Raw genomic sequence first — 72,089 nt, 5'->3', positions numbered from 1 at the left:
TAATGTTTAACATAATGTTTGTTCAAGAAAGAGTTTATGTTGATGCATCTATTATAATTACAATGTCATATACTAATACAATCGGATCATAAACCAGTGTGGTTGAAAGCAAGCAAAGTGGATTGGGGACCTAAGGTGTTCAAAGTTATAAGGTGTTGGTTTGATCATAAGGAATTCAAACCTTTTGTCCAAAAGGAGTGGAACTCATTTGTGATACAGGGGAACAAAGCCTATGTTCTGAAGGAGAAACTGAAGTTTATCAGAGGCAGACTACGTTGGCGGAATCACAACGTGTTTGGAAGGGTGGATCTGGAGATTGATGAGGAGGTGGATGGTCTGAACAAGATAGAAGATCGTATGTTGCAACTGAACGTGAACCTATCGGTGGAGGAGGTAGCTGCAAGGAGGAAGTGCCAAGAATCTTTTTGGGAAAAATTACATATCAAAGAAAGTATACTGAAACAAAAATCAAGGCATAGATGGGTCAAAGAAGGAGATAACAACACAAGATTTTTCCATGCAACCATGAAGGCAAGGTTCAGAAGGAACTCCATTGTAGTGGTTAAAAATTCATCAAGGCTGCTTGTGGAGTCGGTAGTGTCATACCCCAAAATTTGCCTTCCATATTCCATTCACAATGATTCAAAGTTCAAGATTCAATTCCAAAACTTTGCTCACTCAATGGTCCAGATGATCCACAGTCAATTGGTTTGACCTAAAAGTCAACCATAGTCAAAGCACAATCTAAAGCTCTCAGTTTTGGGACAACTTCAAGTAAATTAAAGTATACCCATCATGTGATCAAAGATTGATCATGATTCCATTAATAGAAACTCAGAAATGAACAAGTGCAAAAAGGTTCAAATTAGGGTTTCTTTAGGAGAAAGTCAACCCAACTTTGACTGGGCATAACTTTCACATGGAACATCAAAAATTCCCCAACCAAAGCCTATTTTGAAGGAAATTGGATCCTCTACAACTTTGTCTCTCACAAGCCAAGGCCAGAAATGCTTCATTTGAGAGGTATGATGCAAAATATTACAGGTCATTTTCAGGCATCCTTCAAAAGCAGTTTTTTTGTCAAAGAAGATATGATCAAGATAAAAGCTCCAAATGAAAAATATGTTCCAAAGTGGCTTATAGAGGACATCTTGAGGTTTCCAAAAAAATCCTAGAACTCCTTCATAGCTTAAAAATTGAGTGAGATATGCTTGATCAAAGTTGAGCAATTTTTGGAGGCAAAATGTGAAATAAGAAGGTTCAAATTGGAAATTTTTGCAAATGGGCCTATGGTATTATGATTAAATCTTGGTCCACAAGTCATTAGCATGCCCAAAACCATATGCCACGAAATTTAACATTTTATTTGATTTAATATGATTTTTTATTTCATTTTAATGATTTAATTAAGATAAAAAATCAAATATTTTGGTAAAGGAGATATTATGATTGATTCCAATCAATATTAATGGCAAAATATAATACAATTTTCATGATAATGGGATTAAGAAAGATTGACACAATATTTGCCAAATAGAGTAGCTTATTATTCAAGAATAAAACCAATTTTCACAAACATGGCAAGAGTGGATTTAAGGAGTTTTGGGCCTCTATTTGTTGACCTAATCCTGTTCTCTTATAAATATACAACACAAAGCAATAGAATAGGGGTTGGAAAATCGGATCAGAGGAGCACTTGCAAGAACCAAAAATCTTCACAAAAAACTCAAGTTCGGTTTCAGAGATCAGGTGCTTTTCAAGGGAATTTGAGGATTGCAATACGTTCGTGGGAGTACTCTGAAGCTGTTTGGATCCTTGCATAACATCAACAACCCCAGAATTACCTCCTATAAGCCGAGGTAGGTCTTTCTAAGTTTTGGCTCGATTAGCATAATTATTGCATTCATGTGTTAAATTGTATGTGTGTTATGCTTTGTGTGATGATTGAATGTTTCTGGATAATCCAATCAGAGTTTGCGTGGTTTGATCTTAGTTCGCCATTAACGGCCGTGTTGGGGTTCTTAATTGAATTTTGGGGCTTTTTGATAGGGGTAAAATTAGGAGGATTTAAAGGTGCAGTTTGATTCGCATGGTTCATACAAAGGGTTTGGATAGGTCGCGCCAGATTTATTTAAGCACATGCCCTATTCGCTATTTTTGGTGTTTTGGTTTGCTACGGGAAATTCGTAGCAAATTCGTAGCTATTACTCTGAAACTTGCAGGTCTTCGTGAAGAAGATGAATGCGTGGCAACGTCCCACTGGCTTGTTTAAATTTACGCGCGCGTTTGTCCATGTGTGTTTTTGTTTTTTACTTATTATCTGCTTGAAACGTATGTTTAACGCATATGCATGCATGGTGTGTTGGTTGTGTGATGCGTTGGTGAGGGGGAGGTCATGGGTTCGAGCCTCCCCTTCGCCTATTTATTTTTTCTGGATTTGCCAATAAGATCCTGTGTGCCTGTTCCCCTAGGGTGTATCATGCGCCCCACAAATCTAGCCCTAGGATTCCCACTAAGCCAGATCTAATGCTCCAGATCCAATCCCTATATCATGCACCCCAATAACAGCCACATTGAACCATAATCTCTAATAAACTTTAAATATTTTTAATTATTTATTTGTTTTAATTTAAATACTTTTTTAATATATATTAACTATATAATAATTATTTTTTAAATAAAATAAGTATATAATATTCATATTAAAAATTTCAATTTGTTGTTCGTGCCGATTAAATCGATTAATCGCTATGGTCAACAATAATTTTAATTAAAATGCTATTTAATTAAAATGCAATTAACTTATATTGGGTTAAATGGTTGCAACTATTTTATTAGTTGTGATGATTAACTTTTCCTTTTCTCATTTCAATTCGTTGTTCTTTTTAATCGAATCAATCGATTACGAGGGGTAACGATACAAACTAATTATTAAAAATTATAAAAAAAAATATCCTAATTCGTTATTAGTAATAATCAAATCTATTGATTAAAATTGGTAATGGTGCAACTTCAAATCTTTTAACTATGGCGATCGAATCTATTGATCGTTGCGGTTAATAGTACAAAATTAAACTCAGGGTTGTACGCCCAACACATTCAAAACACTTCAAAAATCAAACTACAGATTTTCATCCTTATCCAAAACTACGATAGGCCATTCAAAAGCCTTCAAACAACCATATCAAATCGAATTTCAAATCCTAAGGCGTACAACCCTTCCCCGAACTACGTAGACTCTGATCCTCCATAAGGAGGTACGTAGGCACTTGGTAACAAGGCGAGTCCCCTTCCCTCTAAATCTCATTTTTCCCGATTTTTATTTCCTAAATCATAAATCTTTAATATTAATAATCTTGCCATTAACCCTATTAACTGTCTGTCATCTTTCTTCATGTTAGCCATAAACCTTAGCTTTATAATGCAAACCTTAGGAAAGGGTTGAGGGTGTCTAACACCTTCCATCGACCTGAATATAGTATCTTACCCTGATCTCTTAACTGCGTGAGGTTTCCTGTTCGCCTTGGTAGAATAGGTGGCGACTCTAATCTTTAAATTTTAGGGCAGGTTGCTACAGGTAGCAGAAGTTAAACAAGAAGTGAAAGATTTTTTTGCTTTAAAATTCCGGAGCTCGAATATACCTAGACTTGAGATGCGAAATATTATGTTTTAAAGGCTAACAGAGCAAGAAAGTGAGGCATTAGAGGAAGTATTCACAGTAGAAGAAATCAAAGAGGTAGTGTTTCAGAGTGATGGTGACAAGAGCCCTGGGCCAGATGGATTTAATCTGGAATTTTTTAAGAAGTGTTGGGAGTTTGTGGGGATGGACATAGTGAACTTTATACAATATTTCCACAAAGGAGGTAAATTACCAAAAGCAGTAACAACTTCCTTACTAGCATTAGTACCAAAATGTGAAAACCCTTCTAGCCTCGAAGAATTTAGACCTATTTGCTTGATCACGGGAATGCTGAAAATCATATCAAAGGTGCTAGCTGCTAGGTTGAGGAAAGTCATTGGTAAACTAGTATCAAACAATCAGACAGCTGTCATACCCCAAAATTTGCCCACACATTTTCTCCTATTCAAATTCAAATCAAAACACACTCTCCTAAAACAGGGTTAAAAAACTATGGTTTGGTTTGTTCAAAAGAAAATCAATGAATCAATGGCGCCTAGGTATCCCAGGCCTTCATTTTATTATTTCTATTATTTTTATTATATTATTATTTTTTATATTGGGTTTTTTGTTTATAAAAATTCAATTTAAAAATAAATAATTGGTGAAAATAATCAAAGATTTAATTGGGATTATGCTTCTATTAAAGATTGAGATATTTCTTTTTTAAGTCAATCAAGTGGAAACAGGGGGATCAATTTGAGTAATTTGGAAATAGGTGACTATTGGGCCTATCATTTAGATTCCAAGAAGGCCCATGACTTTAAGAGAAGTCCCTAATTCCACCTTTTATTTTTTATGAATTTATTAATATTTATTTGAATTCTATTTCATTTAAAATATTAAATAAATCATAAAAAATATGATTATGATAATTGAATTAAAATACAAGATTCATTTAGTTTCTTTTAGAAACCAAATCAGATTTTTGAGGACTGGAAATCGTGTGGATGATTGGTGGCTTGATTGGCATGATTGAAACCAAAATAGAAGTTTATTATACCTCTTCCAAAAATCAAATCTTGATCCAAATCACAGAGATTGAAGTTATAATTCCTGACCTAATGTAATGCTGTATATATACGCAACAATTCTATGCTTATGGGGGATTTTTTTTCGGCGGCACAGCATCTCTATTCAGCCAAAAACCGTGAATTCAAGTGCGATTTGCAGACCAAGATTGAAACAAAATCGGAGCTTCTGGTGGATCTAAAGCAATCTCTCGGTGCCTTCTGGAGCTATTAGAGTCACCATCATCATCTAAAGCTTCAGGAATCATCGTCCAGGCCTTACGGTTCGGTGCTTAATTTTTTTCAATTCAATTTCATAGATTTACGCATACTTGATATAGTTTGATGGCATGTGTGTGTTCGTAATGACATGGCGAAACTTTCTGCATAATTTAATTGAAGTTTAGAGGCAGGTATAAGTTTTCGCCATTGTTAGGGTTTATACACCTCTTGAATGGGGGTTTTATACAGAAGCAGCTTCAGGCCGAATCGAGGAGGTTGTGGAATTCGTGGCGTCGCATATGGTCGACAGGGACCATTAGTTTGCTTGGATCGACGTTTGTTTTGCAGGTTTGAGTTGGAGAGGCTATGGTAACACTCAAAAACCGTGGCCGTACGTACTGTGCTTCAGAGGAGAAAACGCAACGAAGAAGGAGCATTCTGGGCGCGGGTTATTTTGATTCAAATGCGTTTAATTTATTTTTGTTATATTAATATAGCAGCGCAATGTTAACAACCAACGAAGCTGGTGGAGATGGCAAGGCGTTTGCTTGGCAACCAGGATGTCCTGGGTTCGAGCCCTCTCAGTGGCAGTTTATTTTTACAAAGGTTTTTCATAGGATTCAGCGATGCAGCCCCATGAATGACTACGCTGAGTCCTCGCGCGAGAGCCATCAGATCTTTCCTACTTCAAATCCAACGACCAAGGATATATAGACGCATCATGCACCCCCACAGGCTCGTCACACCCAATCTTGAGCTAAGTTCCTCAAATTTTTTTATTTAAAATTATATAAACTTTTTTTTTATTATTTGTTATATGTAGATATTTTATACACACAAAAAAAAAAACTCTTTACTAAATAAACTTCTTTTTTCTTTTTCTTCAAAGTTTATAAAAGATTTATAATAAATAAAATATTTATTTGTTTTAATATTTTTTTATTGTTTTAAGTTAATTGATTTGATTAAATGACTTGTTTAATTTTAATTGATTTTTGATTCATGAATTAAAAATAAATAGGATTATGATATTTGATCGAAACCTAGATTTTCACCGATTTAATTAATTGGGTTGAAAACCAACAATTAATTTGTTTTGCATTTATTCTATTAACCAGGGTTAACTTGTGCCATAATCAGGGTTTACGAGAATCCGTCATACACTGAAGAGTATTTCTTTTTTTTTTCTGTGCCTTTTCAGGGTTGTCTTTTCAGATGCCTTCCGACAACGCGCCCGATCAAGACTCAAAGCTAAGTACCCTATTTATTAAAATTAAAAGTCTATTTTGTTTCCTTTTAAAATCAGGGGGTTTGTCTTGCCTTCATACTTTTTGCCTTTGCCCTCGTTTCAGGGTTTACCTCCGAGGTAACCTCCGACTCTAACCATATCAGATCAAATTCGAAAGCTAAGTATTATTTCGTATTTAGTTTAAATAATCATTTCTATTTCATTTTGTTTTCTTAACAAATTAGGATTAAATTTAAATATCTATGAACTGCCTATACGCTCACGCCTCGTTGTTTCTTCTTTCGGTTCTCAATGGTCAGAGTCAACGCTTCTGGCAAACCCTTGCCCTCAACCCTGTCAGGCAAAGCTAAGTACTTTCTCTTTATTCTATTTTTAATTTATATTTCTATTTTCCTTTGTGGTTAATGAAGTTTGCCCTCGAACTTGATAATGCACTCACTCTCTACTTTCTGCCTCTTCTTTCTCCTTTTCAGGGTTTGTCAATTGCTAAAGCTACGTTGTTGGTAACCCTAAACCCTATTTTTTTTGCCTTTTATTATTATTACTTGTGACAAACCCCATTGGGGATCCGCTGGTTTCACTTTCCCCTCCCCTTTATTGCTTTATAACTGCGTGGTTAGTAATTTAGGGAGTGCAAGATTGTAATTGACCTAGAATAACTAAATACAAGATAAATAACTGAATTGAATCACATGATTGGTGCACACACGCACGCTTTTTGGGTAACCCTCTCTGTTGCCTGTTGCCTGTTGCCTGTTGCCTTTGTGTTTTTGCAGAATAAGCCACGTCCCTCGAATTCGAGGATACCTCAGCCATGTTGCCTCGATAAAAAGGTCACGACCCTAATGATGCTGCCTTCGATACACAAACGACCTCGACCCTCGGATGTTGCCTATGAAAAAGGCTGAGGTATCTTCTGGCTGCCTACGAAAAATGGCTTATTCTGATCCTTGCCTTAGACTACCTGCCCCTCTATGGCATGGGACAGTCTTATGGCAAAGGATGCTTCGATGACCCTTCAACCTCCAAACGAAAGGCTTCCTGCCCTCTTATGGCAAGGATAGACCCTCTCATTCTGAAAGGCTAAAAAGAGACCTATCATCTGAGTTTAAGGTAATTGCCCCTAATTGCCTTGCAATGCTCAAACTTTCATTTTATTCTTTCTCATAATTTTTCAAAAGGGCTACGCTCATTTACGAGCTAAAGTCCCTATCTCTTTCATCTACATTTTCTAAACAAACGAGCAAGCAAAGCAATTAAGAGCCCATGGAAAACCATGGATGCAAAGGGTGCCTTACACCTTCCCTTTGCATAAATTACCCCCCGAACTTAGATTTCTTTTAAAAGGTTTTTTTCTGTTTCTTTTTGCCTTTCCGAACCTGTTTGGATAAAATAAAAGTCGGTGGCGACTCTTGCTTACCGCGACATTTCGATCGATAAAAAGTCAGTTCACCGTATTACAGAACTGGCGACTCTGCTGGGGATGAATTTCGATAAAAGAGGGGTTACCTTAAAAGTTTAGGAATCATTTAAATGTTTTCTATTTGTTTGCTTTGCTTGTTTTATTTTTCAGGTTTGTCTTGGGAAAACTGAAGGACGAATCCTATTCCCGGATTCAAGAACACTTAAGTTTAGGAGCGGCATAGTCATGGAGACCCCCCTTGTGCATGCTTGGGGTTGGTCAAAATGAAGTTCGCACTTGAGTTAGGCCTCCACTGGTTATTGTGTACCTCTTTTGCATGAGAGAGGTTTACGCATGTATCTTTGGGTGCGTCGGAGCTCAGGGACCTTTAGTCACCTTTAACCCATCTTAAACTTTTAGGAACGTAGTGGGGGAGCTATTCTTGGTGCATGCCAAGTTATGGTCGCTACCCGATACTACAGCTCAGATAGGTTTCTTCCTAAAGTATCATTGCGTGGTATGCATGTACCATGTTCGAGGGTGCTTTAGAGGGGGCTGACAATTCTGAGTCACTTGGTAGAACCTGTTGCTGAAATCTCTTTATCCATAGAAATACCCTTGGGAAGGACACCTGATCAGACCCCATGCAAGCCTTAAGCCAAAAATTGTGTGACATGTGTGACTTGTTTGTGTTTGCTACTAACCTTCATTTCCTTGCAGGTTTTGTTGAAAGGACCTGTTTGTCCTTACAATCTCACACTATGCCTAACAAACTTCATTCGCATAACATCATGACATCATGACATCATAAGCATAACATGATTAACTAACCCTTTCAAGGATCTTAGGAATTTAGGGCGCACAAATTCAGGTGCTCTTATCAAGGACTGAATTCCTATCTAGGGGCAAGAGGATTTATTTTCCTCTGGCCACGTACCTTCCAATTCAAAGACTCAGTACCTATCAAGGGGCAAGAGGATTTATTTTCCTCTAGCCATGTGCCTTCAAATTTAAGAGTATCCCGAATCAGAGGCTATGACCCACTTGATATGGTGAGCTCGATTCTCAAAAGAAGGATGCTCAAAGACAAAGTTCATATTTCTTCAAACGAAGATGCGACCAAATCATTTCTAATGTTGCTAACTAAACTCCCAAGGATCCTTGAAAACATTTCATTTGCATTCATAACATCGCATAACAGGTTTCCTATGATGGGTTTCTCATCCTTCCTCGCTGTTTATTTCAGCATCATGGATCTCGAACAATCAGTTAAGGATCTCCAAGCTCAAAACACTGAGTTCCAAGCCTTAATTCTGAATTTGTCCAAGGGGCAAGAAGAGCTGAAAGCCATGCTGACTAAAAAGAAGGAGAAGAAGGGTAAGAAGACTAAGGTGAAAAAGCTTAGACCAATCTTGCAACTTAGGGATGCTGAAACCTCTGAAGACAGTGATGAGGATGAGCAAGATGATGATGCTAGTATCCAAACCGATGCAAAAAGTAACCACGATTCTGCCAAACTCTCTAAAGAAGAAGAGGACTATTACCATGAGGACGAACATCCCGATGACAAATACAAGATGTTAGAAGAGCGTCTGAAAAGTGTGGAAATTCAGAAGGTACCTGGGCTGGATTTTGAAGAGCTTGGACTTGTGCCTGGGGTCGTTATTCCTCCAAAATTCAAAACTCCCGCCTTTTCTAAGTATGATGGAGTCTCTTGTCCTAAACTACACTTGAGGTCTTATGTAAGGAAGATTCAGCCTCACACTGCTGATAAGAGGCTCTGGATCCATTTCTTTCAAGAAAGCTTATCTGGAACTCAACTCGAATGGTACTATCAACTGGAAAGTACCAACATCCATACCTGGGAAGATTTAGTTGTTGCCTTCTATAAGCAATACCAATATAATTTCGATCTCGCACCAACTCGCATGCAACTACAAAGCATGTCTATGGGACCTAAGGAAAGTTTCAAGGAGTATGCCCAGAAATGGAGAGATCTAGCTGGAAGAGTCAAACCTTCCTTGGCCGACAGAGAGATGGTAGATATGTTCATGAATACACTGACTGGTCCTTTCTATAGTCATTTGCTGGGGAGTTCATCATCTGGATTCACTGAGCTTATACTGACCGGAGAACGTGTTGAAAATGGTATCCGAAGCGGAAAAATTCAGGAGGCTACTTCTTCCGGTACTATAAAAAAGTCATACAATGGGAGGAATGAATCTGACACTGTTGGGGAAATTTTGGTCTCTAATCAAGCATCGATACAACAACAAAACAACCAACGTAAACAAAGCGCATCCAAAAGACAATTCACAAAGATCAACATGTCTTTGACTCAAGCGCTGCAACACTTGTTGAAAGCAGAATTACTTATACAGATAGCTCCTCATCCAAATCCCAACACTTCCTCCCCTCGCTATAATCCCAACGCGAGGTGTGCATATCACTCCAATAGTCCTGGACATGACACTGACAACTGCTGGACATTGAAGAATAAGATCCAAGACATGATCGACGCCGGGGAAATCAAGTTCGATCCTCCTCCAACTCCTAACGTGATCACTGCCCCCATGCCTAATCACAACAAGAGTGCTAATACTGTGGATGGCTAGAAGGATGAACTTTTTAGATCATTAGATTTACTTTCATTTGCGATTTCTTTTCCTGTTTGTTTAAACATTGAAATTATGATAGACATTATCTGTTTTAATAATCATTATCAGTGCATTGCATATGTTTGTCTTGAATAAATTATTTCGTTATCACTCATTTTAAATTATGTTTTTACTTTGCATGTGTTTTGTGATATTCAACTCCTGCTAAAGCTGTAAGCCTTTTAAGGGAGGATGACGAAAACGATGCCGCGACCTCATACAGTATGCTTTTGAACGGACTATGCTGACGATGTACAGGCATTTGTTCAATTCCTAAACAATGGAGATATAAGGATGTTAATCCCTCGTCAACCCCTTTGAGCCTAAGAAGTAGAAGTTTCTTTCTTGTAATAATTAAAACCCTTGATCATAACCTGGGGCAGGGTAGTTCTCAGTTAATTTGGCTGTGCATTCTATTTTAAGAGAACCAGTCAGTACACCTTTCAGCAAAGGTTTCAATCACAAGCGTTCATCCGCACACATCAAAGAAGTGTCGGAAATGACAACCAAAAGCCAATAATGGTTCATCAATCATTAAGCAAGGCAGTCAATATCTTTCAAAAAAAGAAAAAAATGAAAAAACATATATACAAAGAAAAGCCTGCTAAGTCAAAAATCAAAAAGAAGACTTAGGCAAAAATCAGGGCGTCCCGCTGACTGTAAGTTCAAAAGAGACAGTTCAGGCAAAAGTTAGGGATATCAAAAAGATGAATAAAGAAGTCAATAAATTCTTGAACAACTCAAAGTTGTGACTACCAAAAGGAAGAAGTGACTGCCATCTCAAAAGTTCTCTCTACTTGTGAACCATCACCATTACCAAAGGTGCAAATCCAGAAGTCTCTTGGAACCTGAATGCATAAGTCGAATCAACTGAGCTTAGGATTGAAGATCATCACGAAGAGGGGTGGGTACAATCAAATTTTGAGCCTTTATCCTTTGTTTCTTAAACCGTGAACCAAGCCACGTTACAACCCTTGAAAGTCCTAACTGAAGCATGGTTAGTTCGAAAGCATACTGTCACCAAAAGGTATCCCGACTCCTTAAGGTTTGCCAAAAATGCCGAGTTGATACTTCATTTTTTACAAACGTCACGTTGTTATAAATAGCATGTTTTACAAATATCACGATTTTACATCTTTTGTTACTATTTTCAAAAAAAAAAAAAAAAAAAAAATCAAGACAGACGTATGCATTGCATCTCATGAATTTATTATTAAACAAATTCTGCTACATAATTTCAAACGTTAGCAACAGAAAGAATTTGCACAGGGTACAACTAATGACTGAAAGATATCCCGACAGACAAAATTACTCCAAGAAGCAATGTCTCCTATGTATACAAGGGGACATGGCACGCTTTGCCCAATCAATCTGGGGCAATCAAGTCAAGATTCGAAGAATCTCTCAAAGGCAAAAAGGTCAAAGGCATACATCCCAAATGGTTACAACTATTCCCCGGTCAATCTGGGACAATCAAATCAAGATTCAGAGAATCTCTCAAGGACGCCGAGTGTTCAATCATCATCCTAAGTTTGTGATTACTGGGGGCATGTCGCTCATGGTAAAGTCCTCGCGAGGCGAATCTTTCCAAAGTTCCTACTAACTGGGGCAAATCTATGCAAGTCCAATTTTTACATCTTTACCAAATACTCAGTGGCGTGTTCTAGTCAAATCCAGGAACGGTAGTACTATAATACTGGGGGCAATGTTCAAGGCAATCCATGTGTTCCCGTAATTCCAATTTCATAAGATCATATACCCACAGAGTAATCATTAAGAAGATATCTTCAAACACTCTCGACAAGGAAATGGCTCCCCAACAAAGTTTACATCTTCAAAACTACTGGTTCTCCAACACTTTGTTCTTCTCCAACATGGTTTACTAATATCTTTTATCCCCAGTCAGGGTACATTAAGTTACTGATCATCCCCAAGCAGAAATCATAAATCCCCAGCTAAACATCTTCAAGACAAGATCAAACATCAAAATCACAATAATACAGAGACTTATTTTCTCAAAACACTCCAAAAGCATCAGTCATACATCATATATTCATACATTGCATACATTACCTCATAATAAATTCATACATAACATACAAGTTTCTCATTTATTTTGAGAGACTCGTCACATAAATACATGCATCATGGCATTGCATGCTGCTAACTTTGTCTTTCAGGTAAATTCCCAAGCAGACGAGTATCATCAACAAAAAACTCCAATCAGATGAACATTCTGGAAGCGTGACCCCCAGACTTCTGAAAAATTCCAATCAGATATACATTCCGGAAGCTCGAACCCCAGACATTCTGAAAATTCCAATCAGATGAACATTCTGGAAGCGTGACCCCCAGACTTCTGAAACATTCCAATCAGATATACATTCCGGAAGCTCGAACCCCGGACATTCTGAAAATTCCAATCAGATGAACATTCTGGAAGCGTGACCCCCAGACTTCTGAAACATTCTTATCAGATATACATTCCGGAAGCTCGAACCCCGGACATTCTGAAAATTCCAATCAGATGAACATTCTGGAAGCGTGACCCCCAGACTTCTGAAACATTCTTATCAGATATACATTCCGGAAGCTCGAACCCCGGACATTCTGAAAATTCCAATCAGATGAACATTCTGGAAGCGTGACCCCCAGACTTCTGAAACATTCTTATCAGATATACATTCCGGAAGCTCGAACCCCGGACATTCTGAAAATTCCAATCAGATGAACATTCTGGAAGCGTGACCCCCAGACTTCTGAAACATTCCAATCAGATATACATTCCGGAAGCTCGAACCCCGGACATTCTGAAAATTCCAATCAGATGAACATTCTGGAAGCATGATGTCGCTACCGCGAAAATTAACAGAGTCGCCACTAACATATTTATCCCGAAAAAGGAAGGGAATGCCAGCAAACCACAAAACAAAATAACGGTCTCACGACCAGAGAAAAAGGGTAAGGGAGTCGGTTACGCGAGGGGAAGGTGTTAGCACCCCTCGCGCCCATCGTACTCGATGGTATCCACGCATGTGTCTAAATCTATGGGTGTGTAACAAATCTACGCTAATCTGGACTAAAATGAATGCAGAATGTAGGGAAAAGAAAGGATTGTGCTCGCACGGGCCCTACCCTGCTGCCTACGTATCTGTTTTGCAGAATCAGAGCTACCGTAGCTCGGCTAACTAATTTCTGTTTGTTTTGTATTTTTTAGGTGAACGAGTTACATTCACACTCCGCTGCTCGACCTTTGGAGACTTATGCTTGGGAATGGAGCGGAAATAACAAGTTCTTAAGAAAAGAAAATCAAAGAGTGTGGTTTGTGTTTTAAAGAATGCATGAGGAAGACCTAAGCTAAGGGGGAAAGCTTGCTACCTAATGTTATCATACAAAGGGTACCAGTCTAAACTAAACTAAACACCCTACGGGGGAAAAGCGAATGCAAACAATATAACACACAAACGAGCATCCACTCGTGAAGCAAACAAACCAAAGGCACTGGCCAAGTGGTAGAAAGGCGGTCCCGCCATAGCCAAGGGGAGCAGCTCAACCCAAGTCAACCAAGCATTAGACCTCGCGAAAGTGATCGGGCCATAGACAAGAGGGCGGACCCCTCTCAGCAACCAAGCCGTCACGGATCGTAAAGGAAAACGGTGCGTGCGTACACCGAGCATCAACGTCGAGCGACGCGAGCTATAAGAAAGGCGGGGGTCCGGCTACATGAACCCTTTTCCTGACATACTCGATAACAAGATCTTGTGCAGGTTCAGAAGCGAGCAACGCGTAGCGTGCGCATACTGAACAGACTCGATGAGACTAGGCGGGGGTTGATTGCTAACCCTTTCCGCGTGCCTTCCATGAGGACTTAACGGAGTGCCATATAGGACTTATTACACCGTGACTCCCTGCCGCAAAGCACAAATGTAAACACACCAACAAAAACAGAGCCTCTTTCGAGGGCTTGGCCAGATGCATGTCTAGGTCCTACTTCTCATGTTAAAGGATGATGCGAGAAAGCGATAAAGTGCAAGAGAAATAAAATGAAACGGGAGACAATACTAAACGGATAGCAAATCCGCAATGAGCTAGCAAGTGCAAGCAGAGAAGTCCGAAGTACTTCGCGTAAGCCATCATCCAGCAAAGCGAGTCAGAAAGCGTCGTCGTGAAAGTAGATCACAAGCGACATGTGGCACGCGTCGAGCATAACCACATAAGCAACCTGCAAGAGAACACAAGCCAGATAATGCAGGAATATACATCTCAATGAATGAGAGATCAGATGAATCCCGTCAGGAAGAAGTTCGTATCCCACAAATAAAATGGAACACGACACAAGTCAAGTCGCACCGGAAGCGAATTCGTGTCCCATAAATAAAGTGGAACACGAAGCAAGTCGAATCGCAATCGAAGGCTCTCTCGAAGTACCTTGCACATCTCAGCAAACAAATCAGTAATAACAAGGAGACACGCACCCGCCATAGAAAATAATAGAAGTTAAATTCTAAGTAAATTCTAAAACAACGTCTATCAAGATTAAATTGTTTTTATGACATTTCATCAAGGAATTAGAACTAAACTATGCACATGAACATCAAAATTCTAACAAGGAAAAGATTACATGTTTTTTGTATTCATTTTTATCATGTTAATATCTACCAACAACTATTGTTTTTATGTCATTTTTATTATCTAAAAAAAAAATAGGAAACAAACTAGTTAAAACCACTAAATCTAATAAGTAAAATTATGCACACAGGGGGATTTATTCTGAAATTGATGGTGCAAGCATGAATTGGGCGCTGCAGCCCAAGGAACTGGCCCAGAGTGTTTTTTATTGTTCGATTCCTCTTCAGCAAAACAAAAAAAGGCGTGATTGGGCTTAAAGGGGGTATACGGATAGCAATTCAGTGACAAGGCCCAAGGACTATTGTTTTTGTTTCAATTTCTTATGGCCAAACAAAGGGGGTGCGCTGGGCTCAGTGGGATGGTATGAAGCGCAATAGTCTGGGCCCAAACTTTGATCCAAGTTCATCCAACATTAACACAATCAGAAATTATTTTTATGATTTTTCTTGATTAGTGACTAATTAAGTCCAAACAGAGTCAATTAAATCCACCTAATTACACTAAAAACACGTTAATGAAAAGAAACTTGAATTAGGAAGGGAAATAGGGTTACGTGTTATGGCCATTGGAGTTCATCTGAAGAGGCTCTCTCCCTCTCTCAGACCTCAAACGCGGCGGCTCTCATCTCGGGCAACCTCACGACGACGGCGCGACGCCGAAATTGGTCTCTCCTCCGAGCGAAACTCTCCCTCTTCGTCTCTGCTTTCGATCCGTCTCTCATCTCCGAAGAATCTCTCTCAACTTATGAAAACGGTGGCAAATCTCCTCTCCTCCGATCGAAACATCACGACGGCGCGGCGGAGATCCTTCTCCGGCGAGATTCACTCATCCACACTTTAAACAACACGGATTCCTGCCTTTGAGCTCTCATTCTTTCCGTCCTCGATTTGGTCTTTCATCTCTCCATCTTCGTTTCTTCTTTTTATTTCTGAGATTGCAAGTTCTTAACGGAGATTGATTTGTTGTTGCAGCGAATTGAGAGAAAAGACGTGAAGATGAGAAGTAGTGTGAAGTAGCGGTCGTGGATCGGAGAAGATTGAATCAAGGAGTGAAAGATGAAGGTTCTGAGGTGAATTCAAGAATTGATGAAGATGTGATGAAGGTGAGGATTATTCAAGATCCAAAGATGATGATGAACGCGAATGAAATTTCGGTTACGTTTCTTTACTGGTTTCTGGATTTTCTTGCAGATTGAATATTGGCGATTGAAGGAGAATATGAAGTTTATTGGAGAAGGTTGAAGAGTTGTCGAGAGAGTTTGTTACGTTTTTTTTTGTTAGAAGTTTGTTGTTATCTGGTTTTTTCTTGTGATGAATTGAAGAAATGCGATGAGGTTGAAGATGAGTGATGGTTCAATTGAAGATGAAGAGAAGGATTGGAGATTGAAGAGGTTGAGGGAGCTAAGGTTTGTTACGTTCTATCCGATTCTGTTATAGATTTTTTTCCAAATTCTGTTATGACTCCTTTCTGTTATCATTCTGGTTTCTTCGTTTTTTCCTTAGATTGAACTGTGTATCCACCCTCAATTGGAATTGCACCAAGTCTTTGTATTGAATTGAAAGCCGATGCAGGTTTGAACATGGTTTTTGTCGTGATGCAGTATGGCGGTTGAATTTGAGGCGTCGGGAGAATAGGATAAGAACACTGAACTAGGATATTTTTGTATACTTTTTTTTGTAATTTTGTAATGGAGTTAAGTGAATGTATTTGGACATTTGAATATGATATGGACACTTTTTGAGAATTTTTGTAATCTTGTACAAGTTTGAATGGGCTTTTCTTGAATTTGAATGGATGGACCTAATGAAGTGTAAATCTTGAATAAATTGTATGTGGGCTTCAACTTGAATGATAAATGGGCATTGTAACTTGTATATTTTTTTCTCATTTTTGAATGAATCATGAACGAAATTCGAACCTTGTTTACCAATTATGCCTTGAAAATGATCTTGAGTAAAAGGACTTAAAAAGAATCTAACTGATGCCTTAAAACCATGATAATCTGTATGCTAAGAGATTCAACCAAGCGCTCCATTTTTCATACTCTTAGGCCGTCAATCTTTAGGTCAATCTTTAATGAACATCTTATGCGTGCTCTGATCATGTAATTTGCATTACAAGTCATAAGTATCGAGACGCATGACGGGCTTTGAACCATAGAGGACCTCTTTTATTATTTTTTCCTGATTTTCAAATGACGAAATAAACGACATTCGTAACTTACAGCTCAACTAAAGAGGGCAAATTTTGGGGTGCAACAGCTGCCCCTATTCAAACTTCTTGAACCTGACGAGTGAGAAATGAAAGTTTCGAACCGTTGAGGTGGAAGGAGATTGAATACCAGAATGAACTCGAAAATTTGCACTCTTGATCAATAGAAGATTCCGTCTTGTAATAAGAAGGAATGTACCACCCCGCAAGCAGGGAGAAAAAACTTCAATTGACCTGGATAATTAAGTAGCTCCAACTTGTGATAAGAAGGAACAGGCAACCCCATTGCTGAGGGAAAAACTTCAATTGGTCTGGGCACCAAGAGAAGGTCGACATCTTCGGTTGATCTATATATCAAAACGAAATAGACGTCTTTGGCCGATCTGAATATCGGAAATAAGAATGCCTTCAACTGATCTGGGGACATCAGGACTGAGCAGACATGTCTTCTTCTGGCGAAAATAAATCGTCAGGTGGGTGGATATCCTCAACTGATCGGAAACATCAGGATTGTGCCTTCTACTGATCTGGGGACATCAGGAAGAAAATGGATATCCTCAACCGATCTGGGGGCATCGGGAATCTTAAAGAATGCTTTCAACTGATCTGGGGACATCAGGACTGAGCAAGCAAGTCTTCTTCCGACGAAAATAAATCGTCAGGTGGGTGGAAGTCCTCAACTGATCGGAAACATCAGGATTGTGCCTTCTACTGATCTGGGGGCATCAGGAAGAAAATGGACCTCCTCAACCGATCTGGGGGCATCGGGAATCAAGATTGTCTTCAACTGATCTGGGGACATCAGGACTGAGCAGACATATCTTCTTCTGAACGAACTAAATCGTCAGGGAATGGATATTTCCGACTGATCTGGGGCATCAGAGGGCTTGCTCCTTCGGAAGATCTTAGAGATCCGGAGGCGGTTCTTTCAACTGAACTGAATTTCAGGATAAGAACAAATATCCTCAACCGATCTGGGGACATCGGGAATAGGAGTGTCTTCAACTGACCTGGCGATATCAGGAATAATAGACAGTCCTCTTCTGATGAAATAAATCATCAGGAGATATCTCCGACTGATCTGAGGCATCAGTGGGCTAGCTCCTTCGGAAGATCTTGGGAGATCCGGAGGCGATTCCTTCAACTAATCTGGGCATTAGGATAGGAACAGATATCTTCAACCGATCTGGGGACATCGGGAATAAGCATGACTTTCATCCGGTCTGACAATGTCAAGGAGAGGGAGACAAACTTCTTCTGATTTAGACATCAGGATAAGCGCCTGTACTGATTAGGCGAATTGCTCTCAGGGAGGCATTTTGAGATCTGGATGACTTTCCTGCAGAAAGAAACAGATATGATATGATTTATGCATGATGCATGTATGAATGTATATGGAATAACGTTCCCGAGATGGGGGACGATATACGCTTTTGAGAATGCTATGCAAATGATGCATGATTCGGGCGCTGCTCAGGGAGGCAACGGAAGAGCACTGAATTGCTGAAGAAGTCCTGGAGAGTATGGAACTCTGCGGGGAGGACAAGATGAGTGACCTGAAGTCACAAACTGCGAGCTGACAAAGATGGATCAGAAATCTGCTGGAGACGATCAAATCTGGATGCGAGCTCTGATTGGGGAATAAATCTTGCTTGAAGATAAGGACATCCCACTTGACTGCTTGGGGAATACCCTGGCAACTTCACTGGAGAAGCAAATTCTCGACACTCTGGGGATGTGGAGATAAGGGCAAGTCATGGAGACAACTCTGATGGGGAGCAACCAACTTGCTTGTGTAGGACGCATTCCGCTGGGGAAATCCTCGAAGGAAACAGATTCTGCTGAGGATGCAAGTGAAACTCTGCCGAGGAGAGACTCAGTGGGGAAGATGAATACTTCTGCATAGTGGTCCACTGGGGAGATGAGAGATCCTCTGGGGATAAGGAACTTAGCATAAGAATCTTTTGTTAAGATCACTCCACTGGGGAATAATATGACTCTCTTGGGAAAAACAGGTCAATCCGTTGGGGAGAGAAACACTCTACTGGGGAAAATGAGGCATTCGGGCAAGGGACCTCATCAAGAGCTTATTGGGGGAATTAGACACCATTCAATCGTGATTCAACTGGGGAGAAGACATTTCATCGGGGAATAAGGCTTCTGAAGCACGGAGATTGCATTGAGATGTGATTTGCTGAGGAGATGAGAATCTTGGAACACAGAAAACCTCATCTAGATGCACTCAGTTGGGGAATGAGGACCTCTCACTTGGATAGATCCTCCAATGCGGTGTCATAATGCACTCAAAAGGATGTACCTTCGAGATAAACAGATGAAAATGCCCCATGATATAGCATGACGTCTTCGAGGTTTCCTCACATGACAGAGGAAAATGATGCTCATCCACAATGGGAAAATGCAAGAGCAAACAGATTGTCCGACCTCTTGGCTTTGAAATCTTCCAAACACGCAATGGATTCAATGAGTTGACAAGCAAGCAGTGATTAGAACACCAAACAAGCATCGGCCAGAGCATCAAACAGGCATTAATTTTCTAAGAGAATACCACCAGGAAGTGGGCTTAATGAGTCAAGAAAGTGTTGACTTCAAAGGGACCAAACAGGCATTGGCTTTCATAGTGTTCTGCATATTCGTATTGATTGTAAAGATGCCTACAGGTGGACTTTCAGTATCTGATGAATGTTAAGGATGAGAATCCTAACTTCTCGACGGTCTTCGAGTTCATAGGTTGTTTAGCTTCACACCTGAACTTTAAACTGAACACCTCCTGATGAGGATAAATGTCACTGCATAGTGCTTTGCCCCAGCCTGTAGGGACTTTAAAGAAATTCATCTCGTAATGACTTCTCGAGATTCGTGTTATCATAGCCAACTTGCCCCAGTATCCTGACTTTGGAACCATGCCCTTGCCTGACTTGTATTGGAGGTAGCTTCGATTGCACTTGGGTGAATGCCCCTGATTACTCACCACTTTGAGAGATTCTTCACCTGATTGCCTTAGATTGATTGAAAACTTACTCGATAGAGTAATCACACGCTTTTGTGCCCCTGAGGGTTATTAGACTTTGAAATATTGATGCCTCTGCGCAACGGAGTACTGAAGACAATTTGTCCTTCGGGAGGAATAAACTTTTCATCTGAAGTTCATGATGGAAACTTTCTTGATGTTAAGCACTTGTTCACATGCAAAGAATGTTTATTATGAGAAATATAATTCTAATGCAAAGAGTATGTTTGTCTCGAAGTTTAAAGAAACTTTTGAAAAGATGTCGAAACATCGATTTTTTATTAAAGAAAGAAAAGATGGTGTGATACCAACTCAAGCGCTTAGCGGATCTCCTAGGAGTCAGCTTACCGTATTCTCTTGTACAGTCTGCTTTCAAATCAACCCTGCTTCAATTAGGACTTTTAAGGGTTGTAACGTGGCCAGGTTCACGGTTTGAGAAAAAAGGATTTTTAGGCTCAAAAATATTTAGTGCCCACCCCCTTCGTGATGTTCTCCATTCCTAAGTTCAGTTAACTTGACATGAGCATTCATCTTTCAAGAAGAGTTTGAGATGATTGAGGAGTCGAAGAGGCGTTCGAACATGGAAGTCACTTTACCTTTTGTTTTTGGTGTCTGATCATACGACTTTGTTCTTTTGATGAGGATTCATATTTTGTAATCCTTTTATCTTTTTTTTCTTTTGCCTTTTTTGTTTCCCTAACTTTTGCCTGGACAAATTCTTTTAAATTTTAATTTGGATGTCCAGCGGGATGCCCTAATTTTTGCCTAAGTCGCATGTTCTCAAGTTGTTGACTTAGCGGGCTTTCTTTCTTTTTTCATTTTTTTCATTCTTTTTTCTTTTGAACAAGTCGTGTGATCCTGAATCTCAGATTTGTTGGAAGTGCATAGTGACTGCCTGAGTCATTGATTGATGAGGAATTACCATTGTGGTATTATCATCTTTTGACCTCCTGATGTGAGGGATAAACCACAGCGGTTTGGATGTTGGTCTCGACCTCCTGATGTGAGGGATAAGTTTGATGTCTCGACCTCCTGAGGTGAGGGATAATCGTTGTGGATTTGACTTTCCTCAATCTGATGTGAGGGATAACCATTGTTGTATCCATAAACATGCTCCTGATGAATTTTGAATGCTCAATCAGGTTAACTGAATACTACCCGCCCCTGGGTTAAATGTGAGGTTTTTTTTTGAAAAGAAAAGAAACTCCTACTTCGAAGGCTCATAGGGGTTAACGTGGGTTTCACTCCCTTATATCTCCAGTGTTTGGGGATTTGAAGCAATGCCTGTACATCATCAACAGGGTTCTACTCAAAAGCATACCATTTGAGGTTATTGGTATTATGTTCATCATTCTCCCTTCGGAGTTATCATGCTTTATTAACAAGAGTTGAGTATCACAACAAGCATATAAAAACATATAAGAGCAAAAGCGAATGGATTTTTTTCAAGACAAACATATCCAATGCATTATGATTATAGTTCAAAAAACAAACAAGTTTTACATACAACAGTATTGAACAAAGCAAGAAAGCTTAAACATGAACATGCATGATGAATTAGGAATTGCCAATGTTTAGGAGATCCTCTCCGTATGGACTTATTGCTTCAAAAGATCCACTGAGTTGGAGGAGAACTTCAATTCTGGCCTTCAAGTGCGAATGTGATAGCCTTTGAGTCAATCAGGTCTTGTATCTTGTCTTTGAATGGCTGACAACCTTCGATCAGATAACCAAGTGCCCCTAGAGTGGAAAGCACACCCAACAACAGCATATGTTCCTGTAGAACACTTTAGATTACTTCCTGGAAGAAGATTCCGACAAAGTCATACAGAAGTTGCAAGTGCTCAGCTTTTAGGGATTTGAGCCATGCAAGTGGTGCATAAACTCAAGATACAAGGCGTCTTGCTTATCCCTCGGTCGGGAGCCCCAAATAACAGCGACTGGAGTTTGTGAATGCTTTAGGGATTTGAGTTTCCAATGATGCGAACTCAAGAACACGGAGTCTTGCTTATCCCTCGGTCGGGAGCCCTAAATATAGCTGCTGAAACAGAAAACACCATCATGAATGGAGGAAACTTGTATATTGCTATCAGCGAACAAAAATAACCTCTACCGCTTGGTCATCAAAGTCGTTACTTGGAACACACAAGAGTGGTTGGGAAGGAAGCCTCTGGTAGTACAGCTTGCAAGTGATTCTCATGAGTTACTTCCCGAAGAAGAACAAACATTCTACTTGCAGCAGATGAAATGAGATTGACCAGTAGAAACCATTATGAATAAACTCAAACATCTTTGCATCGAGCAAGTTCTGGACTTTTTGTACCTCAACATCTTGTAAGGCTTGACATTACGATCAGGTACCCCATCATGGAACACACCTAGTATTGTCATTGAAATCAGGAGAGCAGTCTGTTGTGAGAAACACCCAAAGAAACAAATCTTAACCGATTGAAATTCCATCAAACAGGAAAGCAACTGAACACCAGGCATTGGGATCATGTTGGCTTTTTACTCATACTCTTTTCAGCCTCTGTTGACAAGCGAAAGCTACTGAACAGGAAACTCCAGGAAGAGGTGACTCGGGATATGAAACAGATCATTGAGAATGAGAGGTGTCTCTGCAGAACACTTTTGATTACTGTCTGGCAGAAGATTCTGGCGAAGTCACACGGAATTTGTAAGTGCTTTAGGGATTCGAGCAATGCAAATGGTGCAATGCTCAAGATAGACAATGTCTTGCTTATCCCTCGTGCGGGAGCCCCAAGCAACTTCAAAGACTTGTAGATCGTAACATCACGACCAGGTGCCCCAGAATAGAACTCACACCTAGTGTCATCATCATCAAGCATAGAATCTGTAGATATCCGCATAATACGGAGCTTAACCAGTTGCAAATAAAGCAAGCATGGAAGCAAATGAGCATAAGACAAGTCTTCAAAAAGAACCTCAACTGAGCTTTCCTCTTGATCACCCCCACAAAGTTATTCCATGCCTATTCTTTGATCCCACAATAAGAACAAATCAAGTCTTTGAGTCTGGTGAGAGTACAAAGTTTGAATAAGAGATCCTTGGTCCTGAACACCTGTTATGCATGAAATGTATGAGATGTATGATATGCGTGCAATGCCATGTTCATTCGATTTCCAAGGAATCCTCGTGTTTTGATTTTTTTAGCAAATAAGAGATGGAAAAGCTCGACACAAGGCTTAAAGATACAATTCCTTGGAAATGGAAGAACATGTATGCTAGTTATTTTTTGTACATCATTTTTTTGGAAAATAAATATGCAATGATGCAAAGTGGTGGGAATCACAAATACTGGATATATCTGAGATACCGAGAAATCACACGGCACAGGTTCAAAGGTTCGGCACCATTTCGGAACTCCCCGTAGATCACGGGCCATAACCAATAGAATTAGAACCATAGTCACCATCACGGAAATGGAACCACTCGAACAAGAACCAAAGTAACCCTCGAACAAGAACCACGGTAACCCTCGAACGAGAACAGCGGTAACCCTCGAACAAGAACGAAAGTCACCATCAATGTACCTGTTAAGCAATGATTGATTCCCGCCCCACTCACGGGTAAAATCTAGGCCAAGGTAGGTCAAAAAGCCAACAGAGGATCGAATGTAGGCGTTATCATACGATATTGCCTCATTCCACCAAGCTCTGCCCGTGGATACGTGATCAGATCAATCAGGCATACGCCTTCTGTCCGTCACGGCCACTCTAGTCCTAGTTCCTATGGTATCACTCATAGCCTGGGTATTGGGCCTTTTACCTCTTGAAGCACCCACCCACAGATAGAAATCCAGACAGTCCAGAATATGATGCAGAAAAGTAAAAGCGCACATAGAATGCAATGCAAACAGGTAAAATATGCAAAACAGTAAAACACCCACAGATAAACACACAAGCGCTAGGATCGACTCGCTGAGTCCGGACCAGCAACAGGTCAAGACGTCCCCAGCAGAGTCGCCAGCTGTCGCTACCGCGAAAATTAACAGAGTCGCCACTAACATATTTATCCCGAAAAAGGAAGGGAATGCCAGCAAACCACAAAACAAAATAACGGTCTCACGACCAGAGAAAAAGGGTAAGGGAGTCGGTTACGCGAGGGGAAGGTGTTAGCACCCCTCGCGCCCATCGTACTCGATGGTATCCACGCATGTGTCTAAATCTATGGGTGTGTAACAAATCTACGCTAATCTGGACTAAAATGAATGCAGAATGTAGGGAAAAGAAAGGATTGTGCTCGCACGGGCCCTACCCCGCTGCCTACGTATCTGTTTTGCAGAATCAGAGCTACCGTAGCTCGGCTAACTAATTTCTGTTTGTTTTGTATTTTTTAGGTGAACGAGTTACATTCACACTCCGCTGCTCGACCTTTGGAGACTTATGCTTGGGAATGGAGCGGAAATAACAAGTTCTTAAGAAAAGAAAATCAAAGAGTGTGGTTTGTGTTTTAAAGAATGCATGAGGAAGACCTAAGCTAAGGGGGAAAGCTTGCTACCTAATGTTATCATACAAAGGGTACCAGTCTAAACTAAACTAAACACCCTACGGGGGAAAAGCGAATGCAAACAATATAACACACAAACGAGCATCCACTCGTGAAGCAAACAAACCAAAGGCACTGGCCAAGTGGTAGAAAGGCGGTCCCGCCATAGCCAAGGGGAGCAGCTCAACCCAAGTCAACCAAGCATTAGACCTCGCGAAAGTGATCGGGCCATAGACAAGAGGGCGGACCCCTCTCAGCAACCAAGCCGTCACGGATCGTAAAGGAAAACGGTGCGTGCGTACACCGAGCATCAACGTCGAGCGACGCGAGCTATAAGAAAGGCGGGGGTCCGGCTACATGAACCCTTTTCCTGACATACTCGATAACAAGATCTTGTGCAGGTTCAGAAGCGAGCAACGCGTAGCGTGCGCATACTGAACAGACTCGATGAGACTAGGCGGGGGTTGATTGCTAACCCTTTCCGCGTGCCTTCCATGAGGACTTAACGGAGTGCCATATAGGACTTATTACACCGTGACTCCCTGCCGCAAAGCACAAATGTAAACACACCAACAAAAACAGAGCCTCTTTCGAGGGCTTGGCCAGATGCATGTCTAGGTCCTACTTCTCATGTTAAAGGATGATGCGAGAAAGCGATAAAGTGCAAGAGAAATAAAATGAAACGGGAGACAATACTAAACGGATAGCAAATCCGCAATGAGCTAGCAAGTGCAAGCAGAGAAGTCCGAAGTACTTCGCGTAAGCCATCATCCAGCAAAGCGAGTCAGAAAGCGTCGTCGTGAAAGTAGATCACAAGCGACATGTGGCACGCGTCGAGCATAACCACATAAGCAACCTGCAAGAGAACACAAGCCAGATAATGCAGGAATATACATCTCAATGAATGAGAGATCAGATGAATCCCGTCAGGAAGAAGTTCGTATCCCACAAATAAAATGGAACACGACACAAGTCAAGTCGCACCGGAAGCGAATTCGTGTCCCATAAATAAAGTGGAACACGAAGCAAGTCGAATCGCAATCGAAGGCTCTCTCGAAGTACCTTGCACATCTCAGCAAACAAATCAGTAATAACAAGGAGACACGCACCCGCCATAGAAAATAATAGAAGTTAAATTCTAAGTAAATTCTAAAACAACGTCTATCAAGATTAAATTGTTTTTATGACATTTCATCAAGGAATTAGAACTAAACTATGCACATGAACATCAAAATTCTAACAAGGAAAAGATTACATGTTTTTTGTATTCATTTTTATCATGTTAATATCTACCAACAACTATTGTTTTTATGTCATTTTTATTATCTAAAAAAAAAATAGGAAACAAACTAGTTAAAACCACTAAATCTAATAAGTAAAATTATGCACACAGGGGGATTTATTCTGAAATTGATGGTGCAAGCATGAATTGGGCGCTGCAGCCCAAGGAACTGGCCCAGAGTGTTTTTTATTGTTCGATTCCTCTTCAGCAAAACAAAAAAAGGCGTGATTGGGCTTAAAGGGGGTATACGGATAGCAATTCAGTGACAAGGCCCAAGGACTATTGTTTTTGTTTCAATTTCTTATGGCCAAACAAAGGGGGTGCGCTGGGCTCAGTGGGATGGTATGAAGCGCAATAGTCTGGGCCCAAACTTTGATCCAAGTTCATCCAACATTAACACAATCAGAAATTATTTTTATGATTTTTCTTGATTAGTGACTAATTAAGTCCAAACAGAGTCAATTAAATCCACCTAATTACACTAAAAACACGTTAATGAAAAGAAACTTGAATTAGGAAGGGAAATAGGGTTACGTGTTATGGCCATTGGAGTTCATCTGAAGAGGCTCTCTCCCTCTCTCAGACCTCAAACGCGGCGGCTCTCATCTCGGGCAACCTCACGACGACGGCGCGACGCCGAAATTGGTCTCTCCTCCGAGCGAAACTCTCCCTCTTCGTCTCTGCTTTCGATCCGTCTCTCATCTCCGAAGAATCTCTCTCAACTTATGAAAACGGTGGCAAATCTCCTCTCCTCCGATCGAAACATCACGACGGCGCGGCGGAGATCCTTCTCCGGCGAGATTCACTCATCCACACTTTAAACAACACGGATTCCTGCCTTTGAGCTCTCATTCTTTCCGTCCTCGATTTGGTCTTTCATCTCTCCATCTTCGTTTCTTCTTTTTATTTCTGAGATTGCAAGTTCTTAACGGAGATTGATTTGTTGTTGCAGCGAATTGAGAGAAAAGACGTGAAGATGAGAAGTAGTGTGAAGTAGCGGTCGTGGATCGGAGAAGATTGAATCAAGGAGTGAAAGATGAAGGTTCTGAGGTGAATTCAAGAATTGATGAAGATGTGATGAAGGTGAGGATTATTCAAGATCCAAAGATGATGATGAACGCGAATGAAATTTCGGTTACGTTTCTTTACTGGTTTCTGGATTTTCTTGCAGATTGAATATTGGCGATTGAAGGAGAATATGAAGTTTATTGGAGAAGGTTGAAGAGTTGTCGAGAGAGTTTGTTACGTTTTTTTTTGTTAGAAGTTTGTTGTTATCTGGTTTTTTCTTGTGATGAATTGAAGAAATGCGATGAGGTTGAAGATGAGTGATGGTTCAATTGAAGATGAAGAGAAGGATTGGAGATTGAAGAGGTTGAGGGAGCTAAGGTTTGTTACGTTCTATCCGATTCTGTTATAGATTTTTTTCCAAATTCTGTTATGACTCCTTTCTGTTATCATTCTGGTTTCTTCGTTTTTTCCTTAGATTGAACTGTGTATCCACCCTCAATTGGAATTGCACCAAGTCTTTGTATTGAATTGAAAGCCGATGCAGGTTTGAACATGGTTTTTGTCGTGATGCAGTATGGCGGTTGAATTTGAGGCGTCGGGAGAATAGGATAAGAACACTGAACTAGGATATTTTTGTATACTTTTTTTTGTAATTTTGTAATGGAGTTAAGTGAATGTATTTGGACATTTGAATATGATATGGACACTTTTTGAGAATTTTTGTAATCTTGTACAAGTTTGAATGGGCTTTTCTTGAATTTGAATGGATGGACCTAATGAAGTGTAAATCTTGAATAAATTGTATGTGGGCTTCAACTTGAATGATAAATGGGCATTGTAACTTGTATATTTTTTTCTCATTTTTGAATGAATCATGAACGAAATTCGAACCTTGTTTACCAATTATGCCTTGAAAATGATCTTGAGTAAAAGGACTTAAAAAGAATCTAACTGATGCCTTAAAACCATGATAATCTGTATGCTAAGAGATTCAACCAAGCGCTCCATTTTTCATACTCTTAGGCCGTCAATCTTTAGGTCAATCTTTAATGAACATCTTATGCGTGCTCTGATCATGTAATTTGCATTACAAGTCATAAGTATCGAGACGCATGACGGGCTTTGAACCATAGAGGACCTCTTTTATTATTTTTTCCTGATTTTCAAATGACGAAATAAACGACATTCGTAACTTACAGCTCAACTAAAGAGGGCAAATTTTGGGGTGCAACACATGACCCCCAGACTTCTGAAACATTCTTATAACTCCCATATTTTGACACTCATTCAAAACACAATTCAGAAACAATCCAAGATCTAATTCAGTTACTACAAACGGTGCTGACACGACCAATCTCCAACAAATACTTCCCAGTGGATTCAGTCTAACGTACGACTCATCCTAAGTATATTCTTCAGATACGGTCTAAACTACGACGTATTCTAATTCTCAAGTCTATCAAGCCGGATGGTATCTTGAAGCCCATCTCTGACAAAAGTCCCTACTTCAGATAGGGCAAATTTCTTGGTATTCTAGTGTTCAATCACCTTCCACCTTCAGATACCGACTGGCATACAAACCACTCTACATCTTCAGGTTTAAGATAATTGAACAGGGGCAGCTGTCATACCCCAAAATTTGCCCACACATTTTCTCCTATTCAAATTCAAATCAAAACACACTCTCCTAAAACAGGGTTAAAAAACTATGGTTTGGTTTGTTCAAAAGAAAATCAATGAATCAATGGCGCCTAGGCATCCCAGGCCTTCATTTTATTATTTCTATTATTTTTATTATATTATTATTTTTTATATTGGGTTTTTTGTTTATAAAAATTCAATTTAAAAATAAATAATTGGTGAAAATAATCAAAGATTTAATTGGGATTATGCTTCTATTAAAGATTGAGATATTTCTTTTTTAAGTCAATCAAGTGGAAACAGGGGGATCAATTTGAGTAATTTGGAAATAGGTGACTATTGGGCCTATCATTTAGATTCCAAGAAGGCCCATGACTTTAAGAGAAGTCCCTAATTCCACCTTTTATTTTTTATGAATTTATTAATATTTATTTGAATTCTATTTCATTTAAAATATGAAATAAATCATAAAAAATATGATTATGATAATTGAATTAAAATACAAGATTCATTTAGTTTCTTTTAGAAACCAAATCAGATTTTTGAGGACTGGAAATCGTGTGGATGATTGGTGGCTTGATTGGCATGATTGAAACCAAAATAGAAGTTTATTATACCTCTTCCAAAAATCAAATCTTGATCCAAATCACAGAGATTGAAGTTATAATTCCTGACCTAATGTAATGCTGTATATATACGCAACAATTCTATGCTTATGGGGGATTTTTTTTCGGCGGCACAGCATCTCTATTCAGCCAAAAACCGTGAATTCAAGTGCGATTTGCATACCAAGATTGAAACAAAATCGGAGCTTCTGGTGGATCTAAAGCAATCTCTCGGTGCCTTCTGGAGCTATTAGAGTCACCATCATCATCTAAAGCTTCAGGAATCATCGTCCAGGCCTTACGGTTCGGTGCTTAATTTTTTTCAATTCAATTTCATAGATTTACGCATACTTGATATAGTTTGATGGCATGTGTGTGTTCGTAATGACATGGCGAAACTTTCTGCATAATTTAATTGAAGTTTAGAGGCAGGTATAAGTTTTCGCCATTGTTAGGGTTTATACACCTCTTGAATGGGGGTTTTATACAGAAGCAGCTTCAGGCCGAATCGAGGAGGTTGTGGAATTCGTGGCGTCGCATATGGTCGACAGGGACCATTAGTTTGCCTGGATCGACGTTTGTTTTGCAGGTTTGAGTTGGAGAGGCTATGGTAACACTCAAAAACCGTGGCCGTACGTACTGTGCTTCAGAGGAGAAAACGCAACGAAGAAGGAGCATTCTGGGCGCGGGTTATTTTGATTCAAATGCGTTTAATTTATTTTTGTTATATTAATATAGCAGCGCAATGTTAACAACCAACGAAGCTGGTGGAGATGGCAAGGCGTTTGCTTGGCAACCAGGATGTCCTGGGTTCGAGCCCTCTCAGTGGCAGTTTATTTTTACAAAGGTTTTTCATAGGATTCAGCGATGCAGCCCCATGAATGACTACGCTGAGTCCTCGCGCGAGAGCCATCAGATCTTTCCTACTTCAAATCCAACGACCAGGGATATATAGACGCATCATGCACCCCCACAGGCTCGTCACACCCAATCTTGAGCTAAGTTCCTCAAATTTTTTTATTTAAAATTATATAAACTTTTTTTTTATTATTTGTTATATGTAGATATTTTATACACAAAAAAAAAAACTCTTTACTAAATAAACTTCTTTTTTCTTTTTCTTCAAAGTTTATAAAAGATTTATAATAAATAAAATATTTATTTGTTTTAATATTTTTTATTGTTTTAAGTTAATTGATTTGATTAAATGACTTGTTTAATTTTAATTGATTTTTGATTCATGAATTAAAAATAAATAGGATTATGATATTTGATCGAAACCTAGATTTTCACCGATTTAATTAATTGGGTTGAAAACCAACAATTAATTTGTTTTGCATTTATTCTATTAACCAGGGTTAACTTGTGCCATAATCAGGGTTTACGAGAATCCGTCATACACTGAAGAGTATTTCTTTTTTTTTTCTGTGCCTTTTCAGGGTTGTCTTTTCAGATGCCTTCCGACAACGCGCCCGATCAAGACTCAAAGCTAAGTACCCTATTTATTAAAATTAAAAGTCTATTTTGTTTCCTTTTAAAATCAGGGGGTTTGTCTTGCCTTCATACTTTTTGCCTTTGCCCTCGTTTCAGGGTTTACCTCCGAGGTAACCTCCGACTCTAACCATATCAGATCAAATTCGAAAGCTAAGTATTATTTCGTATTTAGTTTAAATAATCATTTCTATTTCATTTTGTTTTCTTAACAAATTAGGATTAAATATCTATGAACTGCCTATACGCTCACGCCTCGTTGTTTCTTCTTTCGGTTCTCAATGGTCAGAGTCAACGCTTCTAGCAAACCCTTGCCCTCAACCCTGTCAGGCAAAGCTAAGTACTTTCTCTTTATTCTATTTTTAATTTATATTTCTATTTTCCTTTGTGGTTAATGAAGTTTGCCCTCGAACTTGATAATGCACTCACTCTCTACTTTCTGCCTCTTCTTTCTCCTTTTCAGGGTTTGTCAATTGCTAAAGCTACGTTGTTGGTAACCCTAAACCCTATTTTTTTTGCCTTTTATTATTATTACTTGTGACAAACCCCATTGGGGATCCGCTGGTTTCACTTTCCCCTCCCCTTTATTGCTTTATAACTGCGTGGTTAGTAATTTAGGGAGTGCAAGATTGTAATTGACCTAGAATAACTAAATACAAGATAAATAACTGAATTGAATCACATGATTGGTGCACACACGCACGCTTTTTGGGTAACCCTCTCTGTTGCCTGTTGCCTGTTGCCTGTTGCCTGTTGCCTTTGTGTTTTTGCAGAATAAGCCACGTCCCTCGAATTCGAGGATACCTCAGCCATGTTGCCTCGATAAAAAGGTCACGACCCTAATGATGCTGCCTTCGATACACAAACGACCTCGACCCTCGGATGTTGCCTACGAAAAAGGCTGAGGTATCTTCTGGCTGCCTACGAAAAATGGCTTATTCTGATCCTTGCCTTAGACTACCTGCCCCTCTATGGCATGGGACAGTCTTATGGCAAAGGATGCTTCGATGACCCTTCAACCTCCAAACGAAAGGCTTCCTGCCCTCTTATGGCAAGGATAGACCCTCTCATTCTGAAAGGCTAAAAAGAGACCTATCATCTGAGTTTAAGGTAATTGCCCCTAATTGCCTTGCAATGCTCAAACTTTCATTATATTCTTTCTCATAATTTTTCAAAAGGGCTACGCTCATTTACGAGCTAAAGTCCCTATCTCTTTCATCTACATTTTCTAAACAAACGAGCAAGCAAAGCAATTAAGAGCCCATGGAAAACCATGGATGCAAAGGGTGCCTTACACCTTCCCTTTGCATAAATTACCCCCCGAACTTAGATTTCTTTTAAAAGGTTTTTTTCTGTTTCTTTTTGCCTACCGCGACATTTCGATCGATAAAAAGTCAGTTCACCGTATTACAACAGCCTTCATTCCTGGAAGACAAATTCTTGATGGAGTCCTAGTGACAAATGAAATTTTAGACTTTGCAAAAAGGAACAAGAGGGAATGTATGGTTTTTAAAGTTGATTTTGCGCAAGCATACGATTGTGTCGATTGGAATTACTTGAGATTTATGCTAAAAAGAATGGGATTTGGAGAAAGATGGCTGAAATGGATGGAAGCGACAGTGTTTACTAGTACAATGGCAGTCCTAGTTAATGGTAGTACTACTGCAGATTTCCAGGTTTCAAGAGGCCTAAGGCAGGGAGATCCTTTGTCCCCATTTCTTTTCACGATAGTTGCAGATGGATTAGTTGGAATGATGAAACAAGCTGTAAGTGGAGGTTTGTACAGAAGCTTCAAATTAACAAGCACAGTGGAGTACAATCTGCTGCAATTTGCAGACGACACAATATTGTTTGGAGACGGGTCATGGTCAAATTTGTGGACTTTGAAGGCATTATTAAAGGGATTCAAAATGGCATCCGGTCTGCGTATCAATCTGCACAAAAGCAAATTGTATGCAGTATGCAGTTCAGCATACAAGGTGGAAGCTAGTGCAACGTTCCTGGGTTGCAAAATTGATAGACTGCCTTTCAAGTTCTTGGGAATATGGGTGGGAGGAAACCATAGGAATTCTATTTTCTAGAAACCGGTTATCAATTCGATGAAAGCAAAATTGTCTTCTTGGAAAGCTAAATTCCTATCTATAGGTGGGAGAGTCACATTGATAAACAGTGTAATACGGTGATCTGACTTTTAAAGAAAATGTTGCGGTAAGCAAGAGTCGCCACCGACTGTTATTTTATCCAATTTATAGAAAGGCTAAAAGAACAGAAAAAAGACCTTTTAAAGATTTTGAGTTCGGGGGGTAGGTTATACAAAGAGAAGGTGTAAGTCACCCTTTGCATCCATGGTTTTCCATGGGCTCTTAATTGCTTAGCTCACTTTTTAAAAAAAACGTTTGGATGCAAATAAAGCTTTTGAAGCATTGAAGAAAGCTATGTCTGAAGCTCCTGTACTTGCCCTACCCAACTTTCATGAGCGGTTTATCCTCGAAACTGATGCGTCGGGCTCAGGCATGGGAGCAGTGCTCATCCAGAATAATCACCCCCTCTGTTATTATAGCAAGCAATTTTGCCCAAGATTGTTAGCCGCTTCCACATATGTGAGGGAACTTTGTGCTATCACTTCAGCTGTAAAAAAATGGAGAACTTATTTGCTGGGTGGAACGTTTACTATACATACAGACCAAAGGAGTTTAAGAGAATTGATGACTCAAGTGATCCAGACACCCGAACAACAATTCTATTTGGCCAAATTATTGGGATATTCGTATGAAATCGTTTACAAACCAGGTGCTCAAAATAAGGTGGCGGATGCGTTATCCCGTGTTCATTGTTTAGCAATTTCGATCCCTCATGTGGAGTTTATTCACAAACTCAAAGGACAGCTCGAGAACAATGAAGGATTCAAGAAATTTGTGCAGGATATCCAGTTGAATTCTGCAAAGTATGAAGGTTTTAAAATTATCAATGGCTTGTTATTTTTCAAGGGCAAGATTTTTATTCCTAGGGACGCACCCATAAGGCAGACATTATTGGAAGAATTCCATGCATCACTACTTGGGGGACATAGTGGCATTCATCGAACCCTTGGCAGGCTGCAAGAGAACGTTTTCTGGTTCGGTATGCGCAAGGATGTTATCGAGTTTGTGAAGAGTTGTGTGGTTTGTCAACAAACCAAACCAACAAATCATGCGCCTTATGGATTGCTACAGCCACTACCCGTTCCTAATCAAGTCTGGGAAGACATTTCCTTAGACTTTATTGTAGGCCTCCCTTCATTCCAAAACAAAACAGTGATTCTTGTTGTGGTGGATCGACTTTCTAAAGCCGCCCATTTTGGAATGTTGCCAACACAATTCACAGCATCAAAGGTAGCGGAATTGTTTTCTATGATGGTATGTAAGCTACACGGAATGCCACGAAGCATGGTATCGGATAGGGACCCGATCTTCCTTAGTCACTTTTGGCAGGAACTTTTTCGTCTAAGTGGAACTAAGCTCCGTATGTCAACTGCATATCATCCCCAAAGTGACGGCCAGACCGAAATCGTCAACAAAATGCTACAGCAATATTTGAGAAGTTTTGTTCACGACAAGCCAAAAGAGTGGGGCTCTTACCTCCATTGGGCAGAATGGCACTACAACACAGCAGTGCACACTTCAACAGGTTTCACACCCTTCCAAATTGTGTATGGAAGGCAACCTCCCTCCTTAGTTGACTATGTTGAAGGCACCACTCATATACAAGCAGTGGATACCAATTTGAAGGATCGAACTTCTCTGTTACAAGAATTAAAGAAGAAATTGCTCAAAGCACAAGAAACCATGAAGAGAAATGCTGACCGTAATCGTACTCCTCATAAACTTGTGGAAGGAGATATGGTTTTCGTGAAATTGAGGCCCTATCGACAAGTTTCTGCTGCAGGGAGAAGAATTCAGAAACTTTCCAAACGTTTCTATGGTCCTTTTCGAATCATAAAAGCAATAGGAGAGGTTGCTTTTCAGCTAGCATTGCCTTCCACTAGCAAGATACATCCTGTCTTTCATGTATCCTTGCTGAAACCATGTGTTGGCAGCACCGATCCGGGACTTGAATTGCCACCAGAATCAGTAGACAACCAACCTGTGATTAAACCCTTGGCGGTGTTGGATTGGCGCATCCAGGAAACTGATAATGAAAAACAGGTTCTGATTCAATGGGATGGTTTAATTCCAGAAGATACAACTTGGGAAAACTACCATAACATCCTAAGCAGCTATCCGGAATTACACCTTGAGGACAAGGTGAGTTTTGAAGATCAAGGGGATGTTATGGGGCCAATTGAAGAGGAAGCCCAAGATGATTATTATGAAGAGGAGATAATAATTCCAACAAGGCCCAAAAGAAACACTAACAAGCCCAAACGTTTCCAAGACTTTGTTATGAAGTAAGCAGTAGGAAAAATAGCATCTCTAGAATATTCCTAAGCTATGACTCACCAATTTGTTAGTAGGTGAGTCACTAAGTTTGTTAGAAGTGTCCTTGGATTCTATTCCATGATTGTACTATTTAAGTACTACTACACACAATGAATAAAGCAAGGAATTTGATGCAGATAGAATAGCCTTATATTTAGCGTAGCCGTTTTCTTCTATAGTAACTTTTCTGTTACAAAAGATGTGGAAGCCTACTCATTAAACCATGTTTGAGAATGTTGATAAAGATTACTTGGAGGCAATCAACGACTATGTTTGTCTCACTGGAATCAAATGGTTAGAGATCGACAAGTCAGTTGAGAAAATAGTTTTGAGGTTGAACTTGAGGTCACTACCTAAGGTGTGGTACTAGCTCCTTTAGCACTCTTTATTGCCAATTGCTAACAACAAAACTGTTAATAAGGTTCGTTTGATTCGGTTTCCTTTTTTTACCAACTACCATCCAATAAACATTTCTAAGAAAGATGGAAATATAAAAAAAATGAAATGCTATATTTCCCCTATTTTATAATAATCCTCTACAAGAGACACGAAGTGCTTGAAAAGGCCCTTGATGAAATCTCTAATCCTCATATATGCTTTGATAAAGCTACCATCCTCAACTTGCTGAAGCTCAAAGATAACAAAAAGGTGCACCCAGAGGCATATCATAACTCGTCAAAAGCCTCCACCTCCACCAACAAAGGATAAATATTATTGGATCTTATGCAACAAATGTAAAAATACCAAAGAAACTTTAATATATTTGAAAATGAGCAACATACACGGTACCAAAGGTTGTACATCCTACATAAAGGAGGGGTGATGAATAGTTATGTGTCATTCCATGATCATATTTTGGGAAACTTGAATGTTGAAGTTAAATAGCCAAACTAGGAGGAGCATCTTTCAAGAAAGAATAAATAAAAAGGAAACCTATAAATGAAGAAGGTTCAAAAGGAGGGAGTAAGAAGAAGACATTTACTTTGGCTAAGAAGAATCATGTGCCAGAGGCGACTTGTGCCATGCCCCTTATGATTTCCACAACTCAAAAGAAAAACAAGGCTAAGAGCCATGTCAAGACAACAAAATATCCAACAAAGAAGGACAAGGACATATTTGAGAAAGCCCCTAATGATATTTCATATCAATGAGCATACTGAATAATATGATGAGGAGGAAATACTTGTAGATGATGATGTTGGGTGAGAATACGAGAGTTCAACAATCTATAAAGGAGGAGGAGAGAATAGACCTCCCAAATAAAATTGACTAGCTAAAAACTATTTTAAAATGTTTATCAGAGTTTCAAAAATAAAGTAGTTTGTGCGGAAGAAGCAGAGTGCATATAAAGTGATTATGCCTATCGATCAGTATATACATATAACACCTTAATTATTACACAATATACCAGATATTGAATCAAATATTTAACAAACATGAACAATCAACTAGAGTATATTGGATTTATATAAACTTTACATAAGATGTGTATTTTGTACAAAGAAAATACAATATGAATTCTAACACCACAATTTTGAGCTTTAATTAACAACAAGACTAAATCGAAGTATTTATTCTAACAAAACATGTACTTAATTAATAAAGGAAAGAGAAGATAAAAGAGAAGAAGCCAGATATATCCTTGAAAGCTTCATCATCAAGGATAAAGAAAAATCAAGACGAAGATGATTGTTATGACAAAGACTCTTCTGAAGAAGAAGATATGGGTTATTCATCAAATGCTAAAATCAATATAAGAGGAAGAATACGTTCAAGCATTTTGTCAAAAATATTATTAAATTCAAGAAGTCTCATCTGCACAAGAAAGAACACACGAGAAAAGAAGAAGATGTCGTATGCTTCGAATGCAAAAACGGGGTCACTATAGAACCACTTGCCCAGTCTTAACAAACATTATAAGTAACTTGTATTGTATGAAATCGTGTAGTATTGTTGCAAATCATAAGAACTCTTGGTATATTGTTTCGAATAATAATGGAAGACAAATGAATTTTCAATGAGCAACCATTAGAGATTGGATTAAGCACAAATCGAGTATGAATATGTTGAACCACTATAAATCCCGAGGTACATCTCTCTCTCTCTCTCTCTCTCTCTCTCTCTCTCTCTCTCTCTCTATCTCTCTCTTATTTCAATTCGCAATTAAACGCATGATTATCTTGCTTTTACTATTTTCAAGAATCGCATGTTGATAGGATTAATCTTATTGTAAGTAGCAATTTATTGTAGGTATTATTAGAATCTGGATTTCTACTTTGTCTTAGTGTGGATTAAGTCTGAAGACTTTAATAGTAGAATCTTAAGTCTATTGAAAGTTATTCAATAACACTTATCGTGAAATTGAATAATGGTGATATACATTTGGTTTGTAAATTTCGGTGAAATTCAATAGTTCATCTTGGATATGAGTAAACTAACATAGCTTCCAATTGATAAGCATAAACTCTTTTACGCAAAATTTTCTTCCTCCACGCAGACATTTTGTTTTGAAACTCTAATTAAACATTTTTAAACTTTATTTTATTTTGGGAGATATATTCACCCCCTCTAGACCGTTATTAGTTCATATTCTCACCCAATGGGTTAGTGGGAGCATAGTCATATTTATGATATTATATGTAGATGACATTTTACTCTTTGGAAATGAAATTCCTACCTTGAAGCAAGTATAAATTTGGCTAGAGAAATGCTTTTCTATGAATGATCTAGGTGAAGCAACATATATATATATATATATATATATATATATATATATATATATATATATATATATATATGTATATATATATCATAAATACCGCTTGTCCCAAGTCAGAGTATATAGATGGACAAAATGCTAAGATGCTTCAATATGCATGATTCCAATAAAGGCTTGGGTCTATAACAAAATACAATCCACTTCAACTATGGAGATCAGGAATAGCTCGATGTAAAAGGATACATCGATGCTAGCTTCCAAACAGATAAAAGATGACTTTAGATTGCAATTTGGTTATGTATTTTGCTTAAATGGTGGCTTTGTGAGCTAAAAAAGATCAAATCATGATACAAGTGTAAATTATACAAAGAGGCTGAGTTTATTCTTAAGGTGAAACCACGATGAACCTTAGTTGTGTAGTCAAATACTTTATTGCCTTGTGATCAATATAGACATAAGAGAAAAAAGCAATTATACACATAAACACTATCATAAAAAGGTTTTATCATATCACATGATATTTTTGTGACTTGGGTAGTAGTGATATGTTTATAGATATCACTCAATATTTAATATACTAAATGTGTGATTAGATATAATTGTCAACGTCACAAGAACCTATAGGGACACACACTTAAGATAATATTGATTAAAGAAAATAAATAAGTGAAGATTATTCAATTGTGCGAGCTTGCAATGAACTAACATTAATTAGAGAAACCTGATACATTGTAAAGTACAATGTACTTAAGTTTAATATGGAACACCGTAAAGTATAATATACTTAAGTGTAATATTAAACACTGTAATATGCAATGTACTTAAGTGAAATAAGAAAAATCTTAAGGTATGGTGTACTTAAGTAGAATACCTAACATTGCAAGATACAATGCTTTTAAGCGAAATACATTATATTGTAAGTTATAATGTACTTAGTGGGCTTGTTCAGCTTGCAACCCACACATGCAATTCTATAAATAAAACTTGTGTGATGTTGCTTGACCTAATTCATTTTGTTAAACCCTAGTCACACTTTTCTTTCTCTCTCTCTCTCTCTCTCTCTCTCTCTCTCTCTCTCTCTCTCTCTCACACACACACACACATTCTCTGTCTCTGTCTCTCTCTCTCTCTCTCTCTCTCTCTCTCTCTCTCTCTCTCTCTCTCTCTCTCTCTCTCTCTCTCTCTCTCAAAGTCTTTATTTTTAAAGGCTACCACTGAGATTGTTGAGATTAAAGATACTATGTTCGTGTGGACTAAGTAGAGGTGTCTTTGTTCGTTGGGCGCGCATGATCATTTTCAGTTGTGCTTCAAGTGTTAATCACCACAAGAGGTAACCGTTCTATCACTAATCATGCTCATTCGCAAGGATAGACCTACAAGAATTTTTTATTTTTTTATGTGTATTTGTTTGTTTTTATCACGATTCAATATAGTCAAGCTTATTACAAGGATCAAGATAAATAGCAACAAAAAGAAGATAATTTATGACACTGCTTTCCCAATACTTGTTGTACTTCACTTGCATATTTGCAATCATGGTTTTCAAAATTGGATCACTAACATTGTGCCTCCAGTTATTTAACATTTTTTGAATATCCGTCATCTGCTTGAAAAAAGAGTCTGCAGTATCATGCAATGAACCAGAAAATGAAAGTGTGGCATCATAAAAAGTTTTCAAAAACTTTACAAAAATATGGGCTCGTTCCTAATCAGCTCGATTATGACATCCTTTCGACTCAATATGAAGATTAGTAAAAAATGCATGTTCATACTTTTCAACAATATTCAACATTAAGTAAATATAATTCCACCTAGTTTCTACATTTAGTGTTACCAATGTTTTAGAACATACACCAACAGCTTGTGCACACTTCTTGTAAGTAGCCAACCTACTAGGAGAAGCCTTGACAAACTTACATGCAGCCCTAATTATTTTAACAGATTCAACAATATCCTTTATCCCTTCTTTGACAATCAAGTTCAATATGTGAGTACTACATCTCATATGCAAGTACTCCTCATTAAACAAAGTACGCCCATTCCAAAAACTCATGCCTCGATTTAAATAATCAATTGCCAAATTGTTAGCACTTGCATTTTCTAATGTTATCCCTATAGTTTCACCTTTATGGTCAGCAATTAAACCAAAGCTTAATATCCTCTTCTTTAAATTCCACTCGTCATCAATATGATGAGCTGTTACACACATGTAATTCATATTCTGAATTGATGTCCAAGTATTAGTGGTAAAAGACACCATTTGATTATTAGCAGACAACATAGATTTCAATTTCTCTTTCTCATCAAAGTACAATGTTAAACAATCTCTATCAATAAACACACGGGATGGAACTTTGAATTTTGGTTGAGCCTATTTCATGAACATATTAAACCCTTCATTTTCAACATATTTAAAAGGGAGCTCATCAATGATTATCATCTTTGCAAGTGCTACTCTAGTCCTCTCTTGATTAAAATCAACAACTTTCAAGCTAACACTGTTAGGATCATCCTCATTTTCTTTTCCAATAGCTATAGTTTTTTGTTTCTTATCAACTACCCTTTTTGGATTTTTTGGGCACACTTTCAAATGTTTATGCATGTTAGTGGTGCCATGACTATTATTTGCTGCATATTGTTTCCCACAATACATACATATAGCCTTATCATTAACCCTTTTAAAATCTTTCCAAACTTTAAAAGGTTTTCTAAAGGGTTTTCTTTTGCTTACCTCTGTTAGTGCATTTAGTAGAAATGATGACAACCCTTCTCCTTGTATTTGTTGAGCTTCTTGCCCTTGTTCAAGTGGATGAGCAACATCTTCATTGACAATTTGTGCTTGTTCCACTTCCATTTTCTATAAACAATTTTTAACTATGAGAGTGTTAAAGTACAGACTGTAGATTCCAAAGAGAGATGCAATGTGAGAGAGTAAAATGAAGAATAAACCGTGATAGAAAGGAGTGGTGAGCGTTTGAGATTTGCCTTGATAAAAAATTAGGGTTAAATGTTATGTTCTTAGTTTAGTTTACTCATATACTCCCTCTGTTCCAAAATAAGAGTCTTTCTAGCTAACGAAATTTGTCCCAAAATAAGAGTCTTTTTACGTTTTCAATGCAACATTAATTAATTTTTGCCAACTTTACCCTTGTTTACACTACTTTCAAGCTATTACATCATACTTACTTTTATGACAATCAATAGTAATTAAGGATAATTTTGTAAAATTATTATATTTAATTATTCAATCATTACTTTTCTTAATTTATGTACAACAATCTTAAAAGACTTTTATTTTGAGACGGAGGGAGTATTATAGATACTCAACTAGTTAGGTAGTGCAGTGTGAAGTGCAAACGTTATAGTACCGCTTATAAAAAAAGTAACGTTACAGTACCTTTAAATGATATTGATAATAATAATATTAATAATAATGTCACGTCAATGAGTTCACGAGTTTAAAAACTAAAACCCAATACCGGAATCAAAACTGTACGAGTTGTTACGGGTTGGGTTGAGTATACTTGTAAGTGAACGGATCTGGGTAATTAATGAGTTGGTTCGATTTGGGAAGGCGGGTTTGCGGATCAACCCACACCCATGAACACCCTTAGCTCCACCTTATTCTTTCAATGAGCTAAACAGGAAAGACCAGTTTGAAAGAATAAGTTTAAAACCCAAGTCCAATTCACTAAATATAAGACAATTTCCTTATCCACCCCCCAACCTTCTTAGAAACCCCCACGAAATTCCTAAAACGCCCCTATATTTTGGAAGTGGATCTCCGAATGCATATTTTTTTCTAAAAAAAGTTAATTTCGGAAGTGCACTTTCGAAAACACGTTATTTTTTAGAAAAAAAAAGGTGTTTTCGGAAATGCATCTCCAAAATCACATTTTTTCAGAAAAAATGTGTTTTCGGAAATGTATTTCCGAAATATTATTTGAAAAACAAACGAACCAAAAACTTAAACTTCTTTTGATTCTACTTCTTCTTCACTCAAATATTCTACCCTCTTTTTACAACACTTCATACAAAACAAAAACTCTTCAAATATGATTCTAATTCTTACTCACTCAAATATTCTACCCTCTTTTTACCACACTTCATACAAAAACAAACTCTTCATCTCAGTTCTCCAATCAAAACAAAAATCAAATACAAGAAAACCCCTAAATTAAAAACCTAGGTTCCCAATCAATTCTCAAGATTCAATACAATACACAACCAAACAACAAAATTAGCATAACCGAACAAACAACACTACGACAATAGAATCAACGTCTATGCTATTGACAATTTAATCATATCCATGGCGCAACAGTATTCATCTTCAGAAATGAGTGTTTTCGGAAATGTATTTCTGAAAACACCAAAAAATGGGTGTTTTCGGAGATGCATCTCCGAATTCTGAAAGAAAAAAAAAAGTGACTTTAGAGATGCATCTCCGAAGTCAGGGATATTATGAGATTTCCAGCAGAGGTTCTCACCCCTTGGAGTGGAAAAAGAAATTGTCAAATATAATAAAGTTGAATGAACCTATGGGCCGAATCCATTAACCATCTCTAATATTGACCACTAACCCAATAAAAAAGCTACATTTTTTAATATATGTTTTCATAAATTTAATTGACCAAATTAATTCACTTTTTTAGTTATTTCAAAATCTAATTTTGATGATTTAGATATGGATTGACACCCTATAATAGTGTTACTTTTTCTTTTTAATCTATGTAAAAATATTTTATTTTAAGTAAAAAAAAAAGAAAGTAATTTTACAGAAACTAAAATCAAAATTCTATATATGTTTAATCCAAAGTTGATTTATTTATTTCTGCCATATAAATATAGTATGAATTCACCGCTACAAGTTTCTCTCTCTGCATTCCACTTGTTACCCAAAAACCATTCGAGAGGAATCTTCCTATGACGGCAAATTTTCGCTGCCGTAGATGAACCGGCCACCAGAGCCGACGGTAATCACCACCAAACTCTATATATAATTTCATCTTCAATCCTGAAATTCCTTTTACGTATATCTTTGTTCTTTCCCAATTCCTACCTCGCTCGTTTTTTGTTTTAGGTAATACTAATATTCTAAATTGATTGAAAGGAAACGTCAATGTAAACTAGTGGATTTCAATTTTAACAAGGGTACTGAGATTTTGATTTCCAGAAATTATGAAACGCATTTAGGGTTAGCTCTATAGTTGACCGGAATGAAATTCCAGTGCCTGTTTTTTCTGTTGTGAAATTCTCCTTTCTGGTAATTTAAACTAGTCTGATTTGATTTGATTTGATTTGATTTATTTTCAATAATTGAAGGATGATTGGTGCGGATGATCGCTGCAGATGAGGCGTATCGATGTATTGGATTCTTCACAATTGAAGGAGTGCTCTAAAGTAAGGTTAGAAATACAACTGCCAAGTTCTTTATGTTATAGTAGTTAGCTTTACCTGTATTCTAATGAAAGAAAAGATGGATGAATTGGGTAGCTTTAATCAAACAAAAATGTGGGATTTTGGTAACAGCAAAATTTACTTTAGAATAATAAAAGAAGTATTGTGGGTTATCCAACTCATATACGAAGCACCGATACAGCAGAACCAAATACAATTATTTTCTATCCCAACACTCTAATAGAGCCACACACACACCATTCGTAATTCATACAAGACTCAACCTTAAAGTTATCCAACAACCATTTCCACTTCGTAACAAAATACTAGGAGCTAAGTAGGGAAAATATAGGCATTCCAAAACTCCTAAATAGTCTAAACCAGAGTGTTAAATAAGAATAAAACATTCCCTTGATGAAATTGTAGGTAACTTGAATATATCTCCTACAAGCCACCATATGATGCTCTTCACAGTGGCATTATTGTTTGGTTTTGAACTGCGTGGTGTCAATACTTGGAAGGAAGGGTTTATCCCCATTTTCGTCCTCCTTTGGGTAGGTGAAAAAGGAACTCCTAAGAAGGGATACATGTGAATGTTTTGAGTGTTTTTCCATGAACAAATTAAGAAAAAAAATCTTAAACAAACACAAAGATTAATGTAATAGCAGTTCAAAACTGATTCAACATGATAAACAGAGTCTCAAATGAAGTTTAATTTAACATCGGAAGATGTTTTTATTTGAAATTGAAACAACAAACTGAGAAGTTTAACACTTCAAATGTCTACAAAATAGAAAAACATATAGAAACAGTTCAACCACACATTCACCCTAAACTTTAAACCCACCTAAGAAGTTTTTATTTGAAACTGAAACAAGAAGCTAAGAAGTTAAATACTTCAAATTAAAAAGAGAAAAGCATATAGAAACAGTTCCGCCACACATTCACCAGTTGTACTAATGATCCCTTGCATTTCTAATACTCATCTTCTTCCGGCATCAAATTCAAGTCTGGAATCAGGCTCTCCCTTGGTGGCTCCTGGTCAATCTGAACGTTGCGTTGAACACCGCTCCCCTCTGCAACATTATCCTCACCTGTATTGTTGTTTATCGCTGGAGGTGGGCATGATGTTGAATTTCCACTTGGCATGTTACCTTTTCCCGGTCCTGCATCCAAATATGCATCATATTCCACTATTTCAGTCTTGATTGTTTTTAGAGCTCCTGCAGTTGAGCTCTCAGCAGTTGAATTTGCTTTTGAGCTCTCAGCAGTTGAATTTGCTTTTGAGCTCTCAGCAGTTGAATTTTCTGAGTCTACCAGCTTATTATCATTTCCTCTTCCATCGTCAAAACTCATTTGCAAGTCAATTTCAGTATCACTTAATTCTACATAGCTTGGTCTTTGACCTCGAGCCCTCAGATTGTAGGCAGTCCTCTTGGCTGTGGGCACTGAAAATTTTGGTTAAACAATGTCAATTTAATCTGTCGAAATAGCTGTGACAAATTATTTTTTTTTCAAAGGATTGTGACAGGATTATTATAAAGATAGTTTAAGAAATCATGATTATATAAGAACATTTGCAGAAACAGTCATTTCTTCATTACCATTCTGAAATTGGAATCAGATCCTCTGTAGTAACAGTGTGATAGGGTTATCAATATCGACGGCCTGATTTAAACCAGTGGTAGATATTATTTAAAATTGATTTCGCGAATGTATAACCTGAACCATTTGATCTCAAATTAATATCCTAAAATATTTAGTGTGTGAAGCTGTTACAACAACAAATCTGAATCCTTTGAAATTAGAGTTAAAATGAAACAAAATTCTTCGATGTAGTTACTAAGAAGCATCAGCTTGCCTTTGCTGAAGTTTGTTAAAACTTCAACATTTACTTCTAGATTTTTGTTGAATTTCTATGCAAATATTTATGAAAAGTTTTATGTCACAAAATGATATTAGAGGAATATGCAGCTATTTGTAGTACGGCATGTCTATAAATTTTACACATGGTTTTTTTTAAACATAGATGACTATGCATATATGTATATATGTTAGACCTTCTAACATTTTATTTTCTCTTGGGATACCCATTTTGACCAATAAAATTAATTTGTCATAGTCAAGGGTACAAGATAATTTCAGAAAAATGGTTTATATTCTTCAAAAACTTAAATCTATAAATCAACAAAAGAAACTTACATCTATAAGATTCTTCACAAAACCTGGTTGTGGCAATCAACAAACATTGATAAACATTTGTTCTTTCTTCAAGCAACTTAATAATTTATTTGAAGAGTAAAAACACTATGAATTGATGAAACAAATTGATCAATGGGGAAATAAATTAACAAAAAGAAAGAGAGTATCAATTACATACACAAACAATCCATTTTAATGAAGTATATAAGTCTCAAAGTTTCAAAATCACATAATAATATAATGAATCTTGAATTGATGAAAGAAAATCAATCGATGGGGAAACAAATTAACCAAAAGAAAATCCAAGCAATTAAGCAACACATAAACAATTCACTTTAATGAAGTATAAGTCTCAAAATTTCAAAATCAAATAGGTTAATATCAACACAGTCGATAATATAGCGAATCTTAAATTATGTACATTAATCAAGCAAAACAAATAATGAAGCTTCCAAATAGATAAATGAGGTTGTCACATAGACAACTCACATTTTGATTGAAGAGATCTATAATTATGTCATATAATAAAATTCTAATCATTACATGAACTTTTGAAAAGGAGAAAACTTACCAACAATTTTGGAACCGGATTTTTGCTTTCCGTTTTTCATTTGCAGATCTTTTGGATTCCTTAGAAGTTTGAGTAGTGACACTGAAAAAGCGTGAATGATTAATAAATCTATAAAATGGTTGCATGTATTGAAAAAAGTTTTAAAAATTACGTAGCAACTAATCTAATAAAAGTCGATATATCTACTAATAAAGTGGAAAATCCATACCAGAGAAGATTCAGTAACTGTTATTCTCTTTATGTAATTTGACAAAATGAATTTGATATATTACGCTGTGGAGCAAGAGCAAGACACTGGACAACACATTTAGATTCGAGCAACCCCCAATTGAAATTGGTTAGAAAAACCCTAACGCAAATGGGCAACATAATGGTAGGGCCGGTGTATTTATATTGAGGAAAGCTATTTTTTAGGTTAATAAAATTTATCTTAAAATAATTGCAATTAAATTGGAACGAAACACTTGTTTATGTTAAAAATTCACAAAAAAAAAACTAATAATATTATAAAGTTGAAAAAAATTACGATTCTACCGAACTAACAACTATTATGATTCCACTATGTTTTTTTTTCTAGTTGAAACAATGTTTATGGTTAAGTAAAAATGTTTCACTTATTCCTTTTATAATTGATCATTGAGTAAAAAAAATGTTTTATTTATTCATTTTCTAATTGTTCTTTATTGGTAAGCTTTCTTCCTTGTGTAAGTATGCCATTAACCATTTTTTACATTCATGTAAATAAAAACTTTTTTAACTTTCTATCAAAATAATATGATTTGATTCTCACATATGTGTGATTCGATTCTCACATATGTGTGATTCGATTCAAGCAACCAGTTGTAGACTTCATGGGATATATATAAAATTACCTATGTAACTATGAGACATTAATAAGTGCATAATTTATCTAATTGTCATTATTATTTTCACACACTTATTACCTTACTTTGAAACAAAGTAATCTTGAAAACCTATGATTTATGTTTTATTAAAAAGTTGTCTTGATAAATACACATTAATCTTGTTTTATATCTATTTTGATCATTTTAGGTTGAAAGATGTAAAAAATATCAACCGTTAAGCTAGATAGAGTATCTGACGCAAGATCCTAGCCGTCACCACTCTTTCTCTCTTCCTCTATCTTCTCTCTTCTCCTCAGTAGGAACCTCCATCAACGCCCATGTATCTCCATTCTCCTCCTTAAGTTCTAACTGAATTACTCAAACAACTTTCAACATGTTCAGAAACCTCATTTTCGGATCTAAACAGTCGTTTACAAATTGGACATTCATATACATTGATTGAATATCCGATTTGAGATCTCTGAGATGAAGTGACCAAAGAATCAAATGGATCAAATCCGTCTCCAGGTTTACGAGCTTTTTCGATTATGTTATTATCTAAAATTGAAGCAATCGGTAGAGTGGATTTGGGTTTGAGTTTGGGTTTAGGTTTTGAAATAGGATTGGGATTCTAAGATTTGATTTCTAGTTGCATTTTTGTTAAACCTATTTGTGGTTTGTGCAGGTTCTTCAAAACGATGTTGATTTTTCAAACCCTTCTACTAAACTTGAGAAGATAAAGCACTAACTCAAGCAACTTGTTCAATCACCAAACTCTTTTTTCATGGTATTAATTCACTCTCTTTTATTATTGTTATCGTATTGAGATTTGAACTTATGCGAGCTTCGTTTGTTTACGCTTTGGATCTATTGAGCGTGTATTAACCTCTTCATTCTTGGTTTATAATTCATTTGTCCTATGACCTTTTAGATGTGTTTTTTCACAAAAATCTAGCAAGATTTGTTTGGTCTGTGACAATGAAAATGGCACCAGAATCATCAGCCTGCAAATGAGGTACATCATTTTCTATATATGTGTATGAGTTATGAGGTCTTTTTCTTGTCACTAGAAGAATTGTGCAGGTAAGTTAATGTTTCACATGTGATATACTGTGTCATTGCATTTGAATAATCTCTAAACTACTCAGTGCTAGCTTGCATCCAATTCCAAGATTGTCAATTGTGTTGGTCCATGAAAGTGTTTAAAATGTGTATAATGAAAGCCAACTTTTTTGAATAAAGAAATCCAATTTTGACTATCATTATGGCGTTATCTTTCTATATGGAGATATTCTTCAATACAACTTTCGTCCTTTGGTCATAATTATGATAACAATTGAGGCAGTGCAAACATAAAATCACCAATCTATTCTTCAATACAACTTTCAGTCTTTGGTCATAATTTTGTTTATTTTTCCGTGAAGAATGAAGTTTTTTATTTATTTACTTTTCTTGTTCAATATTGTTGCATCTAAATTGTTTGTATATTCTTCTCTATGATGTCCTAACTCAAGAATTTTCAAGACTCAAAATTAGTGGTTGATTATGATGATTTAGTTGATAGCAATAAACAAACCTTTTTATTTAGTGAAAATTGATAACTTGCTACATTTTTTAGACTAGTTATTTTACCATACTATGATTATTTTGTTTCTTTGATGTTTATTACCTCTTTGTTTCTTAGAATACAAAATATGTTCATGTACTGCGCTGGAATAATCATGGTATGTTTTTCATTCAACATGTGACTAATTTCAAGATATCATATGCTTGTGAGCTATGAATTTATTCGTTGTTAGCGATGCGTGCCACTTGGTTTATGAGATAATAGGGTCTATGTGCTTATTAATAAGTAACTTGCTGATTCTTTTAGACTTTGTCATCATGGGCAACTTCAAGTGTTGAAAAAGTTGCTTCAATAGGACCTGATGAGATAATAGGGTCTATGTGCTTATTAATAAGTAACTTGTTGATTCTTTCAGACTTTGTCATCACGGGCAACTTCGTGTTGAAAAAGTTGCTTCAATAGGACATGATATTCGCTTTTTCCACCTATACATGCGCTACAAAATATCTTTCTCTTGGTTCCATTTTGTTGTTCATTTTTTATTTTGATGCAAATAGTTTGTTTTTCTTACATGATAATGTTCTCTATATTGTTTAGGTTTATGAGGACGAGATTGGGTTCTTCTCTATCTATTTGTTGTTTTGAAAGACTTTTCCAAATTAAATCTCATGTTTGATGCAGGATAAAAGTCAAATAGTTAAAGAAGAATTGGTATTGATGTCATGGAAGTATGAGACGAATTGTTATTTTTTATACATTATTAATAATTTGCAGGGGTTTTAAACTCCAAAAACAAACCTAGTTTAAAAAAAAATATAATTTTTTTAATGCATATGTTGATTCAGTAATTCAACTATTCCCTTGCTGTTATGCCACATCAGTAACATTTAAGTTTTCTCACAATTTAATGGAAAAGATTAAGTTAGCAATCGAAACCAGTGTTGTAAAAACCGGACCGGACCGGCCGGTCGGACCGGTTGGACCGGGAACCGGTGAGGTAACCGGCCAGGTTCGCTTGACGGATCGCTCGTGCTTCCAAACCGGAGGAAACCGGTGTGAACCGGTACGAACCGGTACGAACCGGAAAAACCGGTGGTTTGAGCGAACCGGTGGTTCAATTGTTTGTTTTTTTTTTTAATTTTCTTTTTCTCAAAACGACGTCGTTTTGAGTTTTTTAAATTTAAAAAAAAAAGTTTATACTTTCATTTCATTCCCAGCCACGGCCCACATCACACCACACATCCATATCCATCTGCAGATTTCTCAAAACGAAGAACAACATAGGCAGAAAACAAAGTCCGTCGCCGGCCCTCTCTTCCTCGCCACCACGCTGCCATCATCAAACTTGAAGGACTGATTGAGGTTAGTTTATGATTTCTAACCCTATTAGATTTCTAATTTTCTTAGATTTTGGTTAGATTAGAGCAACAGGGGTTTAGGGTGAGTTGATAAGAGTGGGTTTAGATGAGTGGGTTGATAGAGAGGAATAGAGTGGGTTGATAGAGAGGAATAGAGTTGATAAGAGTGGGTTTAGATGAGTGGGTTGATACAAATCCTTTTGATGCTATTTAATTAAGTCTGGATAATTTTCTATTTTTTTTATCAATAACTTTTCTGATGCTGCACACAAGTTTGCATAACTTTTCTGATTACTCTTTGTTATTATGAAATGTGATGTGTGTTTTTTGTGCAGATTATAACTTTATTAGTATGTGAATAATGTTGCTTGTTGGAAAAAAGCTAAGATTTGGAACACCTTAGATGGTTTTAATAGAGGTTTAGGAATGTGTACTAGTACCATTTATCATCTGCACACAAGATTTGTGTTTATAGGATAGAGTATAAGTAAGATTTGAAATCAGAAGTTGTGGCACGATAGAAAAAATATTTATGGCAAAACATAGAAAATGTAAAAGCCATGAGATTGAATGTCTAGAAAAAAATTACATGGCTGAGCAATCATAAATGTTGGATCATAAAAAAAAACAATTGTAATCTTATTTTTATAACGCCATACACTTGACTGATTGTAATTTATAATCTACTCATTAAATTTGGATGAGGTTGATGTTGAGGGAGATGCACCACTTAACTCCGGAGAAAACAACCAAAGTAATGATATCATTGATGGGGAAGATGTTGCAAACAGGGCCGGCCCAAGGGTAAGGCGAGCTAGGCCCTCGCCTTGGGCCTAAAAAAAAATTAATTTTTTTAAAAGTATTTTAGACCTCAAAAAATTAAAAATCAGTATATTTGTCGGAAAACAAAAGTTGTGTATAGATGATTGTTTAGCTCAGTTGGTAAGTAAATGATGTTTTATTTGGAAGGTCTTGTGTTCAAATCTTGTATTCAATTTTATAACTCTGTATAAGGAGAATTTTGTATTGAAAAATAATTCAACCTTGATAAAAAAATAAATATTTAACTACCAAAATTAACATTAGTTTCATAGTAGATACCAAAAAAGTTAGTTGTAAAAAATCTTAGAATTTCTTCTAAAAATCAAATATTTTACTATAGTGGATAAAAAAAAAAACCTTGTTTTAATAGTCGCCTTAGGCCTCACATTACGTTGGGCCGACCCTGGTTGCAAATGCGATTGATTTTGTCGATGATGGTTTTGATATTGAAGGAGATCCTAACATTGAGATAATTTTACTTCCTTGGAACTAAATTTAATAGATATTTGAGTGTTTTGGTTCTAAAGTAGTCAATTAGTTTATGTTGCAATTAGACTTTGTAATTTGTACTACTTTGTTATGTGTAATACTTATGTTTAAATTTGCACTAAATTTGTAATTTTTAAGTGCCGAGCAAACTATATTTGTGCTTTTTAAGAGCCTTAAACTATATGGATTATTAGTATTTTCAGCACCTAATGTACAACTTCTGAATTTGTGATTTTTAAGAGCCTTATTTATAGATTATGCTGTTAATGGATCAGCTTTTAAGTGCTAGTTATAATTTTTTAGATATTGAATGATCCGGTTCGACCGATTTTATACCGGTTTAATGGATTATATAGTTTTATTATAATGACAGGTTTAATCCGGTTTAATCCGGTTTGGTCATGCGGTCCGACCAGTGACCCAGTGGTTCGACCGATGAACCAGTGACTCAGTACCCTTACCGGTTTGATGGCCGGTCCGGTTTTTAAAACATTGATCGAAACCCTTTTTAAGGGACTAAAATGTAAGTTAAAGGACTTCGTCAGTAATTTAGCTTAAATTTTATTATAACTTGTATTTTTATGAATTAGATCAAATATATGGAAATACAACATGAGAATATCTTTGAATTAAAACTAAAATGGAAAACATTATAAACCAACAGTATATATTATTACATCAAAACTAAAATGACACCAAAGTGACATACATTTTATATATCATTACATCAAATAAACAAACATACAAAATTATTGTGCACTTGATTCATTATTTTGAAGGAAGTAAGTTGCACAAGTTGACTAGACATTTTTTGGTGTCTTATTTCTAAACATCTATAATTTAAAATAAAAATACTTGTTAGTATTAGGGGTGGCAAAACGGGCCGGGGTCCGCCGGACCGCCTGCGCACCCGCCAAAAATTGGCAGGTTGGGATTTTAGGCTCGCCGCTCGCCAAAGCCCGCCCCGCCAAAATCCGCCGCCCGCCAACCCGCCATCTTGGTGGGATGGGCATGATTTTGATGTCCATTTTACTTGGCGGGCATGCCCGCCCCGCTCGTTTTTTGGCGGGCATAAGGCGGGACGGGCGGCGGGCGGGGCGGGCGGCCCGTTTTGCCACCCCTAGTTAGTATAACATTTGTTGACACATATGTAAAAGCTCCAAGAAATTATAAAAAGTAATAAAATATGAATGAAAAATAAAAATTTTTACTTATTAGTTTTTTCACATGTCTTCTTTATGATTATAACAAATAGAATGTACATTATCTGTGTCAATTTCTTCATATGAATTAGGCACATGTGTTGTGAAAGAAGGGGTCTCGGGAATATTATGAGTTGAATTTTAATTTTCATCATTACGACTAATGCATTTTTTTTGGATAATAAATGACAATTATTTTCAAAAGGGTCAGTGACATAAAATATTTATTTTGCTTGGGATGCCATGATGAATGGATCGTTCATATAAGTTGTCTTGCAAAGGTCAATATATGTGAATTCCAACTCATCAGTTTGTACTAGTGTTACTAGGCACTTTGAAAACAACAAAATCAATCTCCCAAATAATCTCAAAGTACTGTTTATATGCCATTATATGATTCTTATATTTGGAATTAGAGAAGTACATGGATACAAACACAATCATAATTCCATTATTTGATTCCATTATTTTCCATTGTACTTCGATAGTCCTTTAATTTTGTATGAAAGGAAAATTTACTAATTCAGTATGTAGTTCAAGTTATTACATTAAGTTTAGACATGTATGACATGCATTTAATTATCTCAGATGCACTTTTATCATTAGAAATTCATTCATTAAACCAATTTATGAAAATATTGTTATGCTCTTTCAACAACCATTTGCCACTCATACGGGAGACTTTTTCTTTGATAAGTCTTTTGTGAGCGGATAAGTAAGGTTAAATTTCAACAACATTATTCAATATATGCAAATATGTGTAAATGTACTTGAAGAACTACATTTTGAGCCACTGACTTAACATTTAAACCTTGAGTACCTATGCCTTCATATCTTCTATCATAACGAGACTTTGAAATTCCTATAGGTTCTGCTTCAAACAAATTGTTTGAATAAAACTCAATAACTTCTTCTGTGATGTACCTTTCAATGATCGACTTTTGGACGATGATGATTCTTCATATACCCTTTAAAGATCTTCATGTATTGCTCTATTGGATACATCAACCTTAATAAATTGGACCACAAAATCTGATTTCTCTAACTATATGGATAATTAAGAGAACCATAATGTCACAACAAAATGATGGAGGAAAATACATCTCCAATTGACACAAGATTATTGTAGCCTCATCTTCCAACTCATCCAATTATTTTTGGATCAAAGACTTGATTACATATAGAATTAAATAATAAGCACAAATTGATTATAGTTACCCTTATAGTTTTTGGTCAGATGCCCCAAATACCCTTTTGTAAAATTTGCTGCATCAAGACACGACAATCATGAGATTTTAAGCCAATTAACTTGAGATCTTTCATTGATATAAATTTATTATTATTTGATGAGTATCCTTGAAAAACTTTGATACCATGCAAACACTCGCAAAAACTTTTTTCTTTTCTAGATTGAGTGTGACATGTCGGGGAGGGGGAGAAAATATGTTCTTTTTCCTAATTCTTCTCGGGAAAACTCTTGTTGTATGCTCATCACCAATATATCTAGACAGGAATTTTTGTCATCTTTTGTCTTGTCTTGAATGTTTGAATGTGTTCCAATCAAACTATCACACACATTTTTTCTTCATGATTCACATCAAGACAATATGTTAAATTGAGGTTAGACCAATATGGAATATCATAGAACACCGACCTCTTGTTTCATATATATTTTTAATGGGCCCTTTTAAGCCAATTAACTTGAGATCTTTCATTGATATAAATTTATTATTATTTGATGAGTATCCTTGAAAAACTTTGAGACCATGCAAACACTTGCAAAAACTTTTTTCTTTTCTAGATTGAGTGTGACATGTCGGGGAGGGGGAGAAAATATGTTCTTTTTCCTAATTGTTCTCGGGAAAACTCTTGTTGTATGCTCATCACCAATATATCTAGACGGGAATTTTTGTCATCTTTTGTCTTGTCTTGAATGTTTGAATGTGTTCCAATCAAACTATCACACACATTTTTTCTTCATGATTCACATCAAGACAATATGTTAAATTGAGGTTAGACCAATATGGAAGATCATAGAACACCGACATCTTGTTTCATATATTTTTTCAATAGGCCTTTTTAGGTTCTTTCAAAAGACAACAATGATGCGTTATTTTTATTTATAAACTTCCTCCCCGATTAAGGGCTAAGGATCGATATCAAACTCTTGCTCTCCATTAAAAGCCTTTTGCAATCTACTATATGAATGATTGGATTTTAGAAAATTTTGATGCCTATGGTAAACAGTATGTTTTTCATACTGAAGTTGATGGGAACATGTATTATATTCACATATAGAACAAATTTTATGTCCCTTGACATTGTATCCAAACAAATTACCATATGAAAAAAGTTGTTGATTGCGTAAAATAACATGATACACGTCTTAAAATTTTCACCAGAATACGCATCATCAACATCAACGCCTTCCTCCCACAAAAATCTTAAATCTTCAATCAATGGACTTAAATAAACATCTATGGCATTTCTAGCTTGTCTTGGTCCTGAAATCATCATAGATAACAACATATATTTGTGCTTCATGCACAACCACAAATATAGATTATAAATCATATTAAGAACATGCCATGAACTTTGGTTAGTACTCAGATTAACAAAGCGGTTCATTCCATCAGTGTGAAGTTCAAGTCTAAAGTTTCTTTGCTCATGGCCAAAATTTGGATACAACGAATCAATTTTCTTTCTTGCAAATGATCAACTACATGGTAAAACAATATCTTGAACTTTGGAATTATTGGTAAGTACTGTAACACTTTGGAAGGATGAGGCTTCTTGCTTACATCATCATCATTATCAACACTATTGTCCTTCACCTTGTAGCACGACTCCTTACGCTTCAGACATAGATTATGTTTTTCATATTCTTTCTTGTATAATATGCAATCATTATGTCATGCATGTATTTTGGTATAATCCAAAATTATTAAACACAATATCTTCTTGGCCTCATAACTACAGTCTCATAATTTATTACCTTATGGAAACATTTTTTAGCAATTGTGAGATAATTTTATCCGTCCACCAACTTTCTACCTCAGTTTAAACAATTTGAATATCCCTGACAATCGTGTAAAATTTGTGCACCCCATATATAAAGACTCGTCCTTATCACTACATAAAGTATAATACACATGAGCTTTCCTAAAGGAATCTTTTCTAATAGCAAGGATCATATCTTCTAATCGACCATTCATATCTACATCAACTTCATGTCTATGTGATATTGAAACTTGGTTTTTATCCACTTCACCCTGTCACGTCCATATCATGTAATGTTGACTAATTTCATCACAAATTAGGTGATTTCATATTATTTTCTTTTCAAATTATTTTGTATTCCCACATATAACACAAGGACAATAAAAGATTCCATTATTATCAATAAGTTTTCTTTCCGTGAAATCAAGATATTCAACAACTCCTTTATTATACACCATACTTAATCTATTAGCTTTCATCCAACTACGATCCATAATACTTTATAAAATTTAAATCAAATCCTTGTAAAATAATTTATCTTGAATGAAAACTTTGCTAAGTTCCAAAACTTTAATAAGTCACATTTTTAAAAACAAAACATTGCTAAGTCACAAAAACAACAAAATATAACATTCTCAACAACACAAAAATACAAAAACAATATCAATCTCAATCTTAATCTTAATCACAACAACAAATAACATTACAAAATTTTCTAAGTCATAACAACTAAACAACAAGAACAACACAAAAACAACAATCTTAACCTCAACAAAAACACAACAACATCAACATTAAACCTACTACTTATCTCAACAAAAACAAAAAAAATATAACATTAAATTCCAATCTAAATATCAACATGCAACATTAAATGTCTAGGATTTAGGGTCTCAAGAACAACAACATTATTGTAACATGAACAATGGTGAAGTGTTTCACGTACTAGAAATGTGAAGAAGAAGAGTCAAAGAATTGAGTTTTGTGTACCCTTCTTGCAAGTTTCGTATTTTCTTTCCTTGATTCGTATGAGTTGGAGAAGATATGATGAGGTTAGTGAAGAAATGGTATTCTGAAGGGTTTTTGCTATGCGTCGTTCTGTTCTAAAGGGTTTTCGCTATGGTGTTGTTCTGTTATGAAAGAAAATAAAGTATGACTTGATATGTTTTAATTTAAAAAGAACACTTTTCACCATAATTACTATTAACAACCATGGGGATATCTTTTAGCATTTCACCCCAATTATTATTTCAACAGTGGGGAAGATTATACAGATTTGTCTATAAAAGCTCAACATGTTCATTCACCTTTTCTCTAAAACTAATTCATTCCGCCTCCAAACTTCATCTTCCTTTCACGAACTCTGCATGTTTTTTTTCCTAGCACATACTTTCACTACCACGGAAAACACATATGATAACACTTGTGAAAGGGATACCATCACAGTTGACCAACCGTTGTGAGGTAGGTTGTGATTGTAAATGTGTTGTTTATAACCACAATTCATTTCCAGTTGTAGTAAACAAAAAAATGCGCAACCTATAACCAAAGTTTTTTTAATAACTGTTGTGAAAGGTGCAACAACATTTTGGCCGTTTATTATTCTGGATAGCGCTATAGTTATACTAATGTTGTATGCAGTCCAAGTTATCATATTAAATTTTGGCATGTACGACAACCATTTAATTATCTCGGATGTACTATCATCATTAGAAATCCTTTTTGATCGTACTTGATCAAAATAAATCGTCAATACCCTGCAAGCTGCTGAACTTTCTGTAAATGGGGGGTGTACCTGTAAGGTACTCTGATGCCAAAGTAAGAAAGAGAGCAAATGAGCGCAAGTACAAGAATAATAGTGGTGAACAATGAATACCTGACCCTCTAGTGAAAGAGGGTATTTATAGCCCCCAACAATAGGCCCAGATTCCCTATTTTGGACTGGATCATTGGAGGCCTAGAAATAGGAAACTGCCAGGATCTTACGTGGTACGGTAGAGTCAACAAGTGAGTCATGTCCTGGATGATCCTGAAGGATAGAAAAACACTTAGAAAGGGGGGGTTTGAATAAGTGTAGCTTTAAAAACTTGACAGATAAAAATAAATTGCACAGTTATTTTTATCCTGGTTCGTTGTTAACTAAACTACTCCAGTCCACCCCCGCAGAGATGATTTACCTCAACTGAGGATTTAATCCACTAATCGCACGGATTACAATGGTTTTCCACTTAGTCAGCAACTAAGTCTTCCAGAGTCTTCTGATCACACACTGATCACTCCAGGAACAACTGCTTAGATACCCTCTAAGACTTTTCTAGAGTATACTGATCCACACGATCACTCTAGTTACAACCTGCTTAGATAACCTCTAAGACTTCCTAGAGTATTCTGATCCACACGATCACTCTAGTTCCTTACAACTTAATGTAATCAATTCTAAGAGTATTACAATTGCTTCTTAAAAGCTATAATCACAAACTGTGATATTTCTCTTAACGTTTAAGCTTAATCTCACTAATATATTACAACAGCAATGTAGTGAGCTTTGATGAAGATGAAGATTCTGAGTTTTGATTTGAACAGCGTTTCAGCAAGTTGATATTCACAGAATAGATGTAGAATTTGTTAACCTTGCTTCTCATCAGAACTTCATATTTATAGGCGTTGGAGAAGATGACCGTTGAGTGCATTTAATGCTTTGCGTGTTCCGTACAGCATCGCATTTAATGTTATACGCTTTTGTCAACTACCTCGAGCCTTGTTCACGCTGTGTCTACTGACGTAGCCTTTAGTAGCTTTTAACGTTCCTTTTGTCAGTCAGCGTAGCTTGCCACTTGTACTTCCTTCTGATCTGATGTTTGTGAATACAACGTTTGAATATCATCAGAGTCAAACAGCTTGGTGCAAAGCATCTTCTGATCTTCTGACCTTGAAGTGCTTCTGAGCGTGATACCATCAGAACTTCAGTGCTTCTGTTCTCTTGTTCTTCTGATGCTTCCATAGACCCATGTTCTGATTCTGCTTCGACCATCTTCTGATGTCTTGCCAGACCATGTTCTGATGTTGCATGCTGAACCATTTGAGACAAAGCTTCTGAGCGCTGAATTATGCGTACTCTTTATATATTTCCTGAAAGGGAAATTGCATTGGATTAGAGTACCATATTATCTTAAGCAAAATTCATATTATTGTTATCATCAAAACTAAGATAATTGATCAGAACAAATCTTGTTCTAACAATCTCCCCCTTTTTGATGATGACAAAAACATATATAAATGATATGAATTTGCGATCAGAAAGAACAGACGGCAAAAGACAAATTACACAGCTATAGCACAAGCATATGAATATGTCTCCCCCTGAGATTAACAATCTCCCCCTGAGATAAATAATCTCCCCCTGAAATAAATACTCGAAGAACTTTAATAAAAGACTTTCCTGATTATTTCGGTAGAGACGATCACATAAGCTTCTGTCTTTAGAGAATTCATAGCTTCTGACTTCTGCTTCCATAGGACAGCTTCAGAACTAGAATTTCTTTAGATCCCTAGAACACTCACAGCTTCTGATTCCTGCTTCCATCTAGGACAGCTTCAGAACTTGAATTTCTTTGATCTTCTGAACATTCACAGCTTCTGACTTCTGCTTCCATCTAGGACAGCTTCAGAACTTGAATTTCTTTGATCTTCTGAACATTCACAGCTTCTGATTTCTGCTTCCATTTAGGACAGCTTCAGAACTTGAGTTTTCTGGATCTTTAGAACATTCACAGCTTCTGATTTCTGCTTCCCTCGGATAGCTTCAGAGCTTGAATTTCTACCAACATCACTTCATGCTAGATTTGTATCAGAACATTGTTGAATGTACCAGAGCATCATCAGAGCATCTCTACATCCTGAAATGTTACAGAACAAACACTAAACGACAAAAGTCAGCATGAACGAGTCAGAACATAAAATGTATATTTGAACACATGATATGTATCAGAGCCATATAGGCTAAAATAATGTATCAGAGCAAATAGAATTTTGTCAGAACAAATAGACAAATATGGATCAAATTCTATTATCAGTGCTTCTGATTCATTCTTCTTTCTTGCTTCTGATTTCTGAAGCTTGACAGCACTCAGCTTGCTTCAGTTTCCATGAGTGCTTCTTTTGTTTGCTTTGAAGATTCTCTTCACTGCTTTATACCTGCAAAACACTTAAACCATATAGAACTTGCAGTTCTTGTTAGTAAATGTGTGGGAGCTTTACCCAGCAACTGATAGATTAATCAAATCATTTATCATTTATCTTCTCCCCCTTTTTGTCATAACATCAAAAAGAATATTTCAAAAAAAAATTCAGATGACTAAAACGACAAATAAAATCACTGGAATGTAAAAGAAGGAAAGTTTTCATTGATAATCAAAGAAGATTACAAGAGAGGAATGCAGGAAAACAGATGCAACAAGGAAAGAAAAACTACAAAGACCAAAGGACTAAGATCCTAGCCTACGCAAAATCCGCGCCAGAACATCATGAATCCCGTCAGTGCTTGTAGCTTGCCTTGTCATGAAGGAGCGAAACTCAGCATTGGCTACTTCTTGCGCGTCCAAACGAGAAGCCAGCATAGCTTGATTCTGATGAAGAGTTTCCAAGGTCTCCATCAGAGCTGAGGTTTCACCAGAAGAGGAGGCACCAGAATTTCTGCTAAAAGGGACAGCAATCTCAGCAGGGTGATCTTCTGGAAGATCTTCAGCTTGTGCATCTTCCATTTCCTCATCTGAGTCTGACTCAGAAGTCGCCTTAGCATATTCTGGTTCAGGCAGCTCAGAAGTTCCAGCTTCCAACGCTTGAAGAATAGCTGCTAGGTTTGTTGGAGGAGTAGGACCAGCAACTTCAGCAGGATAAACCACTACTGGAAAGACCATGTGAGGTGCTTTTTCAGAAGGGTTCATTCTGAACCAGTTGAACAGCCACTGAAAATCTCCAGTCAGCACAGGAAACCATGGTCTCCACACCACGATGTCTCTGCAGAGATTTTCTTCTTCCAACTCATCTGCTGGTATCTTCCCTTCAAGAACACTTCTGTTCCTGATGAGATGGTGATGGCTGCTTTCACCAACTTCCAACCGAAGACCACGAACACCAGGAGCTTCAGACATAATCCTTCTCTGAGTGTCTGTAGCCTTAGCCAGAAAATCCTGACGAAAGGTATTCCAAAGGTTGCTTGTAGCATACTCATCCAGATGGTTAAGGTGAGCAGCACCTAGAATCTCCAACCAGCCATTTACATCAGAATGTAAAAGCTCCAGATATGATTGAGTGGTAGGGGTTGGAGGGTTGACAGTGAACCTGGAGTCGGGAAGAACAACACTATAGGGATTAGGTGTTCTGGTGGGAAAAGGGTGTGAGAGAGATGAAGAAATATCTGATGGAAGGGTTGAAGGAGAGGAGATATCAGATGGTGAAGAAGGTGGTTCCGAGAGGATGAATGAGGAGGAAGAGGTGGTGGAGGTCTTTGAAGAGGGAGGTGATTGAGGGGTACCGTCAAGGGGTTGATACACTTTGAGAGGGTCATAGGAGATCCTTACTCTTTTTGGTTTTGTTTCTGGTTCAGCAGTTGCCTTTCTCTTTTGTTTCCGATCATTATCTTGATTCCCAGAGCTTGACGATGGATTCATGAAGAATTTGCAGATATTGGAAACTGCTAGGGTTTATGATATGAATGCAAAGAGAGAGAACGAAAAAGAAACTGAATGCAAAGTGAGAGAAATATAAAAGGGAAAAGAAACGTTTGAAGAATATAAAAAGAAAACTGAAAGAGAGTAAATGATGAAAAGCATTTAATGTTACGTGACGTGAGGAGAGATAATAATGACAAAAGACGTGATTTGCACAGTTACCTAAGTAGACGTCCCCTCAACTGCACGCACGCTTGTCCAGGAATAGTGAACACGTGTTTACCATCTGGATAGCCAGTTACAGCTGTTTTGCTTTTATAGAGATTCTGAATCAACTTAGACAATGAAACGTTAGTAATAACTGAATCACAATTTCTAATTGATTTCTATCAGAACTTCTTATAAAAAATTTCATTTCAGAAGATACTCATACATAAGAACTTCTCATCTTCTCATTCTGAGCTTGTTTCTGAAGACTCATTTTGTACTGATTATATTGAATCCATCTGGTCTAGGAACAAGATCCCAAACATCATTCCTTGTAAACTGATTCAGTTCTTCTTGCATAGCAATTATCCAGTCTGGATCTTCTAGAGCATGATCAACAGAAGTTGGCTCGATCAAAGATACAAGACCTAATTGACAGTCTGCATTGTTCTTAAGGAAAGCTCTTGTTCTGATTGGATCATCCTTCTTTCCAAGAATGACATCTTCTGAATGACCAGAGATGAGTCTGGATGATCTTCTGACAGATGGTTCTTCAGAAATGCTTAGATTCTCCAGAGAAGCTGATACTTGATCTTCAGATTCTTTGCTTCTGAGAAGCTCTACTTCTGATGCGTTGCTTCTTGGCTCAACAACTTCCGATATATCAATATCACAATCTGCAAAATTATCAAACTGCTTTGGTTTTTCAGAACCAAGCTTATCATCAAACCTGATATTGATTGATTCTTCTACAATCAATGTTTCAATATTGTATACTCTGTAGCCTTTTGAGCGTTCAGAATATCCAAGAAGGAAACATTTTTGTGCTTTGGAATCAAACTTACCAAGATGATCTTTAGTGTTCAGAATAAAACATACACATCCAAAAGGATGGAAATATGAAATGTTGGGCTTTCTATTCTTCCACAATTCATAAGGAGTCTTATTTAGAATAGGTCTGATAGAGATTCTATTCTGAATATAGCATGCAGTGTTTATTGCTTCTGCCCAGAAATGCTTAGCCATATTGGTTTCATTGATCATGGTTCTGGCCATTTCTTGCAGAGTCCTATTCTTTCGTTCTACAACCCCATTTTGCTGTGGAGTTCTAGGACAAGAGAAATCATGGGCAATACCATTTTCTTTGAAGAATTCTTCAAAGGATCTGTTCTCAAATTCACCACCATGATCACTTCTGACCTTTATGATTTTACACTCTTTTTCAGATTGAATCTGAATGCAGAAATCAAAGAACACTGAATGAGTCTCATCCTTGTGTTTCAAGAATTTTACCCATGTCCAGCTGCTATAATCATCTACAATGACTAATCCATATTTCTTCCCTCTGACAGATGCTGTTTTGACTGGGCCAAACAGATCAATGTGCAAGAGTTCTAATGGCCTTGAGGTAGAAACAACATTCTTGGACTTGAATGCAGGTTTGGAGAACTTGCCCTTCTGACATGCTTCACAAAGAGCATCTGATTTGAATTTCAGATTAGGGAGTCCTCTGACAAGATTCAGTTTGTTAATCTGAGAAATCTTTCTCAAACTAGCATGACCTAATCTTCTGTGCCAGACCCACTGCTCTTCAGAAACAGACATAAGACAAGTCACCTTCTGACTCATAAGATCTTGCAGATCTGTCTTATAAATGTTGTTCTTCCTCTTGCCTGTAAATAGGATTGAGCCATCCTTCTGATTTACAGCCTTGCAAGACTCTTGATTAAAGATTATATCATAACCATTGTCACTCAATTGACTGATAGATAACAGGTTATGTGTTAACCCTTCTACAAGAAGTACATTAGAAATGGAAGGAGAGTTACCAGACTTTATAGTTCCAGAGCCAATTATCTTGCCCTTCTGATCTCCTCCAAACTTGACTTCTCCTCCAGACTTAAGCACCAGGTCTTGGAACATAGACCTTCTTCCTGTCATGTGTCGTGAGCATCCAGAGTCCAGGTACCATGACATGTTGTGCTTTGTCCTTTTTGCAGTCAAGGATATCTGCAATAGGAATAATCTTATCCTTAGGTACCCACATTTTCTTGGGTCCTTTCTTGTTAGATTTTCTCAAGTTCTGATTGAACTTGGGTTTAACATTGTAAGCAATAGGAGGAACAGCATGATAATTTTTAATGTGAGTTTCATGATATTTCCTAGGTTGTGTCACATGCTTTTTGGTGTGTGTTATGTGAAAACTTTGAGCATGTGAAGTGTGCCTAATATCATGGGAGTGGCCATACTTGAACTGATCATACAATGGCTTGTATGTGAATTTCATTTCATCAACAGGTTCAAGTTTGTATGGGGTTTCACCCTCAAAACCAATGCCGACTCTTTTGTTTCCAGACACATCATATATCATAGAAGCTAGCTGACTTCTGCCAATACTTCTAGATAAGAACTTCCTGAAACTTAAATCATATTCTTTCAGAATATGGTTTAGACTAGGAGTGGATTTTTCTGAATCAGAAGGAGATCCAACATTATTGGATAATTTTAAAAGTTTTTCTTTTAATTCAGAATTCTCCAACTCAAGCTTCTTTGTTTCAAATTCAAATAGCTTTTTCAGCTTTTTGTATTTGAGACTGATCTGAGACTTGAGTTCCAGAAGTTCAGTTAGACCGGAAACTAACTCATCTCTAGTAAGTTCAGAAAATACCTCTTCAGAATCTGATTCTGATGTAGATTCTGATCCGTCATCTTCTGTCGCCATCAGCGCACAGTTGGCCTGCTCATCTTCAGAGTCTGAATCATCTTCTGACTCATCCCAGGTTGCCATAAGACCTTTCTTCTTATGAAACTTCTTCTTGGGATTTTCCTTCTGAAGATTTGGACATTCATTCTTGAAGTGTCCAGGCTCATTGCATTCATAGCACATGACCTTCTTCTTGTCAAATCTTCTGTCATCAGAAGATTCTCCACGTTCAAATTTCTTTGAGCTTCTGAAGCCTCTGAACTTCCTTTGCTTGGTCTTCCAGAGTTGATTTAGCCTTCTGGAGATCAAGGACAGTTCATCTTCTTCTTCAGATTCTGATTCTTCAGGATCTTCTTCTCTAGCCTGAAAAGCGTTAGTGCATTTCTTGATATTGGATTTTAATGCAATAGACTTACCTTTCTTTTGAGGCTCATTTGCGTCCAGCTCTATTTCATGACTTCTCAAGGCACTGATGAGCTCTTCCAGAGAAACTTCATTCATATTCTTTGCAATCTTGAATGCAGTCACCATAGGACCCCATCTTCTGGGTAAGCTTCTGATGATCTTCTTTACGTGATCAGCCTTGGTGTATCCCTTGTCAAGAACTCTCAATCCAGCAGTAAGAGTTTGAAATCTTGAAAACATCTTTTCAATGTCTTCATCATCCTCCATCTTGAAGGCTTCATACTTCTGGATTAAAGCTAGAGCTTTAGTCTCCTTGACTTGAGCATTTCCTTCATGAGTCATTTTCAAGGACTCATATATGTCATAGGCCGTTTCCCTGTTAGATATCTTCTCATACTCAGCATGAGAGATAGCATTCAGCAAAACAGTTCTGCATTTATGATGATTCCTGAAAAGCTTTTTCTGATCATCATTCATTTCTTGCCTTGTCAGCTTTACGCCTCTGGCATTTACTGGATGTTTGTAACCATCCATCAGAAGATCCCATAGATCACCATCTAGACCAAGAAAGTAACTTTCCAGTTTATCTTTCCAGTATTCAAAGTTTTCACCATCAAATACCGGCGGTCTAGTATAACCATTGTTACCGTTGTATTGCTCAGCAGAGCCAGATGTAGATGCAGGTGTAGACTTTTCACTTTCATCAACCATCTTTTACTGAAGCGTTTTTCTCTTCCTGAATCTTTTCTAAACACGGTTAAGTGCTTGCACCTTAGAACCGGCGCTCTGATGCCAATTGAAGGATAGAAAAACACTTAGAAAGGGGGGGTTTGAATAAGTGTAGCTTTAAAAACTTGACAGATAAAAATAAATTGCATAGTTATTTTTATCCTGGTTCATTGTTAACTAAACTACTCCAGTCCATCCCCGCAGAGATGATTTACCTCAACTGAGGATTTAATCCACTAATCGCACGGATTACAATGGTTTTCCACTTAGTCAGCAACTAAGTCTTCCAGAGTCTTCTGATCACACACTGATCACTCCAGGAACAACTGCTTAGATACCCTCTAAGACTTTTCTAGAGTATACTGATCCACACGATCACTCTAGTTACAACCTGCTTAGATAACCTCTAAGACTTCCTAGAGTATTCTGATCCACACGATCACTCTAGTTCCTTACAACTTAATGTAATCAGTTCTAAGAGTATTACAATTGCTTCTTAAAAGCTATAATCACAAACTGTGATATTTCTCTTAACGTTTAAGCTTAATCTCACTAATATATTACAACAGCAATGTAGTGAGCTTTGATGAAGATGAAGATTCTGAGTTTTGATTTGAACAGCGTTTCAGCAAGTTGATATTCACAGAATAGATGTAGAATTTGTTAACCTTGCTTCTCATCAGAACTTCATATTTATAGGCGTTGGAGAAGATGACCGTTGAGTGCATTTAATGCTTTGCGTGTTCCGTACAGCATCGCATTTAATGTTATACGCTTTTGTCAACTACCTCGAGCCTTGTTCACGCTGTGTCTACTGACGTAGCCTTTAGTAGCTTTTAACGTTCCTTTTGTCAGTCAGCGTAGCTTGCCACTTGTACTTCCTTCTGATCTGATGTTTGTGAATACAACGTTTGAATATCATCAGAGTCAAACAGCTTGGTGCAAAGCATCTTCTGATCTTCTGACCTTGAAGTGCTTCTGAGCGTGATACCATCAGAACTTCAGTGTTTCTGTTCTCTTGTTCTTCTGATGCTTCCATAGACCCATGTTCTGATTCTGCTTCGACCATCTTCTGATGTCTTGCCAGACCATGTTCTGATGTTGCATGCTGAACCATTTGAGACAAAGCTTCTGAGCGCTGAATTATGCGTACTATTTATATATTTCCTGAAAGGGAAATTGCATTGGATTAGAGTACCATATTATCTTAAGCAAAATTCATATTATTGTTATCATCAAAACTAAGATAATTGATCAGAACAAATCTTGTTCTAACAGATCCAACCGTAGGGTTCAGAGGTGGATGACTGAATTTCCTGTTAGTGGGTTAACCACGTGCTCTTTGTGAGGCACGTGGGGCGAATGCTCCAACGGTCATGAAGGGATGCGCGCTATATTGGGCTTGGAGCCTGAATTGGGCCTGCCCGTCTGTGGGCCTGCTCGGTCCAGACCAAAAAAATTTCATTAAACCAACTCATTAATTTCTTGTTATGCTCTGTCAACAAACACTCCCCACTCATTCGGGGATGTTTTTTCTTCATATCTCCTTTATGAGTAGCTATGTAAGGTTGGACTTCATCAAGATTATTCAATATATAGAAAGTTGCTTGAAGAACTATATCCCGAGCCATTGACTTAACATTTAAACCATGAGTACCTCTACCTCCATATCTGTCAACATGACAAGACTTTGGAATTCCTATATAGATTTTGTTTCTGACAAATAATTTAAACAAAACTATATGATGTACCTTTCAACGATCAAAGATTTTGGTTGGTGATGATTCTTTGTATATCCTTTAAAGATCTTCATGTATGACTCTGTTAGATACAACAACCTAAAATAAACTAGATCATAAACTTTTATTTTCTGACTAGATGAACAAGTGAACCATAATGTCGAAAAATAATGGAGATAAATACACCTCAAATTGGCACAAGATTATTGCAACCTCATCTTCTAATTCATCTAATTTTTTAAAATAAAGAACTTTATTAAATATAGCATTGAAGAATAAGCACGATCTGGTTATAGTTACTCTTACATTTTTAGTAAGGATGTGTCGCTACCGCGAAAATCAACAGAGTCGCCACTAACATATTTATCATGAAAAGGAAGGGAATGCCAGCAAACCACGAAACAAAACAATGGTCTCACGACCAGAGAAGAGGGTAAGGGAGTCGGTAACGCGAGGGGAAGGTATTAGCACCCCTCGCGCCCACCGTACTTGATGGTATCCACGCTTGTGTCTAAAACTATGGGTGTGTAACAAGTCTATGCCTAAACTGAACTAGTATGCATGCAAAATGTAGGGAAAATAAAGAGTTATACTCGCACGGGCCCTACCCCGCTGCCTACTGTAGCAACCTGCCTTAAAATTGAAGGTTTTAGAGTCGCCACCTATTCTGAAGGGCGAATAGGAAACCCTACGCAGATATGAGATTCAGGGTAAGTTATTATAATCAGGTTGAGGGAAGGTGTTAGGCACCCTCAACCCTTTCATAAAGGCTAACATTGTAAAGATAAGGTTTACGGCATTGTGAGGTTTATAGCTAATGAATTGAAAAGGGTAAAAAAAAAACAATTTAAGAGTAAATTGAAATTATAGGGGGGGAGACTCGCCTTGTTACCAAGTGCCTACGTACCTCCTTATGGAGGATCAGAGTCAACGTAGTTCGGGCACAGGGTTGTACGCCTTAGAATTGAATTTGTGGTTTGAAATTTGTTTTAAAGGCTTTTGAGTGGCCTATCGTAGTTTTTGAAATTGATTTGAAAGGCATTTTGAATTGCCTGATTGAGAGGGATGAAAATCCGTAGTATCGTGGTTTAGTGTGTTTTAGATGTTTTGGGCGTACAACCCTGATTTAATATGTCACTGTTAGATGCGGTGATCAATAGATTTGATCAGTATAGCTAACAGATTAATGGGCATTGCTGGTTACTCAGATCGATAGATTGATCGTCGCGGGCAGCAAATTAAATGTATTTTAAATTTATTATAATTTTATCTCTTGTCTAATGCGACTAATAGATTTAGTCGGGTCAATAAGAGAATTAGTTAAGGATTAATGTTCTTTGCCAAATGGGCAATAGGATTGGGCAAACCCTAATGTATTGGTAACTTTTATAGGGTTTTTGTGATTTAATATTAATTAAAATTACTTAAATAAATTAAATTGAAAATAATTGGGAGATAGATCTTAAATCCTAATATTAGCCTAATCCTAATTTTATCCTAACCTAATTTAATAATTTAATTATATACACCTTAATATATTAAGAGAGAAAAAAAAATGTAAATAATATATATATATATAAACAATATAAGAGAAACCTGGGGCGAATCCTGTGTGGTGTGCCTGTGAGTGTGCATGGTAGACCAACACTCTGTGGGGTGTTAGATCAGATCAGGGTATGATCTGATGGTCAATCCTCGCAGGCGCATGATAGGCTCGCGTAGGCTGTATGCGTCGGATTTGAAAGCCAACTTCATCAAACAACTTGTGAAAAATATAGTGTGGAGGATGAGAGTCGAACCGAGTCCCTGACACACTAAAGTCTTATGCGTTTCTTTTCCATCAGTGAGCCAAGCACCGCTTGTTGTCAAAGAACGGATCCATAACCATAATATAAAACAAAACGACTTAAATTTTTTTAAAAAAACCAGAACCTTGCGCCCCAGCTTTTTCCTTCATGAGAGCTTTTTCTGCAAACAACGTAAAGCATTTGAACCCCTGCAAATTGAATCTCCAAAATACCACAAATAAATAAATTTTAAAGGCCTAGGTCGATCGTAAATCATGTCCTGAACACGATAATACCATTGACTCGGGCTAATTTCACCTCCATGGAAAAATCCCAATCTCAAGCTTTTAACCCCTAACAATGGTGAAGCTCCATATCTGCACTCAAACTCAAATTAAATTGCCCAGAAATAATATATACACTCATACGAATACAACCACGTAATCAAACAATGTTTATGATGATTAAATTAGAGCAATTGAGGAAAAAGAAAGATGAGCAAACCGTGTTTCATCAACCACATTTTTTTTGTTGTTCAGCACGTTTTTGTTTTACGGCCGATCTCCTCCTCCCCCTTGGTTTGTTAAGAAGCATCCCATTTATGTTGGTCAATTTAGGTTATTTCCATACCTAATGGGCTTATTGCCCAACTAACTTAATAATTATAAAAAACTAAAAAATAACTCTAATAATAATAATGTTTTTAAATTGGTACTAATAATCATAAAACTAATTCTAATAATAATAGTTAGTAATAATAATTTTAATTAAAATAACACTAACACTAATAATCCTAATAATTAATTAAATATTAAAATATCAATAGTTAATAATAATAAAAATTAGTAAATAATAAAATACAAATGTTAGTAAAAGAAAATATAATATCGAAATGATAAAAAAACCCAAACCTTGATAATATAGTTAATAAACTAAGCCTAATTAAAATAAAACTCTTAATTAACTATAATACTAACACTAAGCCTAATAACACTAATATTAAAAATAATACTAATAATCCTAACAATGTATAAAAATCCTAATAAAAATGATTAGATTAATAAAGTTAATAATAATACTAACACTAATAGTTAGTAATTATTTGTTAAAAAGGATTAAATGATGGGGAACAAATGGGCCCAAAACAAATTGGATTTCCATGTTTGCTATTCACACCTCAATTTTATTTCGAATAATTTATAAGGGAATTTTATAAGAGATCGAGTTTAATAATAGATATATTAAACCCTATGGCTCTTAATTTTTAACACCCTTAATAAATTAGAAGATGTGGATTATATCGGGTAAATTTTGGGGTATGACAGCTGCCCCTATTCAATCTTCTTAAACCTGAAGAGGCAGATAGGCACGTCTTCCTATCGTAATCTAAAGGTAGAAGAGGATTGAATATTGAATGCCCCGAAATTTGCACTTGTTGGGAAGAAGTTCTGTTGGAGATGGGCTTACAGATGCCACCCGAGGTGAATACCATTTTTCAGAGTGTGGAGCAAACGCTTTTGAAAGGGACCACTGTGTTTTGGTTATAGCACGGCCTAAAAAGGCAACCTGAATTTTATGCAATGTTATGATGCATGCGATGTATGATGCAGTGAGCTTCTCAAAATAAATGAGAGCGATGTATGTATATGCATTATGTATGAATGAAGTATGTTAGTTGAATGATGCATGACTATTAACTATGTTAGTTGAAGTATGTTAGTAACTCTGAAAAGAAAGATAAAACCTCTGTTTGTTATTGATGATGTTTTGAAAGATATCACTGCCGAGGGACTAACGTGATAAGAAACCCGATTGGGAAACCCTTTTGTAGATCCTCGTTGTAAAATCCTTTGTATAACCCTGTTTGCCTGGAAAAGCTCCTAGAAAGGATGGAATACGTCTTAAAGAAGACTGCCTGGAAAGGCTCCTGCACCAATAGGGTTATTTGCGAGGGTTATCGCAAACTTCACCTGCACCATTTAGGATAATTTGCTATGCTTATAGCAACTTCACCTGCACCATTTAGGATAATTTGCTATGCTTATAGCAAACTCACCTGTACCATTTAGGATAATTTGCTATGCTTATAGCAAACTCATCTGCACCATTTAGGATAATTTGCTATGCTTATAGCAAACTCACCTGCACCATTTAGGATAATTTTCTATACTTATAGCAAACTCACCTGCACCATTTAGGATAATTTGCTATGCTTATAGCAAACTCACCTGCACCATTTAGGATAATTTGCTATGCTTATAGCAAACTCACCTGCACCATTTAGGATAATTTGCTATGCTTATAGCAAACTCACCTGCACCATTTAGGATAATTTGCTATACTTATAACAAACTCACCTGTACCATTTAGGATAATTTGCTATACTTATAGCAAACTCACCTGCACCATTTAGGATAATTTGCTATGCTTATAGCAAACTCACCTGCACCATTTAGGATAATTTGCTATGTTTATAGCAACTTCACCTGCACCATTTAGGATAATTTGCTATGCTTATAGCAAACTCACCTGCACCATTAGGATAATTTGCTATACTTATAGCAAACTCACCTGCACCATTTAGGATAATTTGCTATGCTTATAGCAAACTCACCTGCACCATTTAGGATAATTTGTGAGGGTTATCGCGAACTCACCTGCACCAATAGGATTATTGGGTTTTGCTGTAACAGTCAGACGGAAACTGACTATCAAACGAGAATTGGATTTTATGTACCAGTCAGATGGGAACTGACTACCAAACGAGAATTGGATTTTGATGTGATTTTCCAAGATGAGAACTGGACTTTGAAATGATTTGGATTGCTAATGAAAATTGGACCTCTATGATATGTAGTATGTGAATGCCCCAGATGACATGCATATGCTAATGCGTATGTATGTATGTTGATTCTGATGCTGATGTCAACCCCAAGATTTTATCTCCTTATTGAACTTGTTTAAACCATATTTTCACCTACACCACGACTATGCTTATGCCGGCTTGGTAATGTTTATGTATGTGGATAATGCTTATGCATATGTTGGTTGGGTGAAACGAAGCATTGTCTTCTATAAGACTACCTGGAAAGGTTTCTGGCATGGATATGAAAATTTATCTTGAAGAAGACTACCTGTAAAGGCTTTTATCAAGGATGAGGAATGTCTTAAAGAAGACTACTTGGAAAGATTGAACAATGTCTTAAAAGACTACCAAAAAAGGTTCTTAGAAAGTATAGAAATTTGTCTTAGAGAAGACCACCTGGAAAGGTTGAAAGATGTCTTAAAAAGGACTACCTAAAAGGAATGTCTTGAAGAAGACTACCTAAAAAGGTCCGTAAAATGTCTTAAAGAAGACCACCTGAAGAGGTTCCTGAAAAGGATGACAACTTGTCTTAAAGAAGGCTGCTTGAAGAGGCTCCTAGAAAGGACTGTGAGTTTTGTCTTAAAGAAGATTATCTGAAAAGGCTGAAAGATGTCTTAAAAAAAAAGATTACCTATTAAGGTTCTTAGAATTTCTTAAAGAAGACTATCTGAATAGGTTCCTGAAAAGGATGACAATTTGTCTTAAAGAAGACCACCTGAGAAGATTCA

At 37.0% G+C, this 72,089-nt stretch overlaps 1 protein-coding gene and 1 long non-coding RNA gene across 5 annotated transcripts; both read left to right on the top strand.

Moving 5' to 3' along the window:
* Window positions 1-32,200: 32,200 nt before the first annotated feature.
* Window positions 32,201-32,704, top strand: LOC131638490 (uncharacterized mitochondrial protein AtMg01250-like). The gene has a single exon (XM_058909080.1). The coding sequence runs from the start codon at window positions 32,201-32,203 to the stop codon at window positions 32,702-32,704; it is 504 nt and encodes a 167-aa protein (XP_058765063.1).
* Window positions 32,705-42,620: 9,916 nt separating this feature from the next.
* On the top strand, window positions 42,621-49,031 carry LOC131638059 (uncharacterized). 4 transcript variants are annotated; one of them, XR_009294586.1, is made up of 6 exons: window positions 42,621-42,775; window positions 43,125-43,207; window positions 47,026-47,345; window positions 47,503-47,604; window positions 47,749-47,832; window positions 48,502-49,031. It is a non-coding gene; the product is annotated as an uncharacterized LOC131638059 (long non-coding RNA). The 4 variants fall into 4 exon arrangements; XR_009294587.1 differs by having other exon boundaries at window positions 43,125-43,202; window positions 47,749-49,031; XR_009294581.1 differs by having other exon boundaries at window positions 47,749-49,031.
* Window positions 49,032-72,089: the final 23,058 nt, after the last annotated feature.

The sequence above is a fragment of the Vicia villosa genome, linkage group LG1, assembly GCF_029867415.1.
Source record: "Vicia villosa cultivar HV-30 ecotype Madison, WI linkage group LG1, Vvil1.0, whole genome shotgun sequence".
In the NCBI taxonomy this organism is placed as follows: Eukaryota; Viridiplantae; Streptophyta; class Magnoliopsida; order Fabales; family Fabaceae; genus Vicia; species Vicia villosa.
This window is presented reverse-complemented; position numbering and strand designations above follow the sequence as displayed.

Coding starts and splice junctions, on each gene's coding strand:
- LOC131638490 (XM_058909080.1), top strand. CDS start 32,201: ATGGGATTTGGAGAAAGATGGCTGAAATGGATGGAAGCGACAGTGTTT.